Below are 72,089 nucleotides of genomic sequence, written 5' to 3' on the forward strand. Positions count from 1 at the left end.
AAGATTGGACCAATTACTATGCGCACGAAGCCATTTAAGCTATCATTGTTCCTGCATTCCACATGCAAATGGAAGAGGAAGAAATCTTAATAGGCGGTGCGATGGGAAGTACCTTCTGCCACGTGCTTCTCATTGGTTTGCTGCATGGTTTGTAGGAGGGGCGTTCAAAAAGTAATGACATTTTTTTCTGAAAACAGATTGGTTTTACTGAGGATTCCACTACACCATATTATTCTCCAATCTTTTGGCTACAAAACCCTATTTTTCAACATAATCTCCGTTCAATGTGACGGACTTATGCCACCGTACGCCCGCATTATACCATCTACTAGTCGACGTCAGAGCCAACGTCTTGCTTCATTAATAACCACGCCATCATCCTCGTACTGCTTTCCCCCGGAGTGCATCCTTCATTGGGCCAAACAGACGGGAATCGGAAGGCGCGAGATCCGAGCTGTAGGGTGGATGAGGGAAAACAGTCCAACGAAGTTTTGTGAGGTCCTCTACCAACAGAGACAGTCAGCTGTGCAGCCAGGTGTTTGATTGTGATTCGCCTATCACCTCAAATGAGAGTGGCCGCACTTTCCAACATTGCAGGAGTCACACCTGTGTGCGGCCGGCCGGCACCTGGAAGATCGGACACATTTGCGCGTCCTTTTTGCGACGACGATAGACGTCTCACCCAACGACATACCGTGATTTTGTTTACTGCCAGGTTTCTGTAGACATTCTGCAAGCGCCTATCAATATCTGCAATGCTCTGGTTTACCGGGAAAAGAAACTCAGACATAGTTCTCTGCTTGGAACGCACCTCCGTTACAGACGACATTTTGTAGGGTACGTATAGCGCCGCCACGGTACTTCACGAAACTACAGGGGGCTCAAGTGAGAATATTCCACGATGTCCCACAACGAATTCCACATCTTTTCAACCGAAATTAGCCGAGAAAAAGGTGAACGAACTTCCAGCATGCCGGAGTAGCTGGGGTCAGCAACTTCTGTTAATCAGTAGAACGAAAAACCACTCCAATTTTTGTTCATTCGATGACTAGTTTCTGGCCGAGACCTATTTTCATATCATCATAACATAGTCGAAAATAGCACATTTTCAGTACATACAGATATCTCTGTACAATGTAAATGTTCATTGCACATTTTTTGACACCTTCGGAAGTGCCATTATCGACTATGTTATGATGATTTTACAATGGATCTCGGCCCGAAATTAGTCATCGAGTGAATAAAAAGTAACAATTTGCAACATGGACTCGATTGCCTTTTATATGTATGAAATGATAATTAAATCAAGACACTACGCTGCCGACAGGCGTTGATATACATTAATGGGGACAGTTGAAAATGTGTGCCCCAACTGGGACTCGAACCCGGGATCTGCTGCTTACATGGCAGACGCTCATTCCATCTTTTTTTTTCGATGTAGTTCGTTGCGTTTGGACTGTGCGGACAAGTTGATCGTTGTTTCCTTTACTCAGTTTTTTTATTACAGAGGTCAAGCAGCCCTCTGGCCGAACACGCTCAGCTAACGAGGCAGCCTGCCGCCGAGGGCACAGAGGATAGCGCGACTGCAAGGACTCATCCCTTGCACGCTCCTCGTGAGACCCACTGTATCAGCTGAATGCCCACACACTATATTCGTAGTGCCCCTGCTCATTATACTCGTTACTCGTGGCAGACAATCTAACCGAGTCCCGTAAGAGTTCGGGTAATACGTGTGCATGCGCACAAAAGAATGTCAATGGCCGGTTAGGCTTAACCATATAAAGATGGCATCTTCATACTTTATATGTATACACTACTGGCCATTAAAATTGCTACACCAAGAAAAAAATGCAGATGATAAATGGGTATTCATTGGACAAATATATTATACTAGAACTGACATGTGATTACATTTTCACGCAATTTGGGTGCGTAGATACTGAGAAATCAGTACACGGAACAACCACCTCTGGCCGTAATAACGGCCTTGATACGCCTCGGCATTGAGTCAGAGCTTGGATGGCGTGTACAGGTACAGCTGCCCATGCAGCTTCAACACCATGCCATAGTTCATCAAGAGTAGTGACTGGCGTATTGTGACGAACCAGTTGCTCGCCCACCATTGACCAGACGTTTTCAATTGGTGAGAGATCTGGAGAATGTGCTCGCCAGGGCAGCAGTCGAACATTTTCTGTATCCAGAAAGGCCCGTACAGGACCTGCAACATGCGGTCGTACATTATCCTACTGAAATGTAGGGTTTCGCAGGGATCGAATGAAGGGTAGAACCACGGGTCGTAACACATCTGAAATGTAACGTCCACTGTTCAAAGTGGCGTCAATGCGAACAAGAGGTGACCGAGACGTGAACCAATGGCACCCCACACCATCACGCCGGGTGATCCTTCAGTATGACGATGACGAATACACGCTTCCAATTTGCGTTCACCGCGATGTCGCCAAACACGGATGCGACCATCATGATGCTGCAAAACAGACCTGGATTCATCCGAAAAAATGACGTTTTGCCATTCGTGCACCCAGGTTCGTCGTTGAGTACACCATCACAGGCGCTCCTGTCTGTGATGTAGCGTCAAGGGTAACCGCAGCCATGGTCTCCGTGCTGATAGTCCACGCTGCTGCAAACGTCGTCGAACTGTTCGTGCAGATAGTTGTTGTCTTGCAAACGTCCCCATCTGTTGACTCAGGGATCGAGACGTGGCTGCACAATCCGTTACAGCCATGCGGATAAGATGCCTGTCATCTCGACTGCTAGTGATACGAGGCCATTGGGATCCAGCACGGCATTCCGTATTACCCTCCTGAACCCACCGATTCCATATTCTGCTAACAGTCATTGGATCTCGACCAACGCGAGCAGCAATATCGCGATACGAAGAACCACAATCGCGATAGACTACAATCCGACCTTTATCAAAGTCGGAAACGTGATGGTACGCATTTCTCCTCCTTACACGAGGCATCACAACAACGCTTCACCAGGCAACGCCGGTCAACTGCTGTTTGTGTATGAGAAATCGGTTGGAAACTTTCCTCATGTCAGCACGTTGTAGGTGTCGCCACCAGCGCCAACCTTGTGTGAATGCTCTGAAAAGCTAATCATTTGCATATCACAGCATTTTCTTCCTGTCGGTTAAATTTCGTGTCTGTAGCACGTCATCTTCGTGGTGTAGCAATTTTAATTGCCAGTAGTGTAGTTTTCATCCTTTTTATTACCTGCCAGCTTAGCTAAGAGCGTTAACACGCTGCTTCTTGGACTCTGGTAGGCGCGCCGACCCCGGATCGAATACGCCCGGAGGATTAACGACGACGGCCGGTGTGCTGGCCAGCCTGGATGTGGTTCTTAGGCGGTTTTCCACATTCCATTAAGTGAATACTGGGCCAGTCCCCAAGTCCCACCTCAGTTACACGACTCGCAGACATTTGAAAAAACGTTCATACTCTTTCACGGTTTCCGCCAGATGCAGACAGGTGGGGTACATCCGAGGGGGTATAGGGTGGCGACAGGAAGGGCATCCAGGCACCTTCGGACACTAACATCGCCAAATCCATAGTAAGAAGGCCGACCCCGCGTTGAAGTGGGACAAAGGCCCAAAGAAAATGATGGGTCTTCATCCTTTTATTCTCCGCCCCTGGTAGCTGAGTGGTCAGCGCGACAGACTGTCAATCCTAAGGGCCCAGGTTCGATTCCCGGCTGGGTCGGACATTTTCTCCGCTCAGGGACTGGGTGTTGTGTTGTCCTAATCATCATCATTTCATTCCCCTCGACGCGCAAGTCGCCGAAGTGGCGTGAAATCGAAATACTTGCACCAGGCGAGCGGTCTACCCGACGGGAGGCTCTCGTCACATGCCATCATCATCGTCATCCTTTTATTAGATGTACCACTCAGCTGAAGAGCAGCAGACTGTGCCGCTGGCAGCCCTTCCATGCCCATATGGGGCAGGGGAATGAAATAACAATATAGGGAAAAAAGCTCGGACTGGTTTTTCGTTCCATTGGAAACAAAAGTGCTGTATTACTTATTGAACGCCAATCGTAGATCTGTGTCTTCTCTTGCAATTGCTGTTCAAGGTCGTGAGGCCGGTCGCTCGTACGATCGTTGGTGACGATAGTAACATGGCAGATGTGGTCGGGGCTCTGGTAACAAACAGTTGCCGGCGAGGTCGCCGCCGGCCGGAGCGGCAGCACTGCGCTCGCGACCTCGCGACCGCGCGTGCGTCGCGTCCCCGTCTACGTCAGAGGCGCCACTGGACGCGGCTGCCCACTCGCCGTCTGGCAGCCGAGGCCCTCACTGTAGCAGCGCCGCCATGGCAGCACCACGCGCCGCGCTCCTCGTCCTCGCCGCACTACTGCTCTGCGCTGTCGTCGCTGCACCGTCAGTACGTACACCCGCTAGCCTCGCCACTCTCTCACTTCCAGTCTACATTTTTTTACCTTTTTGTATGAATTTACCCCTACTATGAACTGCATGACTCACTCACAACTTGACGAGCTCTTCCCTTATCGCAGCGCTCCCTCATGTATTCTTCCTTTGTCCGTTTCACGCCTCATTTACAACTTAATGTCTAATGGCCTGCTCGAGACGGCCGCTGTGGAGGAGCGGTTCTAGGCGTTTCAGTCCGGAACCGCGCTGCTGCTACGGCCGCAGGTTCGAATCTTGCCTCGGGCACGGATGTGTGTGATGTCCTTGGGTTACGTAGGTTTCAGTAGTTCTAAGTCTAAGGTACTGATGACCTCAGATGTTAAGCTTAGAGCCATTTGAACCATTTTTGGCCTGCTCGAAGTTCTGTGTTTATCTCCGTGATAAATTTCACTGCGATTGATATTTGCTTTAAATCTTTCCGAACTAATTTTGTCCATTTAGTGTTCGGCGCTCTCCTTATGTGTATAGTGTTGAAGTTTCTTGAAGGGAATCTTGGGTTGAGCATTCAACGTGGAGTACCGGGTGGCCGTATTGGATTGCTGCATAAGTTCGTAGCGTTTTCCCATCAGTTAAATAAACACTACAGATAGACATAACAGAGATTTTAGTCATCAATAATACATTCTCCTTCAATATTTACACAGTCTGTAAAGCCCGGGGTAACTCTTCGATTCCGCGGCTGTAGAGATCACGGGGTTTTGAAGGGAAGAACTCGTCGAGCCTTGTTCGGAGCGCATTTTCATCCGGCATGGAAGTTTCTTCAAGGTTGTTCGACACACAGCTGGAAAAGGTGGGAATGTCACGGCGCAAGGGCTGGTGAACACGGTGTGTGAGGAATGACTTACCAGCCTAACTCCTGTATAGTCTCTTTTGTCAGTCGTGCAGTAGCATCATTTTGCGCAGTCTTCCTGGTTTTTGTCTTTGGATTGTGTCTGCAAGACGTCTGAGTTGTTGACACAACAGTGAGTTTATAACTTGGATAAGCAATTCGTAGTACACCACAGACTCACTGTTCCGCCACATTCAGTACATAATATTATCTTTTATGGATGCACGCATGTCTTTGTGAAGGAAATTACTGCCTCGCCTAGGCTAAACCATTCCTTTCTTTTTCTTACGTTAGCAGAAAGACACTATCCCTCGTCACCAATAAAAGGGAAAGCAGGATAGGAGTGTTCGGGGTTGTTCACTAGCCTGTTGATTACGAAAGAGCAGAGACGCACATAGACTATAGCCACCCGATAATTTTTGTGAGTCTGGCTTAGAGCATGCGGTACCCATAAACCCACTTTTTGAACCTTCCCCAGTGCATGAAAATGTCGCACGATGGTGGAATAGTCACAGTTCATTACATCTCCCAGTTCTCGAGAACACTGACGTGGATCATTGTGGATTAATGCGTTTAAACGATCCTCATCAAACACCGAAAGTCTTCCTGAACGTGTAGAGTCACTAATGTTAAACGATCTTCCTTCAAATGAGAGAACAACTTTCTTGCCGTGCTCTGTCCAATTACATTATCCTCATACGGGGTGCAAATGTTTCTGGCAGCCTCAGCTGCTGTCACCCCTCTATTGAACTCAAACAGAAGAATATGTTGGAAAAGTTCTGATTTCTGCACTTCGCACTGAATTTTCTAGCGTCCTCAGCTCCATTCAGTAACTCTAAATGACAAAATGACAATAAGTAAACTCATATAGCACCAGTGAATTACAAATAAAAAAACGACTGTCGATAAATAAACCCACACCAACCGGAATACCGACATGCAGAACAAAAACGCATCAACTTAAAGTGCCGCTACTCACGGAGGTCCAGTGTGGACTGAAATTATCGTATGGCAGCGAAATGTCACAGATATGCTAGTGCGTTAATGCGGAACCGATTTACACTAGAAAAAATTATTTCTAGTGTTGGCCACCAGATACGAAGCTGGCGCTGTACAGCATCTCGTTGACGTCTCCGATACTCATATCGAACAAACTGGGTAAATGGTGGTTGATAATAAAATCAACATTATGCCTTCCTCACTTCTTGACTTTTTCTGCTTGCGTCCGGTTCCTAATCCACTAGATTCGAAAGTTTGAATATTGTCTGAAACAACATTTATTTTATAATTAACATTTGAAAAATGTTCCTGCATTTGGTTATCATTCTGTTTTAGTTTCTCCTCAATAAAAGCGCTTTCTTGCTCGTTGTATTGATTCATGACCTTAAACTCTACATTGCGTCTATCGAGTTCTTTGCAAATGGTAACCTCAGTATTCTTAACACGGGATTCTACATTTTCCAGCCTGTCATTAACTGTTTGAAAATCTAAGGCAGTAGATTCGCGTAGCTGACTGATTTCTAACAGAGTGCCTGCTACACGTTCACTGGTGTCGTGAATATCTTGCTTAATTGTTCTAACAGATTCATTCAGGTTATCAATAGTATGATTTTAGCCTTCAAATTCGCCATCAATATCCTCTTTCAGGTCTGTAATGTCCTTTTGTAAACCTTGTTGCAGATCCTTGTTATTTTGTTTTAACAGTTCTGTTAAGTTTGCTAGTAAGTCAGACGCTTGCTCTCTTGGTCCATACCCCAAAAATGGCGAGCTTTCCGACGATTGCTGCTGGTGATTGTTATAGCAAGGCACAGTATACACAACAACAAATCCTAACCTCGAACTTCGTCACACGCATTTCACACATTAGTCTGCCTACAATATAGTCACTCGCAAACACTACAAAAGGAATTGAAGAGAAAGTTACTGCAAATTATGATTTGATCGCCCTTCACTTATCACGTTCTTTTATCCGCAAATCCTTGCTCGAATTTTGTTCATGGCAACATTCACTATTAACTCCACACATACGAACATATTAAAGACCAGTTTTGAGCAATCCCAGCTCCTCCATCATATTGAAATGTTCCCGCTACCTTGGGAATCATTCCAATTACTATCGATGTTATAGATTGCATCGAATAGTAATATCGGCACTTACCGAATTAAGCACACGGTTCTTTGTTGCTGATTAAGGAATACTTAACCTAAATTGCTTTGGATGTAGGTTTCTCCGCTAGGAAAGAGAATCCTTGGTCTTACTGCAGCTGGTCTTCCTGTATGTGTATGCTGCAATAATAAACTGCAGAATTATTGAGTCATCGATGTTTATTCACGAAAAATACATAACATTTTCATTGTCCAACCGTTCCATCCACACCAGCCACGTGCATACCACTGCGTTAGAGCTTCCTTCAAAAACCCATCTCCTCCAAAGAACAAAACAATTGACAAAAATATTAACATCTTTGGAAATGGAAGATTAATGATTTAACCACTAAAACTAATATCGATAATCCTGTCAACTAGAGAATGCATAATAATATTTGATTAATAATTGGCATAAAACAAAGTAGACACTAATATCTGCACATAGTAAAATACTTAATTAAGATCTGCACATAATTTGCATAAAAACGAAAGTAGACACTAAGATCTGCACATAGTAATGGGAAGGATAGAAATGGGAAGGTGGTTCCATTTCAACCATAGAACACTTACCTCCTCTGCTCCTTGTTAAATGTGCAGCTTCATGATTACGAACAGCTCTGCATCTGTCTTCTTTCTAAATAGGAAACAGATTTTACCACGGAGTCTTTCAGTTCCAGTTTCCTGAAATAACTACTTCTCGGGGCTCTTTCGGTATCCTATTGGTGACAGTATGGAAGTTCTTGTTATAACAATATATCGTTATGTTTCAGATTTTACACATATACACTTATCAGCCAGGACATGACGACCGCCTACCTAGTAGCCGGTATGTCCACCTTTGGCACGGAAAACAGCGGCGACGCCTCGTGGTATGGAAGCAGTGAGACCGTGGTAGGTTGCTGAAGAGAGTTGGCACCACATCTGCACACACAAGTCATCTTATTCCCGAAAATTCCGGGGAGGGGGGCGACGAGCTCTGACGCCACGTTGAGTCACATCAGATATTTTCTATCAGGTTCATATCTGGTGAGTTGGGGGGCCAGCACAGCAATTGTCACTCGCCACTGTGTTCCTCGAACCACTCCATCACAGTCCAGGCCTTGTGACATGGCGCATTATCTTGTTCAAAAATGCCACTGACGTCGGGAAACATGGTCGTCATGAAGGGGTGTATGTGGTCTGCAACCAGTGTACGATACTCCTTGACCGTCATGGTGCCTTGCACGAGCTCTATTAGACCATTGGATGACCACGTGAATGTTCCTTGGAGCACAATGGAGCAGCCGCCTGCTTGTCTCCGTCCCACAGTGCAGGACGACGGATTCGTGCCATCCAATCGGCATGATGAAGGAGGTATCGGGATTCATCAGACCGTGCAACGCTCTGGCACTGCGCCAACGTCCAATGCCGATGGCCACGTGTCCATTTCAGTCGTAGTTGCCGATGTCGTGGGGTAATATTGCCACGTTCATGGGTCGTCGGCTGCCGAGGCCCATTTTTGGAGTGTTTGGTGCACTGTACATTCAGACACACTTGTACTCTGCCTAGCTTTAAAGTCTGATAGTTCCGCCACAGTTCGCCGCCTGTCCAGTTTTACCAGACTGACCGGCCTACGACGTCCGACATCTGTAATGAGGGTCGTCCGCCCAACCCCACGACGTGTGGAATTGATTTCACCTTAGTTTCGCCACTTGTTGAAGATAATCACCGCAGTACTTGTCGAACACCCGAAAAGTCGTGCAGTTCCCAAAATGTTCGTGCCAAGTCTCCATACTACTCTATCACAATCTGCTCTCGGTCAAACTCAGATAGATCGCGCACCTTTTCCATACTACACACAGGTAGCACGCTCGCTGATACTACATGCACCTTGCATGTGTCTGACTAGCAGTCTTTCCTCGCCAGGTGACGCTGCTATCGCGTGGACAAGTTGATATCGATTGCAGGTCGTGGTCATCATGTTGTGGCTGATCAGTGCATGTGTTCATGTGGAAATTATAAGCTCTTTACAATATGGTTTATCTGCCTTCAGTTGCGAGATATTTCAAGAATTATGCCTTTAATACCACTTTCTTTCTGACGTTGACGGAGTCGAGTGCCGCTTTGCTGTTGATTGGAACTCTGTTTTACCACCTACGGTCTTGAACGCTACTGTTCCTGCTACATAACCGTAAGATGGAAAATCTGCCACATAAAGAATTCAGTGCACTGGTAAAATGTCTAGAAACGTTCAAAGTGTGTTAGAATTTATGACTGCACGAGGATTATACAAATGAAACTCGTTCAGGAGTTGTAATCGTTGAAAGAAGAAGAAATTAAAAACAAGGAACAATCACTTTTTTGTTGTTGTTGTTGTTTTGGTCTTCAGTCCAGAGACTGGTTTGACGCAGCTGTCCATGCTACTTTATCCTGTGCAAGCTGCTTCATCTCCTAATGACTACTGCAACCTACATCCTTCTGAAGATTAGTGTATTCATGCCTTGGTCTCCCTCTACGATTTTTACCCTCCACGCTTCCTTCCAATATTAAATTGATGATGCCTTGATGCCTCAGAACGTATCCTACCAACCAACCCGTTCTTCTAGTCAAGTTGTGGCACAAATTCCTCTTCTCCCCATTTCTATTCAGTACCTCCTCATTAGTTACGTGATCTAGCCATCTAATCTTCAGCATTCTTCCGTAGCACCACATTTCGAGAGCTTCTATCCCCTTCTTGTCTAAACTATTTATCGTCCATGTTTCACTTCCTTACATGGCTACAGTCCATACACATACTTCCAGAAACGACTTCCTGTAACTTAAATCTATAACAGATGTTAACAAATTTCTCTTCTTCAGAAATGCTTTCCTTGCCATTGCCAGCCTACATTTTATGTCCTCTCTACTTCGACCATTATCAGTTATTTTGCTCCCCAAATAGCAAAACTCATCTACTACTCTAAGTGTCTCATTTCCTAATCTAATTCCCTCAGCATCACCTGATTTAATTCGACTGCATTCCATTCTCCTCGTTTTGCTTTTGTTGATGTTCATCTTATATCCTCCTTTCAGGACACTGTCCATACCGTTCAACTGCTCTTCCAGGTCCTTTGTTGTATCTGACAGAATTACGTCATCGGCAAACCTCAAAGTTTTTATTTCTTCTCCATGGATTTTAATTCCTACTCCAAATTTTTCTTTTGTTTCCTTTACTGCTTGCTCAATGTACATATTGAATAACACCGGGGATAGGCTACAACCTTATCTTACTCCCTTCCCAACCACTGCTTCCCTTTCACGCCCCTTGACTCTTATAACCGCCATCTGGTTTCTGTACAAATTGTAAATAGCCTTTCGCTCCCTGTATTTGACCCGTGCCACCTTCAGAATTTGATAGAGAGTATTCCAGTCAACATTGTCAAAAACTTCTCTAAGTTTACAATGCTAGAAATGTAGGTTTTCCTTTCCTTAATTTATCTTCTAAGGTAAGTCGTATGGCCAGTATTGCCTCATGTGTTCCAACATTTCTACTGATTCCAAACTGATCTTCCCCGAGGTTGGCTTGTGCCAAATGGTTCAAATGGCTCTAAGCACTATGTGACTTAACATCTGAGGTTATCAGTTCCCTAGACTTAGAACTACTTAAACCTAACTAATCTAAGAACATCACACACATCCATGCCCGAGGAAGGATTCGAACCTGCGACCGTAGCAGCAGCGTGGTTCCGGACTGAAGCCCCTAGAACCGCTCGACCACATCGGCCGGCTGGCTTGTACCATCACATACACATAGCAGTAGTCATTGTAGCTTATGGCTTACATATTTTTGGCAAAATAGTGCTCATGCGGTTGATACGGGCGTTCCGTTCGTAGAGTAGGTGCTGGATTCTACGTTTCTCCCAAAAAAAGATGTTGCTTTCTACTTGCATTAATGTCTAACTGCATCCATTTGCCTCTTTGAAACATTGCAGAGTCTTCAGACTGCTACAAAACTTGTCAACTGAGGCATTTGAATGGAAAACTGAATACATCATTTAAAAATATAACTGTAGCATCTTCTGACAGTACGATTAGTTACTGACACCGTCGATGAGTCACGCCATGCTAATACCAGGAAATATCTGTGCACGTGTGTGTGAAGTGGGACGTTGTAATCTCAGATGAATGGGAGGCTCTGCTTTTTTGATAGCGTACTGAGAAATTTTAGTTTGTTTACAATTTGTATCAGATTGAACCAACAGAGGATATCAAGTGTATGTGCGTAAAAGGTCAATTGAAAATGTGCCCGAATCGTCACCAAGCTGAATCGAATATAATTACGAAAATGCTTAAAAAATAGCAACTGGCAGACACGCGAAAAATGGCGCTCATTATCTAACTAACACCTTACTCCGAATACTCTAAAGAACACTTTTCATTGTGGCGTCCACGAACTTACTTCAGTCCCTTATAAACCACTCCTGCAGAGAGCATGAAGATAAAATTCGACAAACAAGGCTCCATACGTTCAAGGAAGGAGAAGAAATCTTGAAATAACTCACAATAAAAAACACTCTCTGCGACACACTTTACGCTGATTCACAGAATATCCATCGACTGATAGTTTCTTCAGTGACCAGAAAAGTGAATGTCCCGTGATGACAAATGGGGTCTCAGAGCAGGATGTTCTAGGACCTCTGATAACTTTGCGGCGATGTTCAGTCATCAGGTGGGCTGCACGTTGCCAACAAATTTTTAGGAACTTACTGTTGAGACGCATCATTTTATTTTCAGTTTCAAGGTAAATTGTTGAAATAACGTCCCAAGTAGCAAATGCTTCATCGACAGATCGTTTTGACTGGACTGTCACAATGCCCATAAGTAGTCTAAACTGTTTTTACATATTTTTAATAGATTTTATGACCGCTGACTTTTCATAAACTGATGTTTCAAAAAATTTAAAAAAACGTTAAATGCATTGCCTAGTCAGGCGTATGGAAATTTTAGAAAGTTTAGAGGAATGATAACACAAAATTACGGAGTTAAATATTAGGATCAATTTTAATTACGTAGTCTAGACTGTTTTTATTATACGTCGGTAAGCAGGGGTAATTCAGGAGTACGTTTAACAACGAATAAAAAGACAGCAACGCGTATAAGCTACTATGAACAGCATAGTGAACGTATTATTGTAGCCAAGACAGACACGAAGCCCATACCCACCACAATAGTAAAAGTTTATATGCTAAATAGCTCTGCAAATGATGAAGAGATTGAAGAAATGTATGATGAGATAAAAGAAATTATTCAGATAATTAGAGGAAACGATCATTTAATACTCTTGGGGGGCTGGAATTCGATAATAGGAAAATAAAGAGAGATGAAAATAGTTGGTGAAAATGGACTCCGCGAAAGGAATAAAAGAGGAAGCAGCCTAGTAGAATTTTTCACAGAGAAAATTTAAGCGTAGTTAACACTTGGTTTAAGAATCGTGAAGGAAGGTCACATACATGGAAGAGACCTGGAGACAGCATAAAGTTTCGATTGATTATACAGGGTGTTACAAAAAGGTACGGCAAAACTTTCAGCAAACATTCCTGACACACAAATAAAGAAAAGATATGCGGACATGTGTCCGAAAACGCTTACTTTCCATGTTAGAGCTCATTTTAGTTTCGTCAGTATGTACTGTACTTCCTCGATTCACCACCATGATTTCATACGGGATACTCTACCTGTGCTGCTAGAACATGTGCCTTTACAAGTACGACACAACATGTGGTTCATGCACGATGGAGCTCCTGCACATTTCAGTCGAAGTGTTCGTACGCTTCTCAACAACAGATTCGGTGACCGATGGATTGGTAGAGGCGGACCAATTTCATGGCCTCCACGCTCTCCTGACCTCAACCCTCTTGACTTCCATTTATGGGGGGATTTGAAAGCTCTTTTCTACGCAACCCCGGTACCAAATGTAGAGACTCTTCGTGCTCGTACTGTGGACGGCTGTGATACAATACGCCATTCTCAAGGGGTTCATCAGCGCATCAGGGATTCCATGCGACGGAGAGTGGATGCATGTATCCTCGCTAACGGAGGACATTTTGAACATTTCCTGTAACAAAGTATTTGAAGTCACGCTGGTACGTTCTGTTGCTGTGTGTTTCCATTCCATGATTAATGTGAGTTGAAGAGAAGTAATAAAATGAGCTCTAACATGGAAAGTAAGCGTTTCCGGACACATGTCCACATAACATATTTTCTTTCTTTGTGTGTGAGGAATGTTTCCTGAAAGTTTGGCCGTACCTTTTTGTAACACCCTGTATAATAGTAAGACAGAGATTCCGGAACCAGGTTTTGATTTGCAAGATATTTCCAGGGACAGATGTGGACTCTGACCACAATTTATTGGTTATGACCTTTACAAAGGTAGGAATTTAAGGAGATGAGATCTGGATAAACTGAAGGAAGCAGAGGTTGTAGAGACTTTCTGAGGGAGCATTAGGGAACGACTGACAAGAACAGGAGATGGAATACAGTACAAGAAGAATGGGTAGCTTTGAGAGATGAAATTGTGAAGGAAGCAGAGGATCAAGTTGATAAAAAGACGGGGGCTAGTATAAATCCTTGGTTAACGCAAGAGATATTGAATTTAATTGATGAATGGAGAAATATAAAAAGACAGTAAAAGAAGTAGGCAAAAGAAAATACAGATGTCTAAAAAGTGAGATGGACGCGAAGTGCAAAAAGACTAAGCAGGAATGACTAGAGGACAGATGTTAGGATGTAGAAGCATATATCACTAGGGGAAAGGAAAATTAAAGAGGCCTTAGGAGAAAAGAGAACCACCTGCATGAATATCAAGAGCTCAGATGGAAAACCAGTCCTTATCAAAGAACGGAAAGTAGAAAGATGGGAGGAGTGTGCAGAGAGTCTATACAAGGAAGATGTACTTGAGGGCAATAGTATGGAAATGGAAGAGGACGTAGATGAAAATGAGAAGGGAATTATGATACTGCGTGAAGATTTTGACGGAGCACTGAAAGATCTATGTCGAGACAAGGCCCCGGGAGTAGACAACATTCCGTTAGAACTACTGATAGCCGTGGGAGAGCGAGCCGTGACAAAACTCTTCCACCTAGAGCGCAAAATGTATGGGACAGGCGAAATACCATGAGACTTCAGGAAGAGCATAATAATTCCAATTCCAAAGAAATCAGGTGTCGACAAGTGTGAAAATACCGAACTATGTGTTTAGTAAGTCACGGTTGCCAAATACTAACACGAACTCCTTACAGAAGAATGGAACAACTTATAGAAGCCGACCTCGAGGAAGATAATTTGGATTCCGGAGAAATATATGAACATGCGAGCCAATACTGACCCTACGAATTCTTATAGAAGACAGGTTAAGGAAAGGCAAACCTACATTCATAGCATTTGTAGACTTAGAGAAAGCTTTGACAATGCTGAGTGGCATTTTCTTTTCCAAATTCTAAAGGTGGCAGCGGTAAAATGTAGGGAGCTAAAGGCTATTTAAAATTTGCACAGAAACCAGATGGCAATTACAAGAGAGCAGTAGTTGAGAAGGGAGTGAGACAGGATTGTAGCCGGCCGTAGTGGCCGTGCGGTTAAAGGCGCTGCAGTCTGGAACCGCAAGACCGCTACGGTCGCAGGTTCGAATCCTGCCTCGGGCATGGATGTTTGTGATGTCCTTAGGTTAGTTAGGTTTAACTAGTTCTAAGTTCTGGGGGACTAATAACCTCAGCAGTTGCGTCCCATAGTGCTCAGAGCCATTTGAGCCAGCCAGGATTGTACCCTATCCCAGATGGTATGAAATTTGTCCATTGAGCAAGCAGTAAAGGAAACAAAAGAAAATTTGGAGTAGGAATTAAAGTCCGGACAAGAAAGGTCTTGGAAGAGCTCTTGAACGGATGGGACAATGTCTTGAAAGGAGGATAAAAGATGAACTTCAACAAAAGCAAAACGAGGATAATATAATGTAGTCGAATTAAATCAGATGATGCTGATTGAATTAGATTAGGAAATGAGATACTTAAACTAGTAGATGAGGTTTGCTGTTTGGACAGCAAAATAACTGATGAGGGTGAAGTGGAGAAGATTAAAAATGTAGACTGGCAATGGCAAGAAATGCACTCCTGAAAAAGGGAAATTTATTAACATCCAATATAGATGTAAGTGGAGGAAGACTCTTCTGAAAGTATATGTACGGAGTATATCCATGTATGTAGGTGGAACATGGACGATAAACAGGTTACACAAGAAGAGAATACAAGCTTTTGAAATGTGGTGCTACAGAAGAACGCTAAAGATTAAATGGGTAAATCACGTATCTAACGAAACGGTACTGAATAAAATTGGGGAGAAAAGAAATTTTTGGTACAACCTGACTAGAAAAAGGGATCGGTTGGTAGGACACACTCTGAGACGTCAAGGTACCACAAATTTAGTATTGGAGGGCAGCGTGAGTGGTAAAAATCGTAGAGGGAGACCAAGAGATGAATACATCTATATATAGGTTGCAGTAGTTACTCGGAGATGAAGAGGCTTGCACAAGATAGAGTAGCATGGAGAACTGCATCAAACTAGTCGTTGGACTGAAGAACAGATTTTCGTTAGCGATTTTGTGGAATTGCATGTTCCGCAGAAAATTCGCTGCCCCCTCACGGCCTTCGTGAAACTTCTATTACCAATCAGCAGTCGTAGCACATAACAGGCTGCTATCCATACAATGGAGTTGTTCCCAGATGTTTAGCAATTGTGCAGCGTCACTTCTTCGTAAAAGGAACTTCTGTTGCTGTTTCGTCCGATTTTGTACAGCACGAGCCATCCTTTCACACTAATACCACACGCCTCCATCACATCATCACCCACAAAGCGTGGTCGCAAACATCCGCTTTCAAAACACAATAGATACCGTATCACACGGCATGATTCCAATGGGGTTTGATTTGAACTCGCCTTGAGTAATGAAGATATCTGAGTCGTTTCCAGCAACGGTGAACACCGTAGACAGACGACTGTAAGTAATACACTTTCTTTCTTTCTTTTTTTTACACATCTGCGTTTTAGCTACACCGATAAGCACCAGAAATTTAAAAAATTCAACACTTTTGATTATAAGTAGCGCAACATTTCAGTTGTTCATAGACAACGTAGGTGTAGCTTGGTGCCTAAGAGGATGTCAGACAAAATTTCAAGTACGCAGGATTCAGCCCTAAGTTGGCTTTAGAATTTTTCGTTAGTTGTCGCTTTTTTATCTTTGGTAATCATTTTTAATGTAAATAATTCAAAGTTCCTCCTTAAATTGTAAAGCTCCCTATAACCGGCTGTGTCATACGGTTCAAGGATTGGAGAAAGTCATTGACCTTACCCACTAAAGCAGTGCGTCGTTCAAACCAATATTCGAATTGAGGATAGCTTTGCGTCTCAGACAATCCAGTAAATTAAATAGCTAATACACAATTACACGTCAGAAACTCACTAGAGTTATAAATTTTGCATGCAATGAGAAACATGACTTTCCGTCACTGTGATTACGCTCATTTGTACATGACAGCATTTCAGAATCAAAGTTTTGCATGCATTCGTTTTTTAAATTAGCGTTCCAAATGCAACTGTAGCGGTAGTATCCTCCATAAACAATGTATTAATTCACTTAGAAATTTTTCATTTAATAAAGATCATGTGTATTACAGATGTGTACAAAATGTGTGTGAAATCTTATGGGACTTAAATGCTAAGGTCATCAGTCGCTAAGCTTACACACTACTTGACCTAAATTATCCTAAGGACAAACACACACACCCATGCCCGAGGGAGGACTCGAACCTCCGTCGGGACCAGCCGCACAGTCCATGACTGCAGTGCCTTAGACCCCTCGGAAGTATTAGACTTCGTCCAATCTGACTACTGTGTTTTATTCCAGAACGAAACTTTTCTGGAATTACTAATCGAATTCAGGGCGATGGTTGTTTACAAATAAACTGGGACGTGGGCATTTTACATTAGTTTCATGCCTGCACAGTTGTCAAGCTGGCAGTAAAAAAACTGTATCGATGTTGTACAAAGAAACCCTTAAAATTAAAATTATGTACCTATACAATAAACTGTTCGCCTTAGCAGAACAGAAAATGCGATTTTTTTCCCAGAACTAACACGAAAATAACATCACTTTTGCACCACGTTCGATCAAAAAAGAGCTTCGTCGCATGTAGCGGGGACTGCTCACTAGCGACGCACATGTAAAATAGCCACTGGGACGTCTCACCCAGTGGTACAACTCTCCCGGACTTACTCTATTAGCACTGAAGGTAATCTCCATTGGGCACAATATACGTTTGGCAATGTTTATTAACCCTTGCGTGGTTGATGGGAGACGTATGTTCCGCCAAAGTAATATGCAGTTTTGAGCTTTGGGACGTCTTGTATATCTGTCTAGTGCTAGCATGAAGCAAGATGCCTTCATAGCTCGGAGAAAACTAATACGGACCATGGGGTGTATATATAGAAGGCTGTGAGGGATCAAATGGGGATGCGTGTGTTTGTATGTAGCACAGTGCGTTTGTTTCACGAAAATCGGGCTGAATCACCATCGTCAACATTCCAAGAATGTCTGAAGTAAGAAATCGTGTTTTCTTATAAATCATAGACATTGTTTTGTAACATTACTTCACACCTCAGTAATTTTGCTAGTTTGTACACAATTTGTATGTAGTGGAACGTACGAGCTCCAGAAAATTTGACAGAATGTAAAAGGCAATGTTGTGTGGTATGTCACAGCCATCTTCAAATTTTTTGCTGAAAACTTGTGTCAGATACTTCATGTTTTTGATTTTCAGGAGAACAAACGTGTTTTGAAACTGATGTGTTACACTTTTTTCATAAGAACCATCTGCTAAAATCATTCTAAAATTAAAAACTTAACTCTGCAAATCCTAGGTTCACATGAAAACATGAAGTAGGTTGGTTGGACACATGCGACTGACATCACCGATTTTCAAACTCGATGACCTTAAAATTCTTTTGTTTATGTAAGTATATTGTCTATCACAAAGGAAGATAGTTTTTGACCTTTAGTTTTCAAATATACGCAGTATAAATTTTAACTATGAAAGGGTTAAGCTGCTGGAAACTCTCGGTGAAAGTTTCTCTTGTAATCGATCTAACCTTTGTAAAACATGTGCTCCTTAGTTTCTATAAATTTCATGAACTACAAATTCTTTCCACAGAAACAACATCCAGCTGCGTTTAAATAATTTTGTTATGTGAACAGTGCTATGGTTTAGACCACCATAATGGAATAAAATGTATTAATTTCGGGTGTGGATTATTTAATTATACTGCCCCGATCTAGCGATATACATATACTGTCCGTCGAAAAAGTTCCAAGACTGATTTTATTCCTGGCCGTATAAGTGACGGCAACGTAATAGCTACAGTGGCAGCTTGAACCAATAATTGTAAAGAACAGATGTTCATTCGACCAGTCAGCTGTAAGCAGGCAGTGTTAAGTAGTGGACTTGGCACCGTGGTGTGTAAACGTTCAGCCGGCCTGTGTGGCCGAGCGGTTCTAGGTGCTTCAGTCTGGAATCGCGCGACTGCTACGGTCGCAGGTTCGAATCCTGCCTCGGGCATAGATGTGTGTGATGTCCTTAGGTTAGTTAGGTTTAAGTAGTTCTAAGTTCTAGGGGACTGATGACCTCAGATGTTAAGTCTCATGGTGCTCAGAGCCATTTGAACCATTTGTAAACGTTCACATGCCACAAAACGCATAGATAACATATTTAAGTCAAGCGTTCATGACAATCACCAAAATTTTTCAAGAAGAGAAATGTGTGTGCAAAGTTTGTGTTGACTGAAATGAAAAACGCGGACAATTCTTTTATGGAAAAAGTTCTCGCGGGCGTCGAGACTTAACATCCAACTTCATCGGACTTATTTTTCTTGTAGACCAGGGTTTTCGTCTATCACCAGTAATTAAGGACGTCCAGGGTCCTAGGTTCGAACCCAGACATTGCTTCAGTTTTGCATAAAATTCAGCAGCAACGGCCTCCAAAAACTACCGGCACAACGAGTCACCCTCGTTCTTCGAACAGCTTTGTCAAAGAGGGTCCCCTGAAAGGTGGAAGAATAACCAATAACCAACGGCGTGAGAATGCAGTAGGCAATGGAAACAAGTGCTATAAAGGCACATAATGTATATCCACAGTACATGAGGCAGGAAATTGAAAGAAGTGCCCTAATGACCCCTCCATTGGTAAAAGATTCCAGAATAGCCCCCCACTCGGAACTCCGGGAGGGGGCTGCCAAAGAGGAGTTAGTTGACCACGAGAGAAAAACTGAATAACCAATGAAAGGGTAATCTTTTACCAACCAGAATGAAATGTCAGACGTTTGAACGTGGTAGGGAAGCTAGAAAATCTGAAAATGGATAAGTGGAGTATGATTCGTTATGAATAACAAGATACATAACAGACATAACAGTTGAGTTGCTCTAAACAATTCGGCGACAGGATTATTCTAATTTGAATCAACAGCAAAACCAACAACAATAGTTTAGGTATACACGCAACGTCTTGACAAGAATATGGACAGACATAGAAAGGATGCGGGGCTATTAACGAGTAGCTCAATATGTGAAAGGAAGTGCCAAAATAATCATAAGGGTTTGAAGTGCGGTAGTAGGGGAAAGAACAGAACTAAAAATAACAGGCTTGGTGGTAAGAATGAGAGAGCAGAAGCACTAATTGAATTCTACATTAAAATTCAGTGAGTAATAGCTGTTCAAGAGGAGGAAATATACTTAAAAAAGGCGCAGAGACACGGGTAGACTGCAGCTAGATTACATCATGGTCAGACACTGGACTGTAAGACGTGCGCAAGAGCAGATACAGACTTGGATCACAATTTGGGAGTGATGAAGACTAGACTGAAGTGCAATAGCACAGTCAGGAAGAACTAACGTGGACATAAGTCTGATAATGGTTTATTGAGGAATGATGAAATGTGTTTCAAGTTCTATAGGGATGTAGATGTTGCAATAGTGAATACCATATTGAGTAGTTCAGTTGAAGAACAGTGGACATTTCTAAAAAAGACTATCACTAATGTTGAACAAACAAACGTAGGTAGAAGGAGCGTAAATGCGAAGAAATTTTGGTTACCATAGGAAAAATTTCAGTTCATCGATGAAATAAGGAAGCGTAAAAGCCGGCCGGGGTGGCCGAGCGGTTCTAGGCGCTACAGTCTGGAATTGCGTGACCGCTACGGTCGCAGGTTCGAATCCTGCCTCGGGCATGGATGTGTGTGATGTCCTTAGGTTAGTTAGGTTTAAGTAGTTCTAAGTTCTAGGGGACTGATGACAGAAGTTAAGTCCCATAGTGCTCAGAGCCATTTGAACCATTTGAAGCGTAAAAATGTTCAGGGATACACAGGAATATAGCAATATAAGTCATTTAGAAATGAAATAAAAAATCAAGTGCAGAGAAGCCAAGTCGAAATAGCTGCAAGAAAAAGTGAAGAAATCGAAAAAGGAAAGGTAGTCATTCAGCGGGAGCAAATGTCAGAACAACCTTCGGTGAAATTAAAAGCAAGAAGATCAACATTAGGTGAAATTAAAAGCAAGGCGTCAACATTAAGGGGGCAATGGGAATTCCACTGTTAAACACAGAGGAAAGAGTGGATAGGTAGAAACAGTGCGATCTACATCTACATCTACATCTATACTCCGCGAGCCACCTTACGGTGTGTGGCGGAGGGTACTTATTGTACCACTATCTGATCCCCCCTTCCCTGTTCCATTCACGAATTGTGCGTGGGAAGAACGACTGCTTGTAAGTCTCCGTATTTGCTCTAATTTCTCGGATCTTTTCGTTGTGATCATTACGCGAGATATATGTGGGCGGTAGTAATATGTTGCCCATCTCTTCCCGGAATGTGCTCTCTCGTAATTTCGATAATAAACCTCTCCGTATTGCGTAACGCCTTTCTTGAAGTGTCCGCCACTGGAGCTTGTTCAGCATCTCCGTAACGCTCTCGCGCTGACTAAATGTCCCCATGACGAATCGCGCTGCTTTTCGCTGGATCATGTCTATCTCTTCTATTAATCCAACCTGGTAAGGGTCCCATACTGATGAGCAATACTCAAGAATCGGACGAACAAGCGTTTTGTAAGCTACTTCTTTCGTCGATGAGTCACATTTTCTTAGAATTCTTCCTATGAATCTCAACCTGGCGCCTGCTTTTCCCACTATTTGTTTTATGTTATCATTCCACTTCAGATCGCTCCGGATAGTAACTCCTAAGTATTTTACGGTCGTTACCGCTTCCAATGATTTACCACCTATGGCATAATCGTACTGGAATGGATTTCTGCCCCTATGTATGCGCATTATATTACATTTATCTACGTTTAGGGAAAGCTGCCAGCTGTCGCACCATGCATTAATCCTCTGCAGGTCTTCCTGGAGTACGTACGAGTCTTCTGATGTTGCTACTTTCTTGTAGACAACCGTGTCATCTGCAAATAGCCTCACGGAGCTACCGATGTTGTCAACTAAGTCATTTATGTATATTGTAAACAATAAAGGTCCTATCACGCTTCCTTACGGTACTCCCGAAATTACCTCTACATCTGCAGATTTTGAACCGTTAAGAATGACATGTTGTGTTCCTTCTTCTAGGAAATCCTGAATCCAATCACAAACCTGGTCCGATATTCCGTAAGCTCGTATTTTTTTCACTAAACGTAAGTGCGGAACCGTATCAAATGCCTTCCTGAAGTCCAGGAATACGGCATCAATCTGCTCGCCAGTGTCTACGGCACTGTGAATTTCTTGGGCAAATAGGGCGAGCTGAGTTTCACATGATCTCTGTTTGCGGAATCCATGTTGGTTATGATGAAGGAGATTTGTATTATCTAAGAACGTCATAATACGAGAACACAAAACATGTTCCATTATTCTACAACAGATTGACGTAAGCGAGATAGGCCTATAATTATTCGCATCTGATTTATGACCCTTCTTGAAAATGGGAACGACCTGCGCTTTCTTCCAGTCGCTAGGTACTTTACGTTCTTCCAGCGATCTACGATAAATTGCTGATAGAAAGGGGGCAAGTTCTTTAGCATAATCACTGTAGAATCTTAAGGGTATCTCGTCTGGTCCGGATGCTTTTCCGCTACTAAGTGATAGCAGTTGTTTTTCAATTCCGATATCGTTTATTTCAATATTTTCCATTTTGGCGTCCGTGCGACGGCTGAAGTCAGGGACCGTGTTACGATTTTCCGCAGTGAAACAGTTTCGGAACACTGAATTCAGTATTTCTGCCTTTCTTCGGTCGTCCTCTGTTTCGGTGCCATCGTGGTCAACGAGTGACTGAATAGGGGATTTAGATCCGCTTACCGATTTTACATATGACCAAAACTTTTTAGGGTTCTTGTTTAGATTGTTTGCCAATGTTTTATGTTCGAATTCGTTGAATGCTTCTCTCATTGCTCTCTTTACGCTGTTTTTCGCTTCGTTCAGCTTTTCCTTATCAGCTATGATTCGACTACTCTTAAACCTATGATGAAGCTTTCTTTGTTTCCGTAGTACCTTTCGTACATGATTGTTATACCACGGTGGATCTTTCCCCTCGCTTTGGACCTTAGTCGGTACGAACTTATCTAAGGCGTACTGGACGATGTTTCTGAATTTTTTCCATTTTTGTTCCACATCCTCTTCCTCAGAAATGAACGTTTGATGGTGGTCACTAAGATATTCTGCGATTTGTGCCCTATCACTCTTGTTAAGCAAATATATTTTCCTTCCTTTCTTGGCATTTCTTATTACACTTGTAGTCATTGATGCAACCACTGACTTATGATCACTGATACCCTCTTCTACATTCACGGAGTCGAAAAGTTCCGGTCTATTTGTTGCTATGAGGTCTAAAACGTTAGCTTCACGAGTTGGTTCTCTAACTATCTGCTCGAAGTAATTCTCGGACAAGGCAGTCAGGATAATGTCACAAGAGTCTCTGTCCCTGGCTCCAGTTCTGATTGTGTGACTATCCCATTCTATACCTGGTAGATTGAAGTCTCCCCCTATTACAATAGTATGATCACGAAACTTCTTCACGACGTTCTGCAGGTTCTCTCTGAGGCGCTCAACTACTACGGTTGCTGATGCAGGTGGTCTATAGAAGCATCCGACTATCAAATCTGACCCACCTTTGATACTTAGCTTAACCCAGATTATTTCACATTCGCATTCGCTAATAACTTCACTGGATATTATTGAATTCTTTACTGCTATAAATACTCCTCCACCATTGGCGTTTATCCTATCCTTGCGGTATATATTCCATTCTGTGTCTAGGATTTCGTTACTGTTCACTTCCGGTTTTAACCAACTTTCCGTTCCTAATACTATATGCGCACTATTTCCTTCAATAAGAGATACTAATTCAGGAACCTTGCCCTGGATACTCCTGCAGTTTACCAATATTACGTTAACTTTTCCTGTTTTTGGTCTCTGAGGACGGACGTTCTTTATCAACGATGATAATGTCCTCTCTGGTAAGCCGTCAGGTATTTTATCGTTTCGCCCAAGGGGGGGGGTCCCTCTAACCTAAAAAACCCCCGTGTGCACGCCACACGTACTCTGCTACCCTAGTAGCTGCTTCCGGTGTGTAGTGCACGCCTGACCTGTCTAGGGGGCCCTACAGTTCTCCACCCAATAACGGAGGTCGAATTTGCAACCATTATAGTCGCAGAGTCGTCTGAGCCTCTGGTTTAGACCCTCCACACGGCTCCAAACCAGAGGACCGCGATCGACTCTGGGCACTATGCTGCAGATATTAAGCTCAGCTTGCACTCCGCGTGCGATGCTGGTTGTCTTCACCAAATCAGCCAGCCGCCGGAAGGAACCAAGGATGGCCTCAGAACCCAAGCGGCAGGCGTCATTCGTTCCGACATGTGCTACTATCTGCAGCCGGTCACACCCAGTGCGTTCAATAGCTGCCGGAAGGGCCTCCTCCACATTACGGACGAGACCCCCCGGCAAGCACACCGAGTGCACACTGGCATTCTTCCCCGACCTACCCGCTATTTTCCTGAGGGGCTCCATAACCCGCCTAACGTTGGAGCTCCCTATAACTAATAGGCCCGCCCTCTGTGACTGTCGGGACCTTGCCGGAGAATCGGCCACTGGCCCAACAGGCGAGGCATCCTGTGGTGGCTCGGAAACGATGTCATCACCACTAGGAAGCACCCCGTACCTGTCGGAAAGGGGTAAGGCAGCTGCCACGCGGCCAGATCCCACCTTCGCCTTTCGGCCAGGCACGCGCGAGCCCACCACTGTCCGCCATTCACCCTGGAGTGATGGCTGACCGGTAAGATGCTCACTGCCGGAAGACGCAGCGACATCAGGGGTTCCATGTGATTCCAAGGCCACCGAAGTAGGCATAGGTCTCACCACAGTTGCCCCAACGCCACTACGAGCCGACGCCTGCGCCTCGAGCTCGATGAGCCTAACAGACAAAGCCTCCACCTGCCCCCGAAGAGTGGCCAATTCTCCTTGCGTCCGCTCGCAACAACCACAGTCCCTACACATGACTATGTTTACCCTACCCTATACGGTGACAAATTCCCAAGATAATCTTCTGATGAGCTACTCTGATAATCAAGAAACACTCACTGAAATACGAGACGCGAAAACTACGCTAGGTTTTCCCAGAAAAACTATTTAAAAGCTAAGCGCATGATTGACTGATCTGGCCTTGTAACACTAACCAAAACGGCCTTGCTGTGCTGGTACTGCGAACGGCTGAAAGCAAGGGAAACTACAGCCGTAATTTTTCCCGAGGGCATGCAGCTTTACTGTATGCATGGAGAGCTGCATCAAACCAGTCTCAGGACTGAAGACCACAACAACATAACATGTAAAATGGTGCAAGAAGTTCAAAATTCTGAAAAAATAGGAGTAAGCTATATGTAAAGACGAATAATACACAATATTTACAAGAACCAAGAGGAAATTTATGAATGGAAGACCAGGAATGAAGTGCACGGATTAAAAAGAGTGTAAGACAGCTATGTAGTCTTTTGCCCACTATGACGTAAATAAAAGAAAGTTTCAAGAGTGGGATTAAAATTCAGGGTAAAAGAATACCAATAAGACTCGTTGATGACATTGCTGTCCTCAGTGAAAGTGAAAAAGAATGACAGGAGCGGCTGAATGGAATGAGTAAACTAATGAGTACAGAATATGAACTAAGTGTAAATTGAAGAAAGACGTAAGTAACGTGACATATCGGAAACTACATAATAACGATTAAAATTCTTCTGGGTATTACGCGTCACTGCTAAAAACTAACAACAATAATAAACTAAAACCGACGTTCCGGCCGAATTGCAACGGCCTTCCTCAGGGCACGACTTTCGAAGCAGTCACAGGATCCACGAAATGATAGGTTCCACCGAGGATGTAATCAACAATCTTAACACTGCAGGTGTTTACGAACTACGGTGTGAGTGCGGAGCTGCCTACATAGGAGAAACAGGGAGACCTGTCAGCTTAGGAGTAGCAGAACACGAACGCTATGTACGATTACAACAAAATAATAAATCGGCCATAGCGGAACACCACCGTGACTGTGGACAACCAATCAGGTTCCAGGAAGCCCGAGTACTGGCGAAAGAATCGTGGATGCGAGAACGCAAAATACGGGAGGCGATCGAAACTATTAAGCAGCCTGATAACATCAACAGAGAAGATGGCTACAAACTCCCGGCGTCCTGGCTACCGGCCATCCCAGTCCAACGGGCAGAGAGCGGTCGCCGGGCAGAAGCTACACGGGACACGGACGTATCTGCACAAACAGCTGTAGAGAAACTGTCAGTACACTTCCGCGCGCATCAGGAGGAAAACTTGCCGACCAGAAGCCGAACGCTGATTGGCGGAGATCTACCAATCGTTGACGACATGGACATTCACGAATAGCCACTTTCCTTCCATCTTCCCTTACGTCATGACAAGCCTATCATATTAGAGGGCCAATTAAAAGTTTTACAATAGTGACCTCAGACATCGATAGTCTGTAATAAATAGAGGCACCTATCCCCATGTAAAACCAGTCGTGCACTGAGGAAGGCCGTTGCAATTCGGCCGAAACGTCGGTTTTAGTTTATTATTGTTGTTAGTTTTTAGCAATGACGCGGCATAATAACCAGAATAATTTTATTCAGTATGACACAGGTCGCGGAAGCCTACGTTCTTATATTTATAAAAACCTTTATAAAAATTAGTGACCACGAAATGGGTGATTTGAAGGAATTCTGCTGCCTTGGTAACAAAATAACATATAATACACGCGGCAAGGAGAGTACAGAAGCAGATTAGTAGGCAAAGATTGCATTCCTGGCCAAAAGAAATTTCCTAGTATCAAACATAATTCTTAAATTGAGGACGAAATATCTGGTAATGTACGTTTGGATCGCAGCATTTTATGGTAGCGTATTACGGACTGTGGGAATACCGAAAAAGAAGATAATCGAAGCGTCTGAGATTTGATACTGTAGAAGGATGTTGAAAATTAGGTGGGTTGGTAAGACAAGGAATGAGGAGGTACTCTGCAGAATCGGTGACGACGAGAACATATGGGGAACACTGCTAAGAAGACAGGGCGGAATGACAAGACATTTGTTTAGATTTCGGGGAATAACTTCTTTGATACTTGGGGAAGTTGTTGAGAGTAAAACTGTAGGTCAAGACAGAAACTGGATCATAGCAAACAAATATTGAAGATGCAGGTTGCAACTGCTACTCTCAGATGAAGAGGTTGGCAAGAAACAAGCAAGAAGTTTGATGAACCAAAAAGATTATAAACCCACAAGGCAGTACTTATTCTACGACTTCTCTCAGAAGGTAGGTGAAAGAAAGACTAACCTACGTTTATTTCGTTTGTAGATTTAGAGAAGACTTTATCGATGTTTACTGGAATTGTGCTTCGAAATTCTAAAGGTACCAGTGACACAATGCAGGATGCGAAAGATTATAGAATACAACTTGCACTGAAACTAGACGGCAATTATAAGAGTTGAATTACATGAAAGGAGGACAGTGGTTGAAAATGGGTGAGGCAGAGCTGTAGCCTACCCCAATTTTATTTAGTCTGTTCATTGAGCAAGCAGTAAGATAAACCGAGGAAAATTTGGAAAGGGAATTGAAGTGCAGGGAGAAGAAATAAAAACATTCAGGTTTGTAGATGAAATTGTAATTCTGTCAGAAATAGCCAAGAACTTCGAAGAACAGTTGAACAGAATGGATAGCCTCTTAAAGAGAGACCAAAAGAATTTCAACAAGAGTAAAGTAAGAGTAATTGGATGCAGTCGAATTAAAAATCAGGTGATGCTGAAGAAATTAGATGAGGAAACGAGACACTGACAGAAGTAAGGAGAATATGGCTATAGTACCAAAAGTATATCTGACAAGGAGCAATTTGTTAGCAAGTAGTATAAATTTACGTATTAAGAAGTTTTTCTGAAGGTTTTTGTCTAGAGAGTAGCCTTGTACGAAAGTGAAACGAAAACGAGACGTAGTTCACATAAGAAGAGAATAGAAACTTTTGAAATGAGTCGCTACAGAAGGATGCTGTATATTAAGTGGGTAGATCACGTAACTAAAGAGTAGGTCCTGAACTGAACTGAGGAAAAATATTAATGGCACAATTTAACTGAAAGGAGGTACCGGTTGGCAGGACGCTTCCTGGGGCATCAAGGAATCGTCACTTGGATAATGGAGGAAAGCATCAGGGGGTAAACATTGTAGAGGGAGACCACGGGGTTAATTCAGTGAGCGGGTTCGAATGGATGTAAGTTGCAGAAGGTATTCGGAGATAAAGAGGATTGCGCAGAATAGAGTAGCGTGGAGAGTTCCATCAAACCAGTCTTTGGTCTGAAGACAACAACAACAACACGTCTTAGTAACGGGTGAGATAAGTGGAATGTAGCAAACATGGCCCATTAGTAAGAATGTTTCGGAAAAATCACAGAACAACGTAATTCAGTTTGTTTTATTAGTTAAACAGATCCACATTTTGAAATAAACAACTTTCTTGCTTCCACTTGCATTTACGAGACTTACAGTCATAATAACTTATTTAGTCATGTGTAAGGTATTTATATATGACTTAATGAAGACGTGTAATTGAACATATCTGGAATCTCACTAACATTTTGTCGGTTGAGAATCGATCTTCTGTGTAAATGAATATTAACAGTTTCGTGTTTTCGTTCGCGAGAAAAAAGTGTCACTCGGTGATTCTGCTTAAGCATCACGCAGAGCCATAAATCTCGTTTCGTCACGCAGATAAACATGTCAAGCTACCGTCTAGTCACAGTACTAGATAATGCTGTAATTTATCACTACAAGGAAAAGTGAAACCCATATAAATATCTGGTGGAGTACTGTGCGAGTGATACTGAGATTGTTCAATACCATATTACTCTCATAACTCGTAAGAAGATCAACAAGAAAAGCTAAGATTATGTGAAGTTTGGTACACGTTTTATACGCCTGTATAGTAAAATGGTAACAGCAGCCTCAATTTTGTAGCACCTACAAAGACTACATTTTTCTGGATTTCTAGCCCAATCATTGATGCCGAAAACACATGACATCATCTCTCACGTTCTTCCAGCAACGCTATGAAAAGAGTGTATCCAAGACGGAAGCTAGACGGAGGAAGGGAAAGAGGGATCAGGGTGGCAGCTCATATTGGTTTCGCGGTGAATTACGAAATAGAATTGTACGAGAAATGACTCTTCGTATACTTGCTGCTAGTAAATATTCATTAATTGTTTCAGTTTTCTTCAAACTGATAGTGAATTGATACGTCTCTGCAGCGTTGGGGGTCACACTGCCCTCGTTATGTACTCGCTTGACTACGAACAGAAACATGACACTTTCAACCATTATAAGAGGCTGTGAGAAAAATAAAGAGACTGGCAACCCTGCGAGTAATCTGGCAACGCTGTGTTGTTCTACCTGTGTAGACCGGCGTGTTCACCCTTTCAGACGCTCAGTCCAAATTTCAGCTCTGTATAGCCGCCACGTGATTTTTGAGAGGGCCATCAGTGAAGTCGTGTTTTTGTGTGTGATTTGAAAATGCAACAGCGGAATTTAGAGCAACGTTATGCCATCAAGTTTTGTGTTAAACTTGGGGAGTCTACGAGTATGATCTTTGAAACGTTGAAACAGTTCGACAAGGAACATTCCCAATCAAGAGCACAAGTTTTTCGCTGTCATAAATCATTTTTGAGAGGCCAAGAACGCATTGAAGAGGAATCCCTCTCATGGAGACCGTCAACTTTAAAAATGTGGAACGTGTGCGTGATCTTGTGAAATCAGACCAACATTTGACAGTAAGAATGATGGGTGACCTGTTAAACTTAATACTTTCAGCGTACATCAAATTTTGACCGAAGTTTTGTACATGCGAAAAGTTTGTGCCAAAACGATGCTGAAAAACCTCACAACTGAGCAGAAGGACAATTTGAGAAACGCGGCTAGTGATGTCACGCTAGCACCACATTTCAAGACATACAGAATGTAAACAAAAACCACCATCTCTATTTACAAGGCTACTTGCTAATCTAATTTCAACAGCTTTCTTAGTAACACTATCTCACTAGCTGGAAGTGCATCTAGAATCAACATGTTGTTATATTTCATAGGATGACCGGAGCCAAGACAAGGTTCTGCAATGGCGGATTTGCTCGGCTTTTGTAAGCGCATGTGCAGTTTATGCTCTGTACACCGGTCCTCCACAGTCGATAGTCTGACCAATATATCATCATCATCGTCGTAGTCGTTCGTATGGCATGAGTGTAAATGTAGCTCGAGTCCACAGTAGAATACAGCATATGCATCCTGGGTACGCTAAATGAACTAGACCGTCAATGCAGCCAGCCCTTTGTTGGATTTCCTGGCTACAAACATGCAGACTATCCATCCATCAATATATGCTGGTAATTTTAACAAACACTACGAGCGGCGGAAGTATGCACGCAACAACGATTCTGACCAATATACACTGAAGACCCAAAGAACGTGGCACACCTGCGTACTATCTTCTAGGGTCCCCGCACGCACGCAGCAGTGCCGCAACACGACGTGGCATGGACTCGACTAATGTCTGAAGTAGTGCTGGAGGGAATTGACGACATGAATCCTGCTGCAGGGCTGTCAACAAATCCGTAAGAGTAGGAGTGGGTGGAGATCTCTTCTGAACAGCACGTTGCAAGGCATCCCAGATATGCTCAATAATGTTAATGTCTGGAGTTTGGTGGGTAGCGTAAGTGTTGAAACTCAGAAGATAGTTCCTAGAGACACTCTGTAGCAATTTTGGACGTTTGGGGTGTCGCATTGTCCTGATGGAATTGTCCGTCGGAATGCACAATGGACACGGATGGATGCAGGTGATCAGACAGGGTGCTTACGTACGTGTCACCTGTCAGAAGTCGGCCGTGCTGACCGAGCACTTCTAGGCGCTTCATACGGAACCGCGCGACCGCTACGGTCCCAGGTTCGAATCCTGCCTCTGGCATGGATGTGTGTGATATCCTTAGGTTAGTTAGGTTTAAGTAGTTCTAAGTTCTAGGGGACTGATGACCTCAGATGTTAAGTCCCATAGTGCTCAGAGCCATTTGAACCGTTTCACTTGTCAGAGTCGTATCTAGACGTATCAGGGGTCCCATATTACTCCACCAGCACACGACCCACACCATTGTAGAGCTTCCTCCAGCTTGAAAATTCCGCTGCTGACGTGCAGGGTGCATGGATTCAGGTGGTTGTCTCCATACCCGTACACGTCATCCGCTTGATACAATTTGAAACGAGACTCATCCAACCAGATGAGATGTCTCCAGTAAACAACAGTTCTATGTCGGTGTTGATGGGTCCAGTCGAGCCGTAAAGCTTTGTGTCCTGCTGTCATCAAGGGTACACAAGTGGGCCTTCGGCTCTGAAAGCCCATAACGATGATGTTTCATTCAATGGTTCTCACGGTGACGCTTGTTGATGGCCGAGCATTGAAATCTGCAGCAATTTGCGGAAGGGTTGCTCTTCTGTCACACTGAACGATTCTCTTCACTCGTCGTTGGTTCCTCTCTTGCAGGATCTTTTTCCGGCCGTAGCGATGGCGGAGGTTTGCTGTTTTACCGGATTCCTGATATTCACGCTACACTGGTGAAATGGTCGTACGGGAAAATCCCCACTTCATCGCTACCTCGGAGATGCTGTGTCCATCGCTCTTGCGCCGACTATAGCACCACGTTCAAACTCACTTAAATCTTGATAACCAGCCATTGTAGCAACAGTAAGCGATCTAACAACTGCACTTTTTAACATAGGTGGAATCCCTACACGCCCACACTGGCCAACTAAAAAGGTCCACTGCCATCTCTGCATAAGGGTTAGTTTTCACTTAAGTGAGGTGTCGCAGGATGTGAGTACGTCTGGTTAAGGTTAACCATTAATACGCGCTGATCTGGAGATAGATTGGGTCGAAGTCGAACGAAGGGTAGCGGTTTGAAGGGCAGAGGAAAAAAGTGCGAAGGCAAGAGCCAAGAGAAAAAAAAACCTCTGCGATAGTTAGGTCGGGTGTTTCAGCGTCATGATCGGCCTCATCTTAATATAGCCGTCAGGCGTAATAACATGAGACTTGGGGGTGCGCTGATGACAGAAAGCATGAGTCACATTTCAGTGGTGTCGGTGGAGTTTATCAGCAGGACGGGTTTCACTAGACATGGCCTGCACAAGTATGGGAAGGGGAGGTTAGCAAAGCTTATAGGTGACAGCATAGGTGGGGTTGGTGGGATCACTCATGGGAAAATTCCTGCGGTAGTGGGTGTTAGAGCTGCACCTTTTTTTAGATTGAAGTCAGCTGATAGGTATTCCTGCTTAGGGGAAGTCTCTCTAACAAAGGAACCACTTTTGACAAAGCTTAGGTATCCGGGTAATGAGGGAATTAGTATATTTCATCAAATATACAAATAGAGATAAAGTTAGTGAACTGCTTATAGATGTTGACTCTGAAATTATTGATATATCTGAACACTTCTTAAATAAGGAGATAATTCAGAGGCTTCCTTTACCAGGATACAGGTTGGCTGGCAGCTTTTCGAGGAGCTCTTTGCGGTGTGGGGGAGTAGCCATGTATGTGAAAAACGGCATCCCATTTGAGTCAATTGATGTTTCAAAGTACTGTACTGAAAAGGTGTTTGAATGTTGTGCAGGTGTGGTTAAATTTAATGGAGCTAAACTTCTAACTGTTGTTATTTATAGATCCCCAGACTCCGATTTCACAACATTTTTGCTAAAGCTAGAGGAGGTTCTTGGTTCACTTTATAGGAAATACAAAAAGTTAGTTATATGTGGTGACTTCAATATTAATTGTATAAGTGATTGTACAAGGAAGAGGATGCTGGTAGACCTTAATTCCCATAATCTTATGCAAACCGTATTCTTTCCAACGAGAGTGCAAGGGAACAGTAGAACAACCATAGACATCAATTTTGTTCATTCCTCATTACTAGAAAGGCATTCTGTTAGCAAAAAGGTGAATGGCCTTTCAGATCATGATGCACAAATTTTAACTCTAAAAGATTTTTGTGCTGCAACACGTGTTAAATATAGTCATCAGCTGTTTAGGAAAGCTGATCCAGTTGCTGTAGAGACCTTTGAAAATCTTATCAAGGAACAAGAGTGGCAAGATGTTTATAGCGCTGATACAGAAGACAATAAATATAATGCTTTTCTCAAGACTTTTCTCGTGCTCTTTGAAAGTTGCTTTCCGTTAGAACGTTCAAAACAGGGTACTAGCACAAACAGGCAGCCTGGGTGGCTGACTAGAGGGATAAGAATATCTTGTAGAAGAAAGTGGCAATTATATCAAAATGTTTGAAACAGTCAAAATCTAAATGCAGCAACCCATTACAAACAGTATTGTAAGGTGCTTAAAAATTTTATTAGGAAGGCAAAAAGTATGTGGTATGCAGAAAGAATAGCTAAGTCTCAGGATAAAATTAAAACCATATGGTCAGTCGTAAAGGAAGTGGCTGGTCTGCAGAGACAGGTCGAGGATATACACTCCTGGAAATGGAAAAAAGAACACATTGACACCGGTGTGTCAGACCCACCATACTTGCTCCGGACACTGCGAGAGGGCTGTACAAGCAATGATCACACGCACGGCACAGCGGACACACCAGGAACCGCGGTGTTGGCCGTCGAATGGCGCTAGCTGCGCAGCATTTGTGCACCGCCGCCGTCAGTGTCAGCCAGCTTGCCGTGGCATACGGAGCTCCATCGCAGTCTTTAACACTGGTAGCATGCCGCGACAGCGTGGACGTGAACCGTATGTGCAGTTGACGGACTTTGAGCGAGGGCGTATAGTGGGCATGCGGGAGGCCGGGTGGACGTACCGCCGAATTGCTCAACACGTGGGGCGTGAGGTCTCCACAGTATATCGATGTTGTCGCCAGTGGTCGGCGGAAGGTGCACGTGCCCGTCGACCTGGGACCGGACCGCAGCGACGCACGGATGCACGCCAAGACCGTAGGATCCTACGCAGTGCCGTAGGGGACCGCACCGCCACTTCCCAGCAAATTAGGGACACTGTTGCTCCTGGGGTATCGGCGAGGACCATTCGCAACCGTCTCCATGAAGCTGGGCTACGGTCCCGCACACCGTTAGGCCGTCTTCCGCTCACGCCCCAACATCGTGCAGCCCGCCTCCAGTGGTGTCGCGACAGGCGTGAATGGAGGGACGAATGGAGACGTGTCGTCTTCAGCGATGAGAGTCGCTTCTGCCTTGGTGCCAATGATGGTCGTATGCGTGTTTGGCGCCGTGCAGGTGAGCGCCACAATCAGGACTGCATACGACCGAGGCACACAGGGCCAACACCCGGCATCATGGTGTGGGGAGCGATCTCCTAACACTGGCCGTACACCACTGGTGATCGTCGAGGGGACACTGAATAGTGCACGGTACATCCAAACCGTCATCGAACCCATCGTTCTACCATTCCTAGACCGGCAAGGGAACTTGCTGTTCCAACAGGACAATGCACGTCCGCATGTATCCCGTGCCACCCAACGTGCTCTAGAAGGTGTAAGTCAACTACCCTGGCCAGCAAGATCTCCGGATTTGTCCCCCATTGAGCATGTTTGGGACTGGATGAAGCGTCGTCTCACGCGGTCTGCACGTCCAGCACGAACGCTGGTCCAACTGAGGCGCCAGGTGGAAATGGCATGGCAAGCCGTTCCACAGGACTACATCCAGCATCTCTACGATCGTCTCCATGGGAGAATAGCAGCCTGCATTGCTGCGAAAGGTGGATATACACTGTACTAGTGCCGACATTGTGCATGCTCTGTTGCCTGTGTCTATGTGCCTGTGGTTCTGTCAGTGTGATCATGTGATGTATCTGACCCCAGGAATGTGTCAATAAAGTTTCCCCTTCCTGGGACAATGAATTCACGGTGTTCTTATTTCAATTTCCAGGAGTGTAGAATCAGTGCGTAGTGGGAATGTCCGTGTTACTGATAAGTCGCATATATGTACAGTATTTAATAATCACTTTCTGAATATAGCAGATGAACTAAATAGAAACCTAGTCCCAACAGGGAATCATATAGCGCTCTTAGAAAAAAGTGTTCCGAGACTGTTACCTGAAATGCTCCTCCATGATACTGACAAGAGAGAGATTGAGTTAATAATTAAATCACTTAAGACCAAGAACTCTCATGGATGTGACGGGGTATCTAGCAGAATACTGAAGTATTGTTCTACGTATGTTAGCCCAGTACTTAGCCATATCTGTAACTTTTCCTTTAGGAGTGGTCGGTTTCCTGACCGATTAAAGTACTCGGTAGTGAAGCCACTTTATAAAAAGGGAGACAGGGATAATGTTGACAATTATAGACCTATTTCTATGCCATCGGTGTTTGCTAAAGTTATCGAGAAGGTTGTATATGCAAGGTTACTGGAGCATTTAAATTCACGTAATTTGCTGTCAAATGTTCAGTTTTGGTTTTAGAAATGGTTTAACAACTGAAAATGCTTTATTCTCTTTTCTCTGTGAGGTTTTGGACGGATTAAATAAAAGTTTGCGAACGCTAGGTGTTTTCTTTGATTTAACGAAGGCTTTTGACTGTGTTGACCACAAAATATTACTGCAGAAGTTGGACCATTATGGAGTAAGGGGAGTAGATTACAATTGGTTCGCCTCTTACTTTAAGAACAGAAAGCAGAAGGTAATTCTCAGCAATATTGAGAGTGGTAGTGATGTTCAGTCCCAATGGGGCACTGTTAAGTGGGGCGTTCCCCAAGGGTCGGTGCTGGGGCCACTGCTGTTTCTTATTTATATAAATGATATGCCTTCTAGTATTACAGGTGATTCAAAAATATTTCTGTTTGCTGATGACACCAGCTTGGTAGTGAAGGATCTTGTGTGTAATATTGAAACAGTATCAAATAATGTAGTTCATGAAATAAGTTCGTGGCTTGTGGAAAATAATTTGATGCTAAATCACAGTAAGACTCAGTTTTTACAGTTTCTAACTCACAATTCAACAAGAACCGATATGATCAGACAGAATGGGCATATTATAAGCGTGACGGAACAGTTCACGTTCCTAGGCGTTCGGATAGATAGTAAGCTGTTGTGGAAAGCCCATGTCCAGGATCTTGTTCAGAAACTAAATGCTGCTTTATTTACCATTAGAACAGTATCTGAAATAAGTGACACTTCAGCACGAAAAGTAGTCTACTTCGCATATTTTCATACGCTTATGTCGTATGGTATTATTTTTTGCGGTAATTCTTCTGATTCAAAAAGGATATATTTGGCTCAAAAACGGGCTGTTCGAGCTATATGTGGTGCAAGTTTGAGAACCTCTTGTCGACCCCTATTCAATAGTCTGGGAATTCTGACATTGCCCTCACAGTATATATTTTCTTTAATGTCGTTTGTTGTTAGCAATGTTAGCCTATTCCCAAGAGTTAGCAGCTTTCACTCAGTTAATACTAGGCAGAAATACAATCTGCATGTGGAATGCACTTCCTTGACTCTTGTGCAGAAAGGAGTGCAGTATTCTGCTGCATCCATTTTCAATAACCTACCACAAGAATTCAAAAATCTTAGCAGCAGCCCAAACTCTTTTAAGTCTAAACTGAAGAATTTCCTCATGGCTCACTCCTTCTATTCTGTCGAGGAGCTCGTGGAAAAGCTAAAAAATTAAGCATATTCCAGTGTTACATTGTTGATTTTCTTTATTTAAACTTACGACTTGTCACCAGAATATGTTTTTTTTTTATATTTCATTTTATCTGTTTCTAATATCGTTTTATAATTTCATGTATTGACTCGTTCCATGACCATGGAGACTTCTCCCTAATTTGGTCCCACGAAACAATAAATAAATAAATAAATAAATAAAAGAGCAGTAGCGGATGTCTTGCTGCCTGCGATAGGTCATGCAAGGGTAGGCTTGGTTAGCAGTGGGTATCATGCATGTCGATACCTTTGACGTTGTGCGGTGGTGTTGCTCGGCGACTGCCGCTGGGTGCTGTTGTTGAGCTCTCATTCAGCGTCAGCAACCTGCAACAGTTAGGTTTATTATCGTTTTTGTGTCCGATAGGTCATATATCGGATGCACAGTGTAGGGTGATGGTGGCGAATTGTTTGTGCGTCAGTGGGCGAGCTCGTCGGTGTCCCTGCTGTGGCCTGTTGGTCGGCTCTAATAGCAGCTGTTAGTTACCAATCAGTGTTGCTGATATGCATGGGCTTGCCGACGGTTGTCGCTTGTTAGTGTATGTTAGTTTACCATAGGTGGCTATGCCCTAGCTAGTAGTGTCTTTGGCCGCTTGTGCTTCCACCCTATACGTTGCCGACCGCAGCGCCGTATTCTGCCTGTTTTCATATCTCTGTATTTGAATATGCATTCCAATACCAGTTTCGTTGGCGCTTGAGCGTATGACATGCCACAACTGCAAGGAATGCGATAGACATCCACCCTGATCGAACAAGGTTAATCCTTTACGGACCCTAACAGGATCCTGGTCTTAGATGCTGGTCGAGAAACACACTTCACATCGTATTTCCGCAAAATACGACCAATCCTGTTCGAAGCGCTCCCTACATAAAGCAAGAAGGCCATAGACTTTAGTGCCACCTCGGTATTATCGTCAATTCATCGCTCACTCGGTGCACAGTTGGTCGATATGGCAGCGCACTTTTGGTCTGTATTTCGCTGTAACCATTCTGACGAAATGTGTGACTACCAGATGGGCTGAATGGGCTGACATACCCTCAGGATCCGAGGTGATGTATGTCCTATGAACCAAGGTACGAAGTACCCCTTCACGTTGAACCAGATGGTGATAGCTATCTACCTTCAGACACAAGTCTGTGTGAATAGGCTTCCTATAAACGGCATTTGCCAAAGTACCATCAACCTTCCTCCTGAGCAACACATCAAGGGAGGGAAGACGGCCATTGTTTTCCAAGCGAAACAAATATTCGGGTGGATTGAATTCAGGTGTTCTAAACAGGCCTTCTACAAAAGTATTGTCTAAATAATTGAAAAAGCATGCACGTTTCAAGTATGTAGACGAACAGTTGTTGCTTGACCTCGTGGCTCTGATAATCTGAACGACTTTTTAGAACACCTCAGTGCAGCTGCACAACGCTTACTTGCTGCAGTTTTGCCTTGAAAATGGCTGCTCCTCTCGAAATATCGGCTTTTGTCGACGACGTCACATGGATGCATTCCCGTAACTTATTTGAAAATGTAACTAACTAACTACTTGCGACCATTTTGCAGGGCACCAAGCTGACGAAGGAGCAGCTGCGCGCCATGTTCATGAAGAACCTGCGCCGCTTCCGGTCGTTCCCGTGCAGGGAGCCGCAGAGACGCTCCGTGATGGTGGGCGACTTGCTGCTGCGGAAGGGGGACCTGTCCCCCAGCCAGACGATCGCGCCGCCGGCCACGGTGCTGCACCTCTGCGGGCCCTCCACGGGCTGCTGCTACAGCTCCGACACGGTAACTTCACTACAGTACTCGTTACTCGACATCTCGCGCCTTACACCTCAGTTCCTCCACCCAGAACTCCCAGTGTTACTCATCAACTGTCCACCTAATTTCCAAAGGGTCCCAACGTAGCGTCAGCCCACTTTGCAGTGTTCACTTAGGGAATACAAGCGTAGTCTGTTACAGGGCACTGCCGGCAGCGTACTTCGGGGGCTCTGAACACTGATACAGTACATTTATCTCTTTCTAAATACAGCCTACTGTCTTGAAAAATTATTGCTTGACATACACTGACCAGCCGAAACATGGTGACCACTGCCCACAGCGAGTGATTGCCGCCTGCTGGTATTTGGGGGCACACGACGTGGTAAGGAAGTGCGAGGAGCCGGGGCTAGCACTGTATTTAACACTAAATTCATCTAGAATCTTCATATGGAAATGATGTTCTAACCCCCCCCCTTTTCTAACTCCGACTTTTGCTGTTGCACATGGATTAAGAAGAAAAGCGGACTGACTGTAATCGACCCTGCAAGTGAAGGAGAAAAGAGTTTGGCAACTTCAATAATTCAATTTGATAGAAATTAATTTGGTAAAGGAAAGTTTCATTAACGTGGTGAGAAATGAAAGGGTTGCTCTACCGATCTACAGAATGAAAGTTCTGTCAAAATAACAATTTGATTTATTATAACTAAGCTCAAAATAATAAACAAAACACATGGAACATTTACAGTACGTCAAATTGGATACTCAAATAAATTCTGTGAAGGTGAAGTTGTCCATAAAGTAGTTTGTGACATTTATGACTATGTGGTATGTAGAGCCAATTCCTTGCAACTCAAATCTTAAGAGAAACACCCAGCCAACCCAACATTAATTGCTGCTACAGTAGTGCGAACTCAGACAGTGAACACCCAAGACAGAACCACGTTAGAAAAGACGAGAAGAGGTGCGCTCTCCTGAGCTCTGATTATCACATAGCAAAATTCCCTAATCTGTCGGTGCTGCGGACATACATTACCAAGCTGTCTTCTTAACTGCACGGACACGATCTGGCGTACTGGAGGCGATGGCTGGTTGTTTCGACGTCCCGTCATGGTGCTGATAATGTCGTAAGTATAGCTCGAAACAAATTATCCTGGTCTGCTTGTTCCAGACTGAAGACTTCCTAGTAGTGCAAATGCGCCTCTGAGGGAGACGAAGAAGGCTCGCCACACAATCACTGACGATACAGTGATTGATTTTAACAAGCCAAGTCACACAGTAACTCCAATACAGTCAACTTTAGCCAAAACTGCTCAAGACGGACAACATGGGCCACTTGTACGCAGAACGCTCAATTGCCAACTGTACTCGGAAAGTTACGTTGAAGACGAAACTTCAGCAACTTCGTCAAACAGTTACAATTAAATGAAAGTACAGGGTGATTCAAAATGAATACCACAACTTTAGGAATTTAAAACTCTGCAACGACAAAAGGCAGAGCTAAGCACTATCTGTCGGTGAATTAAGGGAGCTATAAAGTTTCATTTAGTTGTACATTTGTTCGCTTGAGGCGCTGTTGACTAGGCGTCAGCGTCAGTTGATGCTAAGATGGCGACCGCTCAAAAGAAGCCTTTTGTGTTATTGAGTACGGCAGAAGTGAATCGACGACAGTTGTTCAGCGTGCATTTCGAACGAAGTATGGTGTTAAACCTCCTGATAGGTGGTGTATTAAACGTTGGTATAAACAGTTTACCTGAACGTCAACTACCCAAGGCGATGGATCGGCCGCCAGGCATCCCGTGACAGAGCACTTCATCACTGGCCTCCAAGAAGCCCTGATCTTCCCCCCTGCGATTTTTTCTTATGGGGGTATGTTAAGGATATGGTGTTTTGGCCACCTCTCCCAGCCACCATTGATGATTTGAAACGAGAAATAACAGCAGCTATCCAAACTGTTACGCCTGATATGCTACAGAGAGTGTGAAACGAGTTGGAGTATCGGGTTGATATTGCTCGAGTGTCTGGAGGGGGCCATATTGAACATCTCTGAACTTGTTCTTGAGTGAAAAAAAAACTTTTTAAATACTCTTTGTAATGATGTATAACAGAAGGTTATATTATGTTTCTTTCATTAAATACACATTTTTAAAATTGTGGTATTCTTTTTGAATCACCCTGTGTATTAGACAGCCAACGGAAGGCAGGCTGTCCAGAGCAGCGACAGCTCAGTCTTGTAACCTACTCCGACAGAAAAGCGAGAGCCGACTCTACCAAGAGCACCCGTAAAAACCGAACACAGAACATTACCGCCTCCATCACAGTCGCCGTGGTTAAACGTGCCAATCAGCAACTCGAAAACGGGTGGAAAATTTCACTCTATTGCCGAAGCACTACTGTTCCACCAATGGAGATACTTGGCGCCAATTTCTGCGCCGATTTTTCTACGTCACGGAGCTATCCTCTGGGCAAGCCAATCACAGTTATGATTTTGCAGAAAACGCGGGAATTTGCCCGCCAAGACTGCCTGGGAACACAAGTCATTCCCACGCCTCGCTGGTAGCCCGTCAGAAAGTGTTTTCACTATGTTCCTGTGAAGTTACCCCAGCCGCTCATTTTGGCCCCTGTGGCCGTGTCGCCCCCGCTCTTATGACAATTTCGGCGTCTGGACAGCATCCACTCGACTCCCTCACATCCGTCGGCATAGCCCTTTCAAGATCAGCAGAACCCACCTGTCACCGGACCACCTGGGTGACGAGAGACGCTGTGTGGGAAGTCCGCGTGGGAAGGAATAGCAACTTTACACCGCATGCAATTAGAGAGAAAAATATTCATATCTTCTGACTTCTCATTACTAGCCTTGTAATGACCATACTCGACTATACTTCTCCAAATCTAATTACTCAGAGTAAGATATAAATATGAGAGGGGGCAAGTCACTGTGTGCATTGTAAAGGCATGCCACATCTCAGAAGGCAGCCAGGTTATTTACAGTGAGATGACAAAAGTCACGGGATACCTCCCAACATCGCGTCAGATCTACTTTTGCCAGGCGTAGTATAGCCTTTCGCCCCTACAGTTCAATCTGTACATCGAGGAAGCAATGATGGAAATAAAAGAAAGGTTCAGCAGCGGAATTAAAATTTAAGGTGAAAGCATATCAATGATACGATTTGCTGATGACATTGTTATCTTGAGTGAAAGTAAGGAAGAATTATATGATCTGCTGAACGGAATGAACGGTCTAATAAGTGCACAGTACGGATTGAGAGTAAATCAAAGAAAGACGAAGGTAATGAGAAACAGTATAAATGAGAACAGCGAGAAACTTAACATCAGGATTGATGCTCACGAAGTAGATGAAGTTAACAAATTCTGCTACCTAGGCAGTAAAATAACCAATTACGGATGGAGCAAGAAGGACATCAAAAGCAGACTACCAATGGCAAAAAGGGCATTCCTGGCCAAGAGGAGTCTACTAATATCAAACATTAGCCTTCATTTGAGGAAGAAATTTCTGAGAATGTACGTCTGGAGTACAGCAATGTATGCTAGTGAAACATGGACTGTCGGAAAACCGGAACAGAAGAGAATCGAAGCATTTCAGATGCGCTGCTACAGACGAATGTTGAAAATTAGGTAGACTGGTAAGGTAAGGAACGAAGAAGTTCTGCTCCGAATCGGAGAGGAAAGGAACGTGTGGAAAATACTGATAAGGAGAAGGGACAGGATGATAGGACATATTTTAAGACATGAGGGAATCACTTCCATGGTACTAGAGGTAACTGTAGAGATGCAAAAACTGTAGAGGAAGACAGAGCTTATAATACATCCAGCTAATAACGGAGGACGTAAGTTGCAAGTGCTACTCTGAGACGAAGAGTTTACCACAAGAGAGGAATTCGTGGCAGGCCGCATCAGACCAGTCAGAAGACTGATGACCAAAAAAAAAAAAAAAAAAGTGCAGCAACTCGACGTGGCATGGGCTTAACAAGTCGTTTGAAGTGCCCTGCAGAAATGTTCAGCCATACAGCGGCCCGTAACTTCGTAAGTATTACCGGTGCAGAATTTTGTGCACGAATTGACCTTTGAATTACGTTCAAAAATTTTCGATGACATTCAAGTCCGGCGACCTGGGTGGCTAATCCATTCGTTCGAAATGTCCAGAATTTTCTTCAAATCAGTTGTGGCCCAGTACATGACATCGTTGTTTGGGAACACGAAGTCCATGAATGACTGCAAATGACCTCGAAGTAACTGAACATAACTAGGATATAAAAATGTAGGCTGCCAATGGCAAGAAAAGCATTTCTGAAGAAAAAAATTTTCAATATCGAGTATAAATTTAAGTGTTAGGAAGTCTTTTCTGAAGGCATTTCTAAGGAGTGTAGCCTTATACGAAAGTGAAACGTGGATAATAAGCAGTTCAGAAAAGAAGAGAATAGAAGCTGTTGAAATGTGGTACTACAGAAGAATGCTGAAAGATGTCTAGCTCGCGTAGCTAATGAGGAGGTACTACATAGAATTAGGGGAGAAAAGAAATTTGTGGCATGATTTCACTAAAGGAAGGGGTAGGTTGATGGGACAAATTCCGTGACATCAAGAAATCGTCAGTTTAGTACTGGAGGGAAGGGTAGAGGGTAAAAATTGCAGAGTGGGACCCAGAGATCACTACAATAAGCAGGTTCAAATGGAAGTGATTTGCAACAGTTATTCAGATATGTAGGGGCTCGCACGGGATAGAATAACAAGGAGAGCTGCACCAAACCAGTCTTCGGACTGAACACCACAACAACAACTACTACAACAAACAGGCCAAATAGTCATTGATAACCTTTTGTTTTCGAGGCGATTCCAACGAAAATCTGTTATGTAACCAGTGGGTGTCTCCAAATCATGGAAACAACAAATGACGTGTGACATAAACGGTTTTATCCAACTTGTCAGTAGTGCACAAGTAAAACAGCAAACTTAGAGAGCTCGTTTCTTGTCCACCAACATTACACCCAAAATGAAGTTCGCGGCACCTCTATACAAGAATAATCAATTTTTGTTCCTCACGTAACTATAACAGATATGACAAAAATAAGTTTTCAGAAAGAATTTTTTTCTGTCACCTGAGAAACAAAACATTCCTGTTAGAACTCTCATTTCTGAAACGCAAGTGGCAAGTAACATAACACAGTGTTCAAGCGTGTCTAATCGGTAATGTTGCTAGGCCTTCATAATTTCCTTCGGGTAGATTTTCGAACTTGGGGTCGTTTGTGAGAATCCATGTACTTGATTCGGTTGTTTCCGACACTTGCAACAGCAGAATAATTAAAATGAGCCCCAGCACAATAATCAGAATGCAGTATTTCAAAGGATTTCGGCAGGGTGGTGGATGTGTACCACAAGAAAACTTAGCTCCAAAGGAAAACAACTCATTTCATATTGGAATACAGAAACTACAATTTCGCAAATAAAATTATTCAAATTCTGTCTGACTGAGATGTGATTTATCTGTTTAACAGAAGAATCTGGTCTTTGTTAGACGACGTCATGATTAAGGTCGACTACGGAAAGCTATTTCGCTATGGTGTACACAAATCCTCAAGCTCCGATGTCACCCATGGAAATTTCGCTCCAGCGTGGAACATGTACTGAATCTGCAGCTGCACCTTCTAATGCTATCGCGATAAATTTTCGCCATCGAAACAACTAAATCAGTGTAGGGAAATCTTGGGTATCTGTGATTGTTATTAATTATGTGCTCTACAAGCAAAACATTTTTCGGGCAGTATCCACACTTGACGCTGAATGTACCTATAAAATTATAACGTTGTATGAGACATAGATCAGGAGATATAGTCATAGGCACTGAAATGTGTGAAAAAATGCCGTATCATGCATGACGTTTATTACTTCTTTGCTGCTAATTCTATTCATAACATATTTCATAGACAATATCCACTTATGCGACTGAATGTATCTCTACAAATGTATCATTGTACGCACATAACAGATATGATTTCATAAACACTAAGACGTATGAAAAAATGCGCGATTATTCATGAATTTTTAATACATTTATTCTTTACTACTAAGACACTCTTACAGTCGAGTCAGCATCAGGAAACCCCTGACACCCGGCAGCAGCGTTTTGACAGCTTTCAATGGCGAAGCAGACAATAGCCGCCTGCAGAACTGTGAAATTCAAATGTGTTTGAAATCTTATGGGACTTAACTCTAAGGTCATCAGTCCCTAAGCTTACACACTACTTAACCTAAATTAACCTAAGGACAAACACACACACCCATGCCCGAGGGAGGACCCGAACCTCCACCGGGACCAGCCGCACAGTCCATGACTGCAGCGCCTGAGACCGCTCGGCTAATCCCGCGCGGCTCAGAACTGTGAAGATGGCAGCTGTGGTCACGAGGACGTACGGTCGCAAGAAGACCGGGTTCCGGACGGCCATGTCCCACTACCGGAAGGGAAGACCTTCGTGTTCGGTGTATGTCTCTGGCACAGCGTTCTTCATCTGCAGCAGCAATTTGAGCTGCAGTTTGCACCACAGTGACACAACGAACTCTTACAAACCGCTACTTCCAGGACATGTCCGAGCCAGACGCCCTGTAGCGTGCATTCCACTGGCGCCAAATCACCGCCATTTGCGACTTCAGTGGCGTCAAGCGAGAGCTCAGTGGAGAGCAGCCTTTCTGATAAGGGCTGGTTCTGCCTCTGTGCCAATAATGGCCGTGTGTTGGTTAGGAGGAGGCACTGTTGAGGGCCTGGAACCAATCTCTCTATGTGCTAGACACACTGGATCTACCCCTCCAGTTATGATCTGGGGAGCGGTTTCGTAGGACAGCAGGAGGGCTCACGTGGTTACCCCACGCAGCCTGACTGCAAATTTCTACGTTAGTCTGATGATTCGACATGTTGTGCTGTCATTCATAAACAGCAGTGCAGAGGATGTTTTCCAACAGGACAACGCTCGCCCACACACCAATGTTGTAGCCCAACTTGCTCTACAGAGTGCCGACATTTTGCCTCGGTCCGCACAATCATCAGATCTGTCTCCAATCGAGCACATATCGGACGTCAACGGACGACAATTCCAGCGTCATCCAGAAACAGCATTAATCGTCCCTTTATTGACTGATCAAGTGCAACAGGCATGGAACTCCATCCCAGTATTGTTGTCCGGTGTGGGGCTGGCGGATGACATCGAAAAAGTACAAAGAAGGGCAGCTCGTTTTGTATTATCGCGAAATAGGGGCGATAGTGTCACAGACATGATACGTGAATTGGAGTGGCAATCATTAAAACAAAGGCGTTTTTCGTTGCGACGGCATCATCTCATAAAATTTCAATCACCAGTTTTCTCCTCCGATTGCGAAAACATTTTGTTGGCACTCACCAAGACAGGGAGAAATGATCATGATAAAATAAGAGAAATCAGGGCTCGCACAGAACAATTTAAGTGCTCGTTTTTCCCTCGTGCCGTTCGAGAGTGGAACGGTAGAGAGACAGCTTGAAGGTGGTTCATGGATCCCTCTGCCAGGCACTTTATTGTGAATAGCAGAATAATCACGTAGATGTAGATTTAAATCTGGCACCTGTACAAAAGAATGCACGTACGTTTGCATGCTTGCATTCAACATTCTGGCAGTTACCCCTATTATTAATGTACCAGCATTTCACATTTGCAATGGCTTGTTTCGCGCTTGCGTTAGGCTGTGATCGTATAATGTTAACCACTTATGTTACACAGTGAAACGTATTGTCGAAGTTTCATTACTGTACATTAATTTTGGTGTTGCGTTTATTTTTCCCGTCAATGTACGAGGGCGATTCGGGAAGTAAGGAACGATAGGTCGCGAAACGGAAACCACAGCGAAAATCAAAACTGTTTTATTTGCAAGTTAGCTACAACTTCCAGCTACTTATCTCCATAGTCACCGAACCGACTTAGACGTCTGTCGTAGCGTTGTACCAACTTTACAATACCCTCGTTATAGAACGCAGCCGCCAGTGCTTTCCGCCAGTTCTCTACGCTGGGCTATAGCTCGTTGTCTGTGCCAAAATTTCGTCTTCGTAGCCAGCGGTTCATGTAGGCAGAGATGAAACTCAGAGGGAGACAATTACGAGCTATATTGTGGGTAATCAAACATTTCCAATTGCAAACTATGCAGGAATATCTTCATTGCCCCTGCAGAATGCGGCTGAGAATTGTCTTGGAGAAGAAACTGCACGGCAGTTAAGTAATGTTGGTTGCATAGCTTTAGGCGAAATTTCTTACCAGGCCCTCGTACTTGGTGGGAGACACTATTGTTTTAGGTATCTTTATGTGCTCCCTCCTTGCTTAGAACCAAAAAGAACGACGCAACGCGATCGACGAGCATACTAGAGACATTGCCCAACACTCCTGTGCAAAACTTCATCGGATTTTCACTGTGGTTTCCATTTCGCCACCGATCGTTCCTTACTTTCTGAATAACCCTGGTATAAAATTTCGTTTCTAGCAGAAAATCGGCAAAATGAATACCCAGTCAATGCCGGGTTTTTCAGCTAGTAAGAAAATAAGAGACGTAGACGAAGGTAATGACTGTGCTAGAACAGAAAGAAATCAATGACGAATTTTCTAGGCCAAGAACACTCGCTCGAATTCTCAACAATACGGCAGAAAAGTAACCATGATCTTTTCGAAGGACGCGTTAAAACTTCAGCTTAAGTGATTTAAGGTAAGTGCGGAAAACTTAATTTCACTTTGTTGAACGAGGATCTGAATCTGACTGCACAAACATGAGCCTGTTTTCTCGAACACTGTCCATCTCGCTCCTAGATCAAATCAGTGAACTGAGGACACACACATACGAGTATACACGTATCGAACACTACTATACATGAATCGGAAGCAGCAAAGCCTTATCTTTTATCTCGAAAGAGATGTTGTACTCTACTATTTGAAAACTGATTTGTTGCGGCTTTCCACACTAGTCTATCACATCCAGATTACTTTATCTTTGCGTAACTGCTGAAACCTCTACCTTTCTTTTCCCATAACTTCCTCCCCTAAGGAAACACGGCGGTTAGCTGCGTCACAACACAGAGAGACGCGTAAAGGAAGAGGATCGGATCTGTGCGCATAGCGACTTCGCTGCCTATGTGCGTACGCCAGAGATACGCGTGACTGTGCAAGCCACGCAGGCGATGTGTCATTAAGCGAGATTGTGTTGGTCATTTTCCGCAACTTCCGCCAAGCTGTCCGCAGCTTATTCGCCCCGCACTCGCACAGTGCAGCCGAGTGAACACTACTTGGATCAGGCACGTGCCTGCTGTGTTCTTCGTAGTAATCCTTGAAACAGTTTTCAGATCCTGAGACTAAGAAATTGAAAAAGGAATGCGTTTGTATGGAACATATTTAAATCACCTTCTATACAAAGACGAGGCGTTGTTTCAAAAATCTCTAGAAACTCTAGAACCGATTTGCTTCAAAGGAAATATTCTTAGCAAAAAAACACGAATAGTTATTGACCGATTTACTTCAACTTTTTACACGACGCTCCAATAAATATTCGGACGGATGTAGGCTAAATATATTTTTAATACATGCAGGGTGTAGGGGTGTAAGTGCAGATAATTTTGTATGTAGTACCTTAGTATGTACACACATCAATATGTTCGTTGTTTTTTCTCTGTGCCGAACGTTCTTCCCAAAAACACGTCACAAACCTTACGAACTAACGTTTTCTGTATGGCTGTAACTGCAAAACTAAGTGGAATATGCCTGTCAGTCTAGGCCACCCATTTTGTGTCCACACATCTACAATTCAGTATCCGACCTGCTGCCCAGGGAAAATTAAGCATTAATGTCTTGCTCTACTCACATGTATTTGAAGACACTAACCAATCTAAAAGCATACTAATCCCATTAGTCTGCAAACAAAGGAAGTACTGATGTCGTGTTGTTCAGTACACCGTCGTCGCTCACGAACAGAAATATCCGTTACACCCTGCATAGTACATAAATATTGTTGTTGTTGTTGTTGTTGTTGTTGTTGTTGTGGTCTTCAGTCTTGAGACTGGTTTGATGCAGCTCTCCATGCTACTCTATCCTGTGCAAGCTTCTTCATCTCTCAGTACCTACTGCAGCCTACGTCCTTCTGAATCTGCTTAGTGTATTCAACTCTTGGTCTCCCTCTACGATTTTCACCCTCCACGTTGCCGTCAAGTACTAAATTGGTGATCCCTTGATGCCTCAGAACATGTCCTACCAAGCGGTCCCTTCTTAATACATAAATATATATAATCATAATAGGGAAACGTTAGAAAAAAATTTCGAAAAGTGACTGACCAATTTACTTCAAAATTTTGCGCGATACTCTAATAAACATTAAGATGGATACAGACTACTCATTTTTAACAGACATAAATTGTGCTAAAGAAGTTATTGATTGAATACCGTAAACAACTAACACGTGATTTAAGATGACATTGGACAAGGATCCTGGGTGGCAGAGACAATCTGAATTGATCCGACGCTGAGCAGACTTTGATTGGTCAAATTTTCTGAAGTTTCTCAACACAGGTGCAGATGAGAGCAAGTGGCGATTGAGATCTGTACAACCTGACAATGCCGGAGCAGCAGTACCTTACCCTGTTTGCTTCATGCGGCGATGTAACTTGCAGCTGGCGAGATGTGGGCGGCGGAGGTGAGACTTGGAGGCGGCACCTGTGTATCGATCGTGGCCACGAAAGAAATGCAAAAATCTCACGGTCTAGCGATCAGACAGACAGATTGCAATTTACTCTCTACCAGAGCCCTGAAATCACGGTAGATTTCAGTGTGTGACACGCCCATTCGTTGGTCGTACCAAGGATCAATTTGGCTCACTTACACGAGTGCACAAGGATACCAAACGTCAAAGCTGGTAAACCAAAAACGAATAAGTGTGCCCTCGGGAAACGAGTAGTCCGAGACATTTGATGTCACACTGTCGGTACGGTAAGAACTTCATCACAGGCTCCCTAGTATAAACTACTCGCAAGTGAAGTCAGTCTCAGGACAGGCCCCAAGTACCAATCACACATCCAGAGTTTCGACCAGAAGTGCTTACCCAAGCAAAGGCCCGCACCCAAGTGCTTTACACTTCTCCATAAAAAAAAATTAGTTTTCCTGAAAAGTTCACGAACGACACCGCCTTTACCCCGTCTTGTGCGAATCACAGGGCTCTAGAGGCGCTAACTCTCCCCTCCCACATGACAGCACCAACTCACGTCGAACCAGTGCAAGAGTTAAGAAACATGTGTCTCTGGTAAAAAAAAGAAACCGCCAATTAATGGCTCTTTTTAAATTTTCGCAGAGAGGGAAGATGATTTTTTCCGAAGTCGTCGAAGTCGTGTCTCTTCCCATGGCAACAGGCGAACAGATACAATCTCAAAGATCCTGATCTAAATCACCTGTGCCTTGGAGCTTGTTAGTCCTAGCAATGAGGTGTAATAAAGATTCTATCTCTAAACGTTTCCCAGACGCCGGATTTTTCTTATACAATCGAGGCGGCGAGGGGAACTGATTCACTGGCCTTTTTGCACTATCGGCGAACAAGAAAACAGATGAATTTTTATTACACGTGGCTCTGCACAAAATCCCCAGTTTACAAAAAAAAAGGTTCAAAAATGGTTCAAATGGCTCTGGGCACTATGGGACTTAACTTCTGAGGTCATCAGTCCCCTAGAACTTAGAACTATTTAAACCTAACTAACCGAAGCAGGATTCGAACCTGAGACCATAGCGGTCGCGCGGTTCCAGACTGTAGCGCCTAGAACTGCTCGGCCACCCCGGCCGGCAAAAAATGGTTCAAATGGCTCTGAGCACTATGGGACTTAACATCTGTGGTCATCAGTCCCCTAGAACTTAGAACTACTTAAGCCTAGCTAACCTAAGGACATCACACACAGCCATGACCGAGGCAGGATTCGAACCTGCCACAGTAGCAGTCGTGCGGTTCCGGACTGAAGCGCCTAGAACCGCTCGACCGCCGTGGCCTGCCCCGGTTTACAGCTCCACTGTGTAGACGTGTTCCTTCAGACCGTCGCCCCACCCCAGGCTTCCACTGGTGCTGCAGCAGGTAGCTCGGCATTGTTCTGCTGGAGACCTGTCGCGATGAGGGGCTGCCCTGTCTGCCCTGTACATCTGTGGTCCTGTCCGCCAAGATTTACTAAGGGATAGGCTCGCCACCAATTGCTTTCAACTCACGACATGCCGTTTCTATGAGCTAAGAATCATAAAAATACCTCATGCTTTTAGCACCCTACCAGGCTCCATCAATGTCTGCTCAGGCCGTTAACTTTCTAAAGTCTCGCTCGAGGTGCATCAGGTTGTAATGAAATTTTTAATAATTTTCTGTATGCGAGAAATAGGTGAGAGAGTCTGAAGTCGCAAAAGGCGATCATATGGAGTCAGTGGAATGCTTGCTGCAGGGCGTCTGGCTCGGAGCTGTCCTTGAAGCAACAGGTTTGTAACACTTCGTTGTGCCACTGTTGTGCAAACTGCTGCTCGGATTGCTGCTGCAGATGCAGTACGATGCATTGCAGTCATACGCCAAACACAGTAGTGTCCCCGTTTCGGTAGTGCCATGTGGCCGTCCGGAGCCCAATCTGCTTTTGACCACACATTCCCGTGATCACCGCTGCCAGCTGTCATGTACAGTGGCTACATTCCTGGCAAGTCTTTCTGCAATTTCGTAGAAGGAACATCCAGATTCTCGTAACCCTATTACGCAACATAGGTCAAACTCAGTGAGGTGTTGATAATAGTGTCTTTGCCACCTTAAAGGCATTATTGACTAACATCAAGTTACTACGTTCAACTCCAAAGGTAACTAGAACTCACTACCGTTACAGCGAGTATTTAAAGCAAACCTGATTTGCATCTTCATAACGTCACTACTAGCGCCACTCTTATGCGACTGGCACGAAATTGGAACAGACATCATCTTTAAGATATACAAACAAACAACATTCGTTTATATCGCACAATTCCTTCCTGATGTTGTGATTTTTTCCGTCAGTGTAATGTAAAAATATATATGAAAATATTTTATATTTTTAAATATTTTAAAACTATTTGTAATACTATAATAGCTACGACGGGATGGAGATCTCTTCTGAATACTACGTTGCAAGGCATCCCAGATACGCTCAATAATGTTCATATACGGGGAGTCTGGTGGCTAGCGGAAGTGTTTAAACTCAGAAGAGTGTTCCTGGAACCACTCTGTAGCAATTCTGTACCTGTGGGGTGTCGCATTGTCCTGCTGGAATTTCCCAAGTCTGTCGGATTGCACAATGGACATGAATGGATGCAAGTGATCAGATAGGATTCTTACGTACGGGTCACCTGTCAGAGTCGTATCTAGACGTATCAGGGGTCCATTATCATTCCAACTGCTCACGCCCCACACCATTACAGAGCCTCCACAAGCTTGAACTGTCCTCTTCTGACATGCAGGGTCCATGGATTCATGAGATTGTCTCGATATCCGTACACGTCCATCCGCTCGACATAATTTGAAACGAGACTTGTGCGACCAGACAACTGTTTCCAGTCATTAATAGTCCAATTTCTGGCCGCGCGGGGTTCGCTAGTTTAAGTTAGATTGAGTAGTGTGTTGGCTTAGGGACCGATGACCTCAGCAGTTTGGTCTCATAAGACCTTACCACAAATTACCAAAATTTTTGCAATGTCGCTGTTGACAGGCCGAGTCGAGGCGGAAAGCTTTGTATCGTGCAGTCATCAAGGATACACGAGTGGGCCTTCAGATCCGAAAGCCCATATCGATAAAGTTTCGTTGAATGGTTCGCACGCTGACACTTGTTGATGGCCCAGCATTGAATTCTGGAGCAATTTGCCCAAGGATCGCACTTCTGTTACGTTGAACGATTCTCTCAGTCGTCGTTGGTCCCGTTCTTGCAGTATCTTTTTCCAGCCGCAGCGATGTCGGTGATTTGATGTTTCACCGGTTTCCTGATATTCAAGGTACACTCGTGAAATGATCGTATGGGAAAATCCCCATTTCATCGCTCATTGGAAATGCTGCTGTGTCCATCGCTGGTCCGCCGACTATAGCACCACGTTCAAACTCACTTAAATCGTGATATTCTTCCATTGCACTAGCAGTAACCGATTTAACAACTGCGTCAGACACTTGTTGTCTTATATAGGCTTTGCTGACCGCAGCGCCGTATTCTGCATTTTACATATCTCTGTATTTGAATACACTTGTGTGTACCAGTTTCTTTGGCGCTTCAGTGTAGTATAAATTACTCTTGAAATAACTTTTGCTTCTTTGGTCTTGACTACTTTAGTAAATTGCTTTCTTAGTAATATACCCTTTTAGTAACTGTTGGAGAGTTCTGCTCCCGAATGAGATTTTCACTCTGCAGCGGAGTGTGCGCTGTTATGAAACTTCCTGGCAGATTAAAACTGTGTGCCGGGCCGAGACTCGAACTCGGGACCTTTGCCTTTTGCGGGCAAGTTTCATATCAGCACACACTCCGCTCCAGAGTGAAAATCTCATTCTGGAATCATCACCCAGGCTGTGGCTAAGCCATGTCCGCAATATCCTTTCTTCCAGGAGTGCTAGTTCTGCAAGGTTTCGCAGGAGAGCTTCTGTGAAGTTTGGAAAGTAGGAGACGAGGTACTGGTGGAAGTGAAGCTGTGATGAGGGGACGTGAGTCGTGCTTGGGTAGCTCAGTTGGTAGAGCACTTGCCCGCGGAAGGTAAAGGTCCCGAGTTCGAGTCTCGGCCCGGCACACAGTTTTAATCTGCCTGGATGTTTCAGCTCTATTCCTGTTTGTTTCTTTAGTTGTAATTGAGATGGTAATGCCTTTTTACTACATTGGACAAAAGGTGCATCACGTGTGGAATCCGGCCAAGAGCTTATCATGTTTAAAATTTTCGTTTTGGCATCAAAATTGGTTTGTATATTTTTAATGGAAAAGAATTTTTTGCAGTTTCCCTATAGTTCTACTTGTGCTCAGAAGGACGAAGTGTGGGTATATGTATACAATTAATGGCCTCCATGATATTTGGGGACACCAGTTCGATAGAATTGCCTTTTTATTATGATACATATTCTTGTGGCATGGGCACATACAGTGGGTTCAAGGTATTTAAACTGTTCATCACACCGTTAAAAGCTCTTTCAGCAGTGTTATGATGGAAGTTAGTGCGATCGCCTGCTACGATTTGATAAGAACCAGCGCAAAAGATTCATAGTCCACAAAGAATTTGCAGCTTCTATATCTACATCTACATCGATACTCCGCAAGCCACCTGACGGTGTGTGCGGAGGGTACCTTGAGTACCTCTATCTGTTCTCCCTTCTATTCCAGTCTCGTATTGTTCGTGGAAAGAAGGATTGTCGGTATGCCTCTGTGTGAGCTCTAATCTCTCTGATTTTATCCTCATGGTCTCTTCGCGAGATATACGTAGGTGGGAGCAATATACCGCTTGACTCCTCGGTGAAGGTATGTTCTCGAAACTTTAACAAAAGCTTGTACCGAGCTACTGAGCGTCTCTCCTGCAGAGTCTTCCACTGGAGTTTATCTACCATCTCCGTAACGCTTCCGCGATTACTAAATGATCCTGTAACGAAGCGTGCTGATCTCCGTTGGATCTTCTCTATCTCTTCTATCAACCCTATCTGGTACGCATCCCACACTGCTGAGCAGTATTCAAGCAGTGGGCGAACAAGCGTACTGTAACCTACTTCCTTTGTTTTCGGATTGCATTTCCTTAGGATTCTTCTAATGAATCTCAGTCTGGCATCTGCGTTACCGACGATCAACTTTATACGATCATTCCATTTTAAATCACTCCTAATGGGTACTCCCAGATAATTTATTGAATAACTGCTTCCATTTGCTGACCTGCTATATTGTAGCTAAATGATAAGGGATCTTTCTTTCTATGTATTCGCAGCACATTACACTTGTCTACATTGAGATTCAATTGCCATTCCCTGCACCATGCGTCAATTCGCTGCAGATCCTCCTGCATTTCAGTACAATTTTCCATTGTTACAACCTCTCGATATACCACAGCATCATCCGCAAAAAACCTCAGTGAACTTCCGATGCCATCCAAAAGGTCATTTATATATATTGTGAATAGCAACGGTCCTACGACACTCCCCTGTGGCACACCTGAAATCACTCTTACTTCGGAAGACTTCTCTCCATTGAGAATGACATGCTGCGTTTTGTTATCTAGGAACTCTTCAATCCAATCACACAGTTGGTCTGATAGTCCATATTCTCTTACTTTGCTCATTAAACGACTGTGGGGAACTGTATCGAACGCCTTGCGGAAGTCAAGAAACACGGCATCTACCTGGGAACCCGTGTCTATGGCCCTCTGAGTCTCGTGGACGAATAGCGCGAGCTGGGTTTCACACGATCGTCTTTTTCGAAACCCATGCTGATTCCTACAGAGTAGATTTCTAGTCTCCAGAAAAGTCATTATACTCGAACATAATACGTGTTCCAAAATTCTACAGCAGATAGACGTTAGAGATATAGCTCTATGGTTCTGCACGTCTGTTCGACGTCCCTTCTTGAAAACGGGGAAGACCTGTGCCCTTTTCCAATCCTTTGGAACGCTACGCTCTTCTAGAGACCTTCGGTACACCACTGCAAGAAGGGGGGCAAGTTCCTTCGCGTACTCTGGGTAAAATCGAACTGGTATCCCATCAGGTCCAGCGGCCTTTCCTCTTTTGAGCGATTTTAATGGTTTCTCTATCCCTCTGTCGTCTATTTCGATATCTACCATTTTGTCATCTGTGCGACAATCTAGAGGAGGAACTACAGTGCAGTCTTCCTCTGTGAAACTGCTTTGGAAAAAGACATTTAGTATTTCGGCCTTTAGTCTGTCATCCTCTGTTTCAGTACCATTTTCGTCACAGAGTGTCTGGACATTTTGTTTTGATCCACCTACAGCTTTGACATAAGACCAAAATTTCTTAGGATTTTCTGCCAAGTCAGTACATAGAACTTTACTTTCGAATTCATTGAATGCCTCTCGCATAGCCCTCCTCACACTACATTTCGCTTCGCGTAATTTTTGTTTGTCTGCAAGGCTTTGGTTATTTTTATGTTTATGTTTGCTGTGAAGTTCCCTGTACTTCCGCAGCAGTTTTCTAACTCTAAGCAGTAACCGCTTTATGATCGCTGATTCCCTGTTCTGAGTTAACTTTTTCAAATATTTCGAGTCTGTTTGTCACCAGAAGGTCTAATATGTTATCGCCACACATCGGTTCTCTGTTTAACTGCTCAAGGTAGCTTTCAGATAAAGCACTTAAAAAAATTTCACTGGATTCTTTGTCCCTGACACCCGTTATGAACGTTTGAGTCTCCCAGTCTATATCCGGCAAATTAAAATCTTCACTCAGAACTATAACATGGTGGGGAAATCTACTCGAAATATTTTCCAAATTATCCTTCAGGTGCTCAGTCACAACAGCTGCTGAGCCACGGGGCCTATAGAGACATCCAATTACCATGTGTGAGCCTGCTTTAACCGTGACCTTCACCCAAATTATTTCACATTTCGGATCTCCCTCACTTTCCTTCGATACTATTGCACTTCTTATCGCTATAAACACGCCTCCCCCTTCACTGTTCAGCCTGTCTCTGCGGTATACATTCCAATCTTAGGAGAAAAAGCGCGATTCCTGTGAGAGTTAAGCTGCAGCAACGGCTCCGCCATAGCAAGCAGTAACTCAAAAGATTCCTTATGAAACCGAATCCGCTCATTGAAACTACTCTCGCTATATATCTCAAATAGACCTCTTCTCTCCAATAAAAGTCTCTTTTCTGGGACGTCTACCTCTTCCTCTATTTTCACATATTCTTCGTAGTCCATGTGATCTGTAGAATCTGATATTTAACATGCAGAAACACACTTTACTTTCTAACTTTTCATCTATAACTGCTGAGGAGTAAATTTTAGCCTTATTTCCTCTTTCAGTTAATAAAGTCGTAGCCTACTCTTTGATGGTGCTCTGCACCAGTTCTGGAGTGAAAAAATTTACTTCACGAGTAAATGAAAAATTTACTCCTGCAGTAATTTACTCCTTTAGTTCAGTACTTTCGACTGGAAGTCAACGTTTTTCTCTCTCTTAGTAAAGTACTACTTCAGTTTCACCTAACGATTGGTTGGTGTTCGTCACTCTTAGTGTTCTCTCCTCACTGCGAAGAACGAGTCTGGTTTACTGCCGCGCGGAGTGGCCGCGCCGTTTGAGGCGCCATGTCACGGATTGTGCGGCCCTTCCCGCCGGAGGTTCGAATCCGCCCTCGGGCATGGGTGTGTGTGTTGTTGTTAGCATAAGTTAGATTAAGTAGCTTGTAAGTCTAGGAACCGATGACCTCAGCAGTTCACACACGTTTGAACATTTTCTCGTTTACTGCCGCAGGTGTGTGCGCCGCTGGAAAACCAGACGGTGACTCTGCCGTTCCGAGTGCAGGACACCCTGAAGGGCTCCGCCTTCAGAGACATGTCCATCAACTTCGTCAACCACACGCGCTGCGGCTGCGTGTCCAGGACCGAGGCCCTTGGCACGGAGGAAGTCGTCTGGGAGACCAACAGCGTCCCTTGACTCGCTCCGGACGCGAAGCCCGCGTCGACACGCAGTGCCGGTCTGCGACACGGGTCCACGGTGTTTTAGCCGACAGTGTGCCAAACGAGCGAATTAACTGATCTTGTTGCAGGCTGATTCTCTGCAACATTATAAGACTGCATATCATTTGTTGTATTCATAATATTGTTAAATACTTAAACCTTCTTTAACATCTTCCAATCATGTATTTTTTTCTTTTGCGAATCACAATATATAGCACCTAACACTTTTTAATATCAGTCATATTATTTGCCATGAGCTTTCTTTACTTGGCACTAATAAATTAATAGAACGCTATATTGTTGTCGACATGTGATACCACACGTAAACTGACTGACACACAGTTTCCGTATCCCAGGTCGCTTGAATGAAAAGAGCTGGCCCGCGTTAAGAGATGAGGTAAATATTGCGAGGGCATCGGGATCTCATGCTGTTATTCTACCCAATATCAGACCTTGGGAAGGCTACTTGCAGGGACCCATTGACTTGAATAGATACTCGGGGAAGGTGCTAGAATTAGCAACACAAATAAAAGATTTAGCGCAAAGAGATATATTCTGAAATTAGCACAGAACAACGTACTCTCAACCGTAGGCAGCCTCCACCGATACAGACACGTTCGCAGAATGACATATTCACCCATAGCTACATAACACGTTCACAGAATGACATATTCACCCATAGCTACATAAGTTGAACTGAGAACACTTCAGAGTACGAATTCTGAACCATGAGAACTAGGGGGGGGGGGGGGGGGCAGAATCCGGTGAACCTTACTTACCACATGACAGGGGCTGCTGCTCCCCCGCAAAGTCGCAAAATGCTAGCGATCGCCAAACAAATGAAACGGTGATCGAATGCGAGCTAATGACCTTCCGAGAAGAGGTTCAAGAATGAGCTCGGGCGGCGATGCTTAGGGCTTTTGTTAGCTGGCCAGCACCTCACACTAGTGTGTCTATGACTGATAAAAGTAGTTCCTGTGCTAACTTCCTGGGTAGTCAAGCGGTTAGCTGTCGCCTGCTGGGCCATAGACATGGCCGCTTCCTTTCTGCCCCAGAAGTTTCTTAACTTGGCGCATCCTCGGCCGTTGGGTCGGCAGGATGTTCTCCATTCATGCGCGCCTCAAGACGAAGAAAGCGCTCCGTTTAAAACTTGAATTTTTTTTAATGGCCGCCGCCATTATGACCACTGTATTATTTCGCCACAAAATGACGACAGCCGAAATCTGTTTACAACCTTTAGTTACCTCGAAATAAATTTTATATGCAAATTATGGATAGAGCAACGGTTTTTTCCTGGTCAAAAGGTTCCGAATCTATCACATGCTTTCATATTCATTAATTACTCTCGACACATTCTTTGTTTCCGGCCTTTCGGGGCCGTCCACGCACTCGTCACTGCACGTGGCATTCTTGGGAGGGTTCGTAACACGATGTGTTATAGACAGCGAGATAGTATCCTGTCTGAAAGTAGAATTTAAAAAAAAATACCGCCGTGTCTGTAACCTGAGCCATTACTATTAAGATCAAAATTACGACCATATTTCAATTACTTGTGATTATATGCCTTCTGTGTTCACTGTTGTCACCTTACAAGTGTATTCATTAGAAAAAGCAATGTTTGATGTACTTTTGTGTTGGGGGCGATCATGTATCAGATCAATGATAGTTTTCTAACATGTTGCAAAGTAATATTTATGATAATAAATTTACTGTGTTTGGCAGGTTTTGTCTCTCCATGCATCTGACAAAATGTTTCATTTTTCCTATGGAGACGCTGGTAAAAACGAAAAAACTACAAAGAACGATACTTGTCTAGCTTGAAGGGGGAAACCAGATGGCGCTATGGTTGGCCCGCTAGATGGCGCTGCCATAGGTCAAACGGATATCAACTGCGGTTTTTTTAAATAGGAACTCCCATTTTTTATTACATATTCGTGTAGTACGTAAAGAAATATGAATGTTTTAGTTGGACCACTTTTTTCGCTCTGTGATAGATGGCGCTGTAATAGTCACAAACATACGGCTCACAATTTTAAACGAACAGTTGGTAACAGGTAGGTTTTTTAAATTAAAATACAGAACGTAGGTACGTTTGAACATTTTATTTCGGTTGTTCCAATGCGATACACGTGCCTTTGTGAACTTATCATTTCTAAGAACGCATGCTGTTACAGCGTGATTACCTGTAAATACCACATTAATGCAATAAATGCTCAAAATGATGTACGTCAACCTCAATGCATTTGGCAATACGTGTAACGACATTCCTCTCAACAGCGAGTAGATCGCCTTGGTAATGTTCGCACATGCATTGACAATGCGCTGGCGCATGTTGTCAGGCGTTGTCGGTGGATCACGATAGCAAATATCCTTCAACTTTCCCCACAGAAAGAAATCCGGGGACGTCAGATCCGGTGAACGTGTGGGCCATGGTATGGTGCTTCGACGACCAATCCACCTGTCATGAAATATGCTATTCAATACAGCTTCAACCGCACGCGAGCTATGTGCCGGACATCCATCATGTTGGAAGTACATCGCCATTCTGTCATGCAGTGAAACATCTTGTAGTAACATCGGGAGAACATTACGTAGGAAATCAGCATACATTGCACCATTTACATTGCCATCGATAAAATGGGGGTCAATTATCCTTCCTCCCATAATGCCGCACCATACATTGACCCACCCGCTGATGTTCCACTTGTCGCAGCCATCGTGGATTTTCCCTTGCCCAATAGTGCATATTATGCCGGTTTACGTTACCGCTGTTGGTGAATGATGCTTCGTCGCTAAATAGAACGCGTGCAAAAAATCTGTCATCGTCCCGTAATTTCTCTTGTGCCCAGTGGCAGAACTGTGCACGACGTTCAAACTCGTCGCCATGCAATTCCTGGTGCATAGAAATATGGTACGGGTGCAATCGATGTTGATGTAGCATTCTCAACACCGACGTTTTTGAGATTCCCGATTCTCACGCGTCTGCTACTGATGTGCGGATTAGCCACCACAGCAGCTAAAACACCTAACTTGGGCATCATCATTTGTTGCAGGTCGTGGTTGACGTTACCGAGCAGCATACACAGCACACGCCCATTGGGCATTTTGATCACAGTAGCCATACATCAACACGATATCGACTTTTTTCCGCAATTGGTAAACGATCCATGTATCACGAAGCAAATACCGTCCGCACTGGCGCAATGTTACGTGATACCATATGCTTATACGTTTGTTACTATTACAGCGCCATTATCACAAAGCGAAATAAGTGGTCCAACTAAAACATTCAAATTTCCTTACGTACTACACGAAAATGTAATAAAAAATGGGGGTTCCTATTTTTAAAAAACGCAGTTGATATCCGTTTGACCTATGGGCAGCTCCAACTAGCGGGCCAAAAATAGCGCCATCTGGTTTACCCCTTCAAGCTAGACGAGTTTCGTTCTTTGTAGTTTTTTCGTTTGATGCTTATTTCGCGAGATATTTGGCCCGGTCTCTATCAATGGACCACCCTGTATACTTTTCATTCTACCGCTTATTAACATGAAGCTAGGAGTATACAATGCACATCATTTTTCTACGTAATCTCCCTCCTTCTCAATGCACTTGGCCCAACGGTCAACAACGAGCTTACATATTCCTCCCAAATAAAAGGTTTTCGGTTGGTCGTGAAGCCACTTTTGCACCTTTTGCACTGCATTTCGCACGTCCTCATCTGAGGCAAATCTGTGACCACGCAAAGCATGCTTGAGTGGCCCAAACAAGTGAAACTTACTTGGAGTAAGGTTTGGGCTGTAGGGAGGGTGTTCCAATACCTCATATTTCGTCTTGTTGATGGTTTCAGTAGTGTGACGGGCCGTGTGTTGCCGTGCATTGTCGTGCAACAACAACACCTTCTTCGACAGCAAACCTCGGCGTTCGGTGCGAATTGCTGGCTTCAGCTTCTTTTCCAACAATTCGTTCCCTTTCCGATGAACTCTGCCAGTATGGGTCCCTGTCACGGTGAACATAACCTCTCCCGCGGATGGCCCAGTCTTGAATATTTTCCTCGTCGGCGATCCAGGATGTTTCCACTGCATACTCTGGCGCTTTGACTCAGGCTCGTAGTGATGCCCCCATGTTTCATCTCCGCTGACAGTTCTGCTCAAAAATGCATCACCTTCGTTGTTGAAGCGAGTGAGTAAGCGTAGACAGACCCTAACACGGGTGAGCTTACGGTCGTCGGTAAGCGTTCTTGGTACCCACCAGGCGAAGACCGTATGGAAACCGAGATCGTTGTGGATGATGTGATGGGTGGAGCCATGACTGATGTTCAGAGCGGACGCTACCTCATCGATTGTGAGGTTGATGGCCGTCCCGCTCCCTCTTCATGCGTTACGCTTGTCCGACCACTTTTAAACTTCTCGATCCACAAAAACACAGTTTCACGTGATAGTGCACTTAACCCATATTGCGATGATAGTCTGCGATGAACGTCTGCCGCTTTGACACCCTCCAACCAGAGGAATTGGATCACCGGCCGTTGTTCCTCTCTGGTGCCCATTTCTAATGGATCTGCCATGCTATATCTGCAACAGGAGGAAGAACAAGGCGGAAATAAGATCAAAATGTCACAGCATTACCACAACAGCAGTATAACAATGACATGTGCGAGGACAGAAGACATTGTGCGCAATGTAACAAACGTTATGGCAAAAGTGTAGATAATTTTCGTCTTGCCCTCATTTATATATAACCTTTGGTGTCATCAATCGTTTCTCGTTTATCGACTGTTTTGGTCAATTTTGTTGTGAAGTACAGTTTTCTATTTATGTCTGACATAGTATTCTAATTCTATTTCACGAACAAATCACACAAAAAATTCAAAGCAACCGTTTGTGCTAACGGGTATTTTTCATAAACAATTCGAATACTTTTTATAAAAGAAAACATAATTGTATTTCCCAGGTTTAACACCTCGACAGGGACATCGCAGATCACCAAATACTGAAGTAGAACATTTTTGTAAACAAGTCATTTATAACAAGATGAGTAGAAAAAGAGGAAAAGGATATCTAACAAATTGTTCTGAAATTTTTTCAAAGACATGGTTCATAATTGTTTTGGTTCATTTTGCACACCAAATTTCGCACTCCATTCAGATCTAAGATATGTATTTAGGAAAGCTAGAGAACCATACTCCTTAATACTACTTCAAACATGTAAAGATAAAAATAATTAATGGAACATGAAAAGCTCCAGAAGTACACAGAGTACAATACTCGTGCTCGTTAGCATAGCTGTGGTACATATCATACGACCAAGCCAAGACATGAATGTAAGTTACCAATTAATTTAAGGCTTTGTCACCGCTACGACTGAAAGAACCAGTTTCGGTACTTCGACCGTCAGACAATTCAGAAATGTCTTCTCACACAGTTTAGGTGAATGTTACACAAAACTTTCAGTACCGTATGAAACGAAGCAGTACGCAGTGCGGAGTTGAGCCAAAATAAATCATTACATGCAAATGAAATTGTATTTCAACAGTAGTGGTTGCAGTTGAACTCCATGACTGCTTAGTAGTGTGCAGAATAATAACCGCTACCAGTCGTAATGCAAGATTTTATTTAACACACAATTAGTTCCTCGCTTGTGCTCATTTTCAGGTGGTTTACATTCACTTACGTGTTTCCACACTCAGTGCTGGAGTTCACTGTATAAATAAAAAGCAAATAATGTGATGACGACTAAATAAACGAAACTGAAATAACTGGAAGTGGCTAAGCGACGTGTACTTATATATATTTTCACATTATATTTATTAAATTTTTTACAAACAAATTTCGATTTTTCACATTTTAGCTGTATATTAGTCACCACGGTAATTACTGGAACTTCCATATTATGTCTTTGTTTACATTGGAAAACAGAGGGTATGGTTTGTGTACTTCTGCAGTTACTAACATCTATAGTGTCAATATTGTGTCAAAGGTGCACTATGGAAGTTGTAATTACCATGGTGAAAAATATACAGTTAACGTGTGATAAATCGAAATACGTTTGTAAAAAATGTGGTAAATGTAACGTGGACGTGATATGGATACTCCAACTATTATGTGAGTCCACTAATATTTTCAACATAAGTCGCTTAATCGTTTCCTATTGTTCCAGCTGTGTATGTTTAGTGAGCATCACATTATTTGCTTTTTATTTAAAAAGTGAACTCCAACACTGAGTGTGGAAACATGTAAATGAATGTAAAACACATGAAGAAGGGCACAAGCCCGAAACCGGTCGGATGTTAAATAAAATCTTCTTGTATTGTGAGTTGTAGTAGTTATTACTGCAAAGCCTTTAATAATAATAATTCATAGAACAGAAAAGCTCCGTCATGTGGATCGATGTTTAACAGATTTTTTAATAGACTTACGTAATCTGATCTCTACTTTTCACATGAATGTGTCTGTGTTATTGTTCTAGCTTCAGAAACTGATTACACAAATTAGAAATCAAATATATCTCGCTGTAAACGAAGGTAACAATCTGAAAAATTACAATCATGAAGTATCTACTTTTATTTTGCCCATAATGTTGCATGATAATGGATGTCTCCAGCCTTTCTACTATTCTTAATTTTAGTTAACTTTGTGTCTTGGATCCCAGGAAATTTCATAATAAATATCACTGTTACTTGACAATACTATTACTAAATTTTAATGTTATGGAGCATGAAAAATAGCAGAATATCAGAATGAATGCAATATTTCCTGTGTCCCACTTTTATATCGGTATCGCGGCGGCGCAGCACTGTTTCCACATCATCCAAGATGTCGTATTCCCTTATTTGAGTAAGAAATAGCGAACTTCTGCGTGACAACAGCAATCGGTTTCAAATTCAACACAGATAAATTCTAAATTCTAAGTATTTTAATTACTCATGATTAGTCATCGGATTTTGAAGAAGGAATTGCCATAGAATTCATCTCTTTTAAAACTACGACAACAGGAAGAAATTAGAATACTTTCATTTGAAACAGCAAAGTTGCTACGGACAGCTCTGTAATTAATGTAACTGAAGAACGAAAAGAGACCATATCACACCTTGGCAAGAACAGTGACACAACTCAAAAATGCACTACTTCAGATAAATCGACTAAAAGAATTCTATGAAGCTTATATTGAAATAGTAGTAGCGTCTTTTAAATTCTAAGTACGTAATTTTGCCAGTAAAGTCCATTATAGTCTTTACAGCGCTAATATAATTCTGTTCTCGTCGATTGTGAGGTATTGAGTTGTGTCACATTTCTTGATTTTCTTAAACCTTTTTTGTTTTTATTATGACCATTCGTGTAATACTTTTGCCATTTTTCCACGCCCAAACAATATTTTTTTTTTTTACTTATTGTAGTATAATACGCCATTCAGAGATTCACCAGACAAAATTAAAACATAAGTTAAAATAAAAAATGGAAAGAGATGGAAACTATTTTATTACAAAAAAAACGCAAAACTGTAATTTATGAAAATTCGTAAAATTTAGTAAGGAACATCAATTACGTAAAATTTAACCCTTACAGACCCACTGGATACAATCTCGTACATTAATACACTGCTGGCCATTAAAATTGCTACACCAAGAAGAAATGCAGATGATAAACGGGTATCCATTGGACAAATATATTATACTAGAACTGACATGTGATTACATTTTCAGATAATTTGGGTGCTTAGATCCTGAGAAATCAGTACCCAGAACAACCACCTCTGGCCATAATAACGGCCTTGATACGCCTGGACATTGAGTCAAACAGAGCTTGGATGGCGTGTACAGGTACAGCTGCCCATGCAGCTTCAACACGATACCACAGTTCATCAAGAGTAGTGATTGGCGTATTGTAACGAGACAGTTGCTCCGCCACCATTGACCAAACGTTTTCAGTTGGTGAGAGATCTGGAGAATGTGCCGGCCAGGGCAGCAGTCGAACCTTTTCTGTATCCAGAAAGGCCCATACAAAACCTGCAACATGCGGTCGTGCATTATCCTGCTGAAATGTAGGGTTTCGCAGGGATCGAATGAAGGGTAGTGCCACGGGTCGTAACACATCTGAAATGTAACGTCCACTGTTCAACGTGCCGTCTATGCGAACAAGAGGTGACCGAGACTTGTACCCAGTGGCACCTCCTACCATCACGCCGGATGATACGCCAGTATGGCGATGACGAATACACGGCTCCAATGTGCGTTCACCGAGATGTCGCCAAACACTGATAGTCCATGCTGCTGCAAACGTCTTCGAACTGTTCGTGCAGATGGTTGTTGTCTTGCAAACGTCCCTATCTGTTGACTCAGGGATCGAGACGTGGCTGCACGATCCGTTACAGCCATGCGGATAAGATGCCTGTCATCTCGACTGCTAGTGATACGAGGCCGTTGGGATACAGCACGGCGTTCCGTATTACCCTCGTGAACCAACCGATTCCTTATTCTGCTAACAGTCATTCGATCTCGACCAACGCGAGCAGCAGTGTCGCTATACGATAAACCGCAATCACGATAGGCTACAATCCGAACTTTATCAAAGTCGGAAACGTGATCGTACGCATTTCTCGTCCTTACACGAGGCATCACAACAACGTTTCACCAGGCAACGTCGGTCAACTGCTGTTTGTGTATGGGAAATCGGTTGGAAACTTTCCTCATGTCAGCACGTTGTAGGTGTCGCCACTGGTGCCAACCTTGTGTGAATGCTCGGAAAAGCTAATCATCACAGCATCTTTTTCCCGTCAGTTAAATTTCGCGTCTGTAGCACGTCATCTTCGAGGTGTAGCAATTTTAATGGCCAGTAATGGATTTAATATGTAACAGCTGCAAAAGAAATATTTTTCCTCAATGGAAATCTCGTGTACAAAATTTCTGCTGTGCGTGCGTGTGTGTGTGTGTGTGTGTGTGTGTGTTTGTGTGTGTTTGCGCTGTATTCTGAACATTCATCACGCTTTTTCATGGGAAAAAGTCGATATAGTTATTTGAATGGTAACTGAGACCTCTGATTTATTTTAAGTGCTTCTACGAGTACCTTTCGTAGTGTGTTTTTACATCGATCAATTGTGAACTAAATATTATGAAAAAACTTTGCAGTATGTCCTCTTCTCAATGGTTGGATCTGGACTCAACCAGCCCTTATAGTTTGCAGTTCTGACGATTTTTACTATATCTTTCTGGTTTCGGAGTTGAAGACCTTGCTTGTTGAAGACCTTGCTTCAGTATCATAAATACAGGAAAATACCACTTGCAACGCTTCTATAGCGGTCTGGTACTGGCCACTTCCAGTCCCTTAGAAGCAATTTATCCCTGTGTGACACTGTGTTCTCAAACAACACGCATGTTGTCAGCCTCAGGTCAGTGGCGTAGCCATTCTGATTAGGTAATATAACATACGTTAAAAGTAAGTTTAGTCGAAAGAAAAATAATAATTTTCATATCAAAACATAATGTCTTTCTTTTGCAGTATTTATTTTTAAAAGATATTCACGTCGCATTTAGCCCAAATAGCTGGATTGTACAGCTTCCAACGATGTTACAAATCCCTAAATCTATGGTCGACACAAAGCGGCTGGTAATGCTGGAGCATTTCAAAACAATGACTCGGAACAGTCTGTTACGCACGTCAAAAGGTTTACATTTTAAAGGAAACGCTGAATCACGACACTACTAAACGCAAAAGAAAAGTAAAAATTTATAAAATTTATCATAATTATCCAAAATAAAGGAGCGTTATGAAGGTGTGACTGTTTACGTTACCTTGACAACCAGAAATGAAGAGCGGAGTTACAGGAATGATGTCACCATCCAGATTTAGGTATCCATTGTACCCCCGTGGACTGGGGGTAGCGACTTTGATTCTCTTCAAAACGTCTTCGGTCCCGGGTTCGAATCTCGACGCTGCTTACATTTTGATTAATAATCAGCACTGGCGGCCGAAGACGTCCAGCATTCTGCCAACGGCCTTGTCAAAGAGGGCGGAGGAGCGGGCAGAGGTTCAGGGCACTCTCTTGTCCTGTGGGTGGGAAAAGGCGGAAGAATCAGCAATGATCAATGGTATGAGGATGCAGAAGGCAATAGAAACCACTACATTAAAGACATGTAACGTGTATCCACAGGACATGTGGCCTATAATTGAAGAAGTGTCATGATGACCTCTCCATTGGCGAAAGATTTTGGATTAGTCCCCCATTCGGATCTCCAGGAGGGGACTGCCAAGGGGGAGGTTACCATGAGAAAAAGACTGAATAATCAACGAAAGGATAACGTTTTATGAGTCGGGGCGTGGAATGTCAGAAACTTGAATGTGGTAGGGAAACTAGAAAATCTGAAAACGGAAATGCAAAGGCTCAATCTAGATATGGTAGGAGTCAGTAAAGTGAAGTGGAAAGAAGACAAAGATTACTGGTCAGATGAGTATAGGGTAATATCAAAAGCAGCATAAAATGGTATAAAGGGAATAGGAGCCGTTATGAATAGGAAGATAGGGCAGAGAGTGTGTTGCTGTGAACAGTTCAATGACAGGGTTGTGCTTGTCAGCATCGACAGTAAACCAACACCGACAACGATAGTTCAGGTTTACATGCCGACGTCGCAAGCTGAAGATGAAGAGATAGAGAAAGTGTATGAGGATATTGAAAGGTAAAGGGGGATGAAAATCTAATAGTCATGGGGGACGGGAATGCATTGGTATGGAAAGGTGTAGAAGAAAAGGTTGCTGGAGAATATGGGCTTGGGACAAGGAATGAGAGAGGACAGAGACTAATTGAATTCTGTAACAAGTTTCAGCTAGTAATAGCGACACTCTGTTCAAGAATCACAAGACGAGGAGGTATACTTGGAAAGACCAGGCGACATGGAAAGATTTCTGTTACATTACATTATGGTCAGGCAGAGATACCGAAATCAGATACTTGATTGTAAGGTGTAAGGAGCACAACACAATTCAGTAGTGATGAAGAGTAGGCTGATGTTTAAGACATTAGGCAGGAAGAACCAATACGCAAAGAAGTTGGATACGGAACTACTAAGGTATGACGAGTATGACGAGATACGCTTGAAGTTCTCTAAGGCTATAGATACAGCAATAAGGAATAGCTCAGTTGGCAGTACAGTTGAAGAGGAATGGACATCTCTAAAATGGGCGATCACAGAATTTGGGGAGGAAAACATAGGAGCAAAGAAAGTAACTGCAAAGAAACCATGGGTAACAGAAGAAATACTTCAATTGATCGATGGATGGCGGAAGTACAAAAATGTTCCGGGAAACTCAGGAACAGAAAAATACAGGTCGATGAGGAATGAAATAAATAAGAAGTGCAGGCAAGCTAAGACGAATTGGCTGTAGGAAAAAGTTAAGACACCGAGAAAGAAATGATTGTCGGAAGGACAGACTAAGCATACAGGAAAGTCAAAACAACCTTCGGTGATATTAAAAGCAAGGGTGATAACATTAAGAGTGCAACGGGCATTCCACTGTTAAATGCAATGGAGAGAGCAGATGCGTGGAAAGAACACACTGAAAGCGTCTATGAGGGGAAGATTTGTCTGATGTGATAGAAGAAGAAACAGGATTCGATTTAGAAGAGATAGGGGATCCAGTATTAGAATAAGAATTTAAAAGAGCTTTTTGAGGACTTAAGATCAAATAAGGCAGAAGGGATAGATAATATTCCATCAGAATTTCTAAAATCATTCGGGGAAGTGGCAGCAAAACGACTATTTACGATGGTGTGTAATGTATGAGACTAGCGACATACCATCTGACTTTCGGAAAAGCATCATCCACACAATTCCGAAGACGGCAAGAGCTGACAAGTGCGAGAATTATCGCACAAAGAGCTTAACAGGTGAGGCATCCAAGTTGCTTACAAGAATAATATGCAGAATAATGGAAAAGAAAATTGAGGATGCGCTAGATGACGATCAGTCCGGCACGAGAGAGGCAACTCTGACGTTCCGGTTGATAATGGAAGCAAGATTAAAGAAAAATCAAGACACGTTCATAGATAGGATTTGTCGACCTGGCAAATGCGTTCGACAATGTAAAATGGTGCAAGATGTTCGAAATTCTGAAAAAAGTAGGGGTAAGCTGTAGGGAGAGACGGGACATATACAATGTGTACAATAGCCAAGATGGAATAATAAGAGCGGACAACCAAGAACGAAGTGCTCGTATTAAATAAGGTGTAATACAAGAATGTAGCTTTTCGCCCCTACTCTTCAATCTGTACATCGAGAAAGCAATGATGGAAATAAAAGAAATATTCAGGAGTTGAATTAAAATTCAAGGTGAAAGGATATGAATTATACGATTCGCTGATGACATTGTTATCTTGTGTGAAAGGAAGAAGAATTACATGATCTGCTGAACGGTGTGAACAGTCTAATAAGTACAGAGTATGGATTGAGAGTAAATCGAAGGAAGACGAAGGTAATGAGAATTAACAGAAATGAGAACAGCGAGAAACTTAACATCAGGATTGATGGTCACGAAGTAGATGAAGTTAATGAAGTCTGCTATCTAGGCAGTAAAATAACCAATGACGGACGGAGCAAGAAGGACATCAAACGTAGACTAGCAGTGGCAAAAAGGGCATTCCTGGCCAAGAGAAGTCTACTAATATCAAATATTGGCCTTAATTTGAGGAAGAAATTTCTGAGAATGTACGTCTGGAGTACAGCACTGTATGGTAGTTAAATATGGACTGTGGGAAAACTGGAACAGAGGAAAATCGAAGCATTTCAGCTGTGGTGCTACAGACGAATGTTGAAAATTAGATAGACTGATAAAATAAGGAATGAGGAGGTCCTGCGCAGAATCGGAGAGGAAAGGGACATGTGGAAAAACTGATAAGGAGAAGGGACAGGATGATAGGACATCTGTTAAGACATCAGGGAATGACTTCCGTGGTACTCGAGGGAGTTGTAGAGGGCAAACACTGTAGAGGAAGACAGAGATTGGAATACATCCAGCAAATAATTGAGGACGTAGCTTGCAAGTGCTACTCTGAGATGAAGAGTTTAGCACATGAGAGGAATTCGTGGCGGACCGCATCAGACCAGTCAGAAGACTGATGACCAGTAAAAAAAAAATCTCTAAATCGCTTAAGGCTGTTGCCAATGATACGTTGCCTGACCCATCCTTGTCCAGACAGAACTGATGCTCTTTCTGTAGTAACCACACACTGACATGGTTTTAAACCCCAATTCCTTCGTTCTTGACAAGCCGATGTACATCCTGTACATACGGAGTAGTTAAGCCCAACACCAGTCAGAACAAATCTCTGCAGTGACAACCACTCTAACACTGTGGAGACCTCAACTTCAGTGGCGGACGCAGGATTGTTTTCCAGGGGCGGGGGTGAAGAGATTTGAAAAATTAGTAAAATGTATTAATCGAAACTAAAATAATATATCCATGAACATTATAATGGCTTTAATACACAAACAATGACGAAACGTCACTTACAGAAGAGAGCGACGAAGCTTCTTACACATTTCATCCAGTACTTCATCAGTTTTTATTTCTATATTTTTGTGGTGATACAGCTGGGCCAGTCCGCCTAACTTGTCTACTCCCATTGTGTAAGTCCTCAAATACGAAAATGTTGAGAACGAATGGTCTGGTGTTTCTGCATTTACTGGCAATGTGGAGAAAAGGTTCAGCGCCTACGGACTTTGGGGGGAAAATAATTTAGTTACACCTTTTTAAAGACGTAATTAAATCCGTGGGCATGCTGGAAGATATACTTCGAGCGTGTGTTGCGAGTAGACCTAATTAGTTGCTTTCAGTTTGTCTATTCGCCTGCTTAGCTAACGCGTACTTTTCTGCAGTTATAGGTCTTGTCTGGGTAGTTTCATGGCATAAAATTATTACGTCTAACTTCTAAAACGTCAGATGTTATAAGGTATGGAAATCTAACATTGGGGCACATACTCTGGAATACTCTTGAGTAAATTTCCACATACACTTTAATGTGTATGTGGAAATTTACTCAAGCTCTCTTTTATATTGAAAATGGACACTGATCAGCCAGAGCTTTATGAACCCCGACCTAATGTCGACAGAAACCCATCCAGGAGATAGCAGTGTCACCTGGCGAGGAATGACTGCTTGGCAGACACACATCCAGTACAAGTATTATCAGAGAGCGTACTGTCCTTGTGCAGAATGAGGAAAGCGTGTGATGTATCAGAGTTTAGCCGAGGGCAAATTGCAATGGCCCGTTCGCTCGGCATGAGCATTTTGGAAACTCCACAACTTGTCGGGTGTTTGACGACTGCTGTGATGAGTGTCTTCAACATGTGACGAAACCAGGGTAAATTCACATCCTGAAGCCATGGGATTGAACTGCCACACCTCATTACAGATGTCGAACATAGTGGGCTACACAGACTGGTAAAACAGGACAGCTGGCGAAACGTGGTGGAGCTAACATTAGACTTGGAAATTTTGGAAATTTGTGGCACGTTGCTATGGGACCAGACTGCTGAGGTCATCAGTCCCTACGCTTACACTCAACTTAAGTTAAGGATAACACGCACACCCGTGCCCGAGGGAGAACTCGAACCTCGGACAGGGGGAGCCGACGCGGACCGTGGCAAGGCGCCTAAGACCGCTCGGCTTCCCCGTGCGACGGTTAGACTTAAATGCTGGGCAGAGCACAAGCGTGTCTGAACACACAGTGCACCAAACACTCCTAACGATGAGCCTCTGCCGAGGACGACCTGTGCATGTGCCGGTGTTCACACAACATCGGGAACTACGGCGGAAATAGGCACTTCACCACCGTCACTAGATACTGGTGCAATGGCAGAGCTTTGCATGGTCTGACGAATGCTGATACCTTCTTCATCGTGTCGATGGGAGGGCACGAATCCGTCGTCTTCCAGCGGAACAGCTCCTTGACACCTGTGCTGAGGGATGG

The 72,089-nt window shown here is 43.4% G+C and overlaps 1 protein-coding gene across 1 annotated transcript; it reads left to right on the top strand.

Annotated features, from left to right (window-relative positions):
- The first annotated feature begins 4,244 nt into the window (after window positions 1–4,244).
- Window positions 4,245–58,681, top strand: LOC126175005 (uncharacterized). The gene is made up of 3 exons (XM_049921491.1): window positions 4,245–4,400; window positions 38,278–38,496; window positions 56,929–58,681. The coding sequence occupies exons 1-3, from the start codon at window positions 4,329–4,331 to the stop codon at window positions 57,109–57,111; spliced, it is 474 nt and encodes a 157-aa protein (XP_049777448.1). The 5' UTR covers window positions 4,245–4,328; the 3' UTR covers window positions 57,112–58,681.
- The last annotated feature ends 13,408 nt before the right edge of the window (window positions 58,682–72,089 follow it).

This window comes from Schistocerca cancellata, chromosome 3 (genome assembly GCF_023864275.1).
Source record: "Schistocerca cancellata isolate TAMUIC-IGC-003103 chromosome 3, iqSchCanc2.1, whole genome shotgun sequence".
Taxonomy (NCBI): domain Eukaryota; kingdom Metazoa; phylum Arthropoda; class Insecta; order Orthoptera; family Acrididae; genus Schistocerca; species Schistocerca cancellata.

Excerpts from the sequence above, each read along its gene's own strand:
- LOC126175005 (XM_049921491.1), top strand. The coding sequence starts at position 4,329 with ATGGCAGCACCACGCGCCGCGCTCCTCGTCCTCGCCGCACTACTGCTC. Across the intron at positions 4,401-38,277 it reads CTGTCGTCGCTGCACCGTCA|GGCACCAAGCTGACGAAGGA; the intron begins GTACGTACACCC and ends ACCATTTTGCAG. Across the intron at positions 38,497-56,928 it reads GCTGCTACAGCTCCGACACG|GTGTGTGCGCCGCTGGAAAA; the intron begins GTAACTTCACTA and ends TTACTGCCGCAG.